This window comes from Cannabis sativa, chromosome X (genome assembly GCF_029168945.1).
Source record: "Cannabis sativa cultivar Pink pepper isolate KNU-18-1 chromosome X, ASM2916894v1, whole genome shotgun sequence".
In the NCBI taxonomy this organism is placed as follows: Eukaryota; Viridiplantae; Streptophyta; class Magnoliopsida; order Rosales; family Cannabaceae; genus Cannabis; species Cannabis sativa.
In genome coordinates this window covers 46,087,892-46,159,980 of record NC_083610.1, presented here as the reverse complement: position 1 = coordinate 46,159,980, position 72,089 = coordinate 46,087,892, and the positions used below count along the sequence as shown (strand labels likewise).

General features: G+C 35.9%; 4 protein-coding genes across 4 annotated transcripts; 3 read left to right on the top strand and 1 right to left on the bottom strand.

The window, feature by feature from the left end:
• Positions 1–35,136: 35,136 nt before the first annotated feature.
• On the top strand, positions 35,137–40,015 carry LOC115719349 (tryptophan aminotransferase-related protein 3-like). The gene is made up of 5 exons (XM_030648347.2): positions 35,137–35,470; positions 36,110–36,404; positions 37,373–37,674; positions 38,300–38,586; positions 39,669–40,015. Exons 1-5 carry the CDS (start codon positions 35,190–35,192, stop codon positions 39,896–39,898), a joined length of 1,395 nt encoding a protein of 464 aa, XP_030504207.2. The 5' UTR covers positions 35,137–35,189; the 3' UTR covers positions 39,899–40,015.
• A 6,863-nt stretch (positions 40,016–46,878) lies between these two features.
• On the top strand, positions 46,879–56,045 carry LOC115708781 (tryptophan aminotransferase-related protein 3). The gene is made up of 5 exons (XM_030636792.2): positions 46,879–47,272; positions 48,692–48,992; positions 50,473–50,774; positions 54,279–54,577; positions 55,287–56,045. Exons 1-5 carry the CDS (start codon positions 46,917–46,919, stop codon positions 55,508–55,510), a joined length of 1,482 nt encoding a protein of 493 aa, XP_030492652.2. The 5' UTR covers positions 46,879–46,916; the 3' UTR covers positions 55,511–56,045.
• Positions 56,046–58,777: 2,732 nt separating this feature from the next.
• Positions 58,778–63,293, top strand: LOC115708763 (tryptophan aminotransferase-related protein 3). The gene is made up of 5 exons (XM_030636779.2): positions 58,778–59,290; positions 59,443–59,737; positions 61,130–61,440; positions 61,521–61,804; positions 62,710–63,293. The coding sequence occupies exons 1-5, from the start codon at positions 58,935–58,937 to the stop codon at positions 62,919–62,921; spliced, it is 1,458 nt and encodes a 485-aa protein (XP_030492639.2). The 5' UTR covers positions 58,778–58,934; the 3' UTR covers positions 62,922–63,293.
• A 188-nt stretch (positions 63,294–63,481) lies between these two features.
• Positions 63,482–69,676, bottom strand: LOC115708757 (carboxypeptidase SOL1). Its single transcript, XM_030636766.2, has 15 exons — positions 69,403–69,676; positions 69,127–69,196; positions 68,938–69,033; positions 68,731–68,761; positions 68,533–68,589; positions 68,097–68,192; positions 67,442–67,564; positions 67,091–67,192; positions 66,480–66,526; positions 66,019–66,144; positions 65,791–65,893; positions 65,493–65,555; positions 65,218–65,301; positions 64,765–64,828; positions 63,482–63,932 (listed from the first exon to the last, which is right to left on the bottom strand). The coding sequence occupies exons 1-15, from the start codon at positions 69,515–69,517 to the stop codon at positions 63,622–63,624; spliced, it is 1,488 nt and encodes a 495-aa protein (XP_030492626.2). The 5' UTR covers positions 69,518–69,676; the 3' UTR covers positions 63,482–63,621.
• Positions 69,677–72,089: the final 2,413 nt, after the last annotated feature.

Below are 72,089 nucleotides of genomic sequence, written 5' to 3'. Positions count from 1 at the left end.
AGAATGTCCGAGGGATAAAGAGTTCCTAGAAACATATAACAATTCAAAGATTTATGTTCGATAAATGAAATTAGGAATTTTTTCTCTTAGAGACTAGGGTTAAAGCTCATAACTTGGGAGCTTTATACCTTAGTTTATTTGGGGGTGGGTGCTTTACCTCTAATTCAACTTATCACCCGAATAGAAGAATCATCCTTGTTTGGAATCCTATCTCTTTTGATTTAGATATCCTTGATTGTTCTAGTTAACATATGCATACTGTAGTGAAGCCAAAGCATGCCCAAATGTTTGAAGCTACTTTCATTTATGCTCATAATGAGGTTAATGAAAGAGATGTTCTTTTTGCTAATATGAAGAATCGAGCTGCTATGCAAAAGAAGCCTTAAGTCTTGATGGGGGATTTTAATTGTGTTAAGAATGTTGAATAGAGTTAGAGTTGGGAAAGAAACTAATTAAAGATTTCAAGCAGTTTAAGAGCTTTATTAATGATATCTGCATTATGTACTACTAACTATTCAAACAATAAAAATCCACGATTCATTTATTTTCAAGTTAAGTTTATTCTAGGAGTGTTCATAAAACACCCAATCCAATCCAATCTCCACGATCCAATCTAATCCAATCTGCAAAGTGCGGATATCCTTACTTGTGCGGATTGAAAAATCTAAAATTTACACTTGTGTAGATTTATGTTGATTGACATATAAAAATAAATGATCTAATCCAATCCACATATATATATATATTTTTAAAAATTATGTATACAATTAATATTTTAATGTAAAAAATATTGTAATTTAATATATATGATACAATTATATTTCAAAACTCAATAAATCAAATGTATATTTTATTGTTATAGGTAAGGAGAATATAATTTAAAACAAAATTAAACATATCTTTTTACATACAATTTTTTTTCATCTTTGAAATTGTTATTTGTTATTTTATTTATTTGATTTTATTATTAGAGACATAAAATAATAACTTTATTTTATTTTATTGTTAGTTATGTAAAAAAAATATTTTTTTTTGATAAATATTAAAAAGTAATCAATCCAATCCGTACTTTTGCGGATTGGATTGGATTTGAGCTATTGTGCGGATTGTATTGGATCCAAAATATAAAATCCGCACTTAGTGTGGATCGGATGCATTATGAGCAAAATAGTGCAGATCAAATTGGATGAACATGCACTCCTAATTTATTCTTGCCCAATTCAATTAAATTCCAATTTTGATTTTGTGATTGTATCTAGTTTGAATTGTATTTCTTAGACATTATTACTGCTGTAACAATCAATTTTGTGGATAATCATTCACCACAATATATTTAGAAGATAGTCATTTATTTTGTACCCAAATATTTGAAATCCATCTTAGGCTCAAATTGATCGGTATGATCAAATAAAATTTTAATAATCTATATATAATATAAAGGAAAGCATAAAATTTTTCTATTTTGTTTGGAAAATAACTACAAAAATACATGGAACTAAATGTCCCACATTGTTTATAAATGATGTAAGCATCATCTATGTAGCTTATAAATATTATTCTTTTTATGTCATATTAATTCATTCAAAAGTGTTTTTATTTATGAGTGGTTGATTAATTTCTTACCCTATGAATTTTTATTATTTTATTTTTAATGTCTTATAATTTTTTATCTTTCATCTTGTTGCTCCAAAATTCGCCCAAAATACGTGGACCAGTCAAGAGGGGACGCGTGGATCAGATAACTTGGAAAGATTTGCTAAGTCTTTTTATGCCACCAGGAAGCGCTATTAGCACGGGCCCCGGAGGAGACACCCGGAGTACAAGTTACTCCTGGAAGCTAGTATAGCGTGAAGGCCCTCCGGGATGTGTCAGGTCTCTCCCGAAAAATCAAGTCGCATTTAATGCTGCATGGGAGGAAGCGTGTTGGGACTGTAACACGCAATAAAGTCTGACGGCACAACCCCCGAACAGCAGCGCTACAGTAATGATCATTTAAGTCTAGCGACGGCTACTCTGCGAAGAGTCACATCAATCATAAGACAAAAAGGACATTCTCCATAAAAATCCTACAGTACCTAGGGATTTGACCATGCATCACCCATGGTATATTCATCGGAAATGCCCAACTTTATGGATACTTACAGATACATGTGTAAGAACAATTCTAGGGATTACCCCACCAAAGCACTATAAATACCCCCTCAAAGCTCATTTAATGGGGTCGGAGAATCTTGGTTTGCAAAAGAGCAAGAAGAGAAAATACTCACCAAGAACATTCTCTGTATTTAAGAGAAAAACATTCTCTCAAGTGTAGAATCTGTATTAAATACATCCATTAATAGCAGTGGCTCGTGGACTAAGGCTCATTAACGCCCCAACCACGTAAAAAGTCTTCATCTCGCTTTCTTACAGCTCATTATTATAATTATATTTTAATAGTTGCCGAAAACCTCGGTCAACATTTTGGTGCTTTCATTGAGAGCTGAGGAAAGCTGCTTCACAACAAGCATTTAACTTCACGATAATGGTGGAGACAAGAGCTACACGTCATCCTCGCCCTCTAGAAGACGCTCAAGATCCCAATGAGGAAGATGTAGCCTCAAGGGCAGCAGAGGAGTCCGAGGAAGAAGAAGAAGGAATAGTTCCCGATGAAAACCACGAGGAACACCTCGACGAGTACGCTTACGATGATGGGAGCTACCAAGAGCTGGTGCTCCTCAGACAAAAAGCTATCGATCATGAAGCTGAGATCGAAGCTCAGAAAGTGCAAAATCAAAAAATGCATGAAGTGATGCTAGCCATGCAGAAAGCCATGGAGGCAGCTGGTATTCACGTGCATCCCAAGGCGATGGCCGCTGGACTCGACGGGGAGCCAGCGACGTCTTCGCCTAACTCCCAACAGCAAAGGCCTAGGGAACCTAGCCCTATAAGGCACCCTGCTGAGGAAAACCAAGCAAAAAACCCTACTTCTGCCCCTGGTCGAAAGAAAAAGGCGCAGGATCCGCGAAAGGTCCGCTCGGATTTCCCTAAAGGGAAAGGTCCGCAGAGGGGCAAGCCCCAAAGAGGGAGTCTTGGCCCTCAGGATCGAGGGGACCGGAAAAGCGTTTCCGTGCACCAGGAACCAGGGGGTAGAGGAAGAGGAGGACAAAGATGTCCACCCATTGATCTGAGAAATCAAATCAATGGGAATCAAGGTGACCTCCGGGATCACCTTGACCAAAAAAGATACAGACCCGTAGTCTCCTCGGGTACTGTAAACGAAGGGAATATGGCAGAGCTCGCCATACTTCGAAAAGATATTGCCCGAGTCTCCCGGAGGCAGAAGGGAGATGACTCCGACTCGGACAGTGAGGATCGGGAGCCTTGTGCCAAACATATCCTGGAGGCGGAGCTCCCTAAAAACTTCAAGATGCCCGAGATGGCGGCATATGCGGGAACTCCGACCCCGGTGATCACTTGTCACGATTCAACCGAGTCATGACAGTCATGCGGGTCAGCAATGACGCCAAATGCTTATGCTTCCCCCTCACTCTGAGCGGATCGGCAGAGGAATGGTTCAAGAAATTGGAACCAGGATCGGTGGGGTGTTGGAACAAACTCCAAACCAACTTCCGGAGACAATTTGTCGCCGTCAGGAAGGTCAACTTGGAGGTTAGTGCCTTGACCAACATCAAGCAACTGCCCACCAAGACCTTGAAGAATTACATCAAGAGGTTCCGAGAGGAAGCCTCGAAGACCAAGAAGGTCGACGACGGACAACAGCTTGCGCTTCTCCAAGCAGGAATCCGCGGGACTCCCTTCGGAACGAATTACGGCAAGAAGGCGCCGCTAGCCTTCGGGACTTCCGAAGCGAGTCCAAAAATATATTAACCTCGAAGAAGCCCGAGATCGTGGCTTACGGAGGCTATTACCCCACGGGATAGCAGGATACATGTCGGGAGTATCGCCCTCGGGTGCGTCCGACCGCGACCCCTCCGATAAGTGGCATACGGTTCTGCTACTCCGGATACGACGGGGCCAAGCTTTGCCCCCGGCATCTTCCCATTACGGCAACCCGTCCGGGGTGAATGGACGGACTCCTTCACAGGCTGCCCAGACCACTAGCTTAACAGGCCCTACCCAGGGGTCGAGAAGCAAAAGGTCTTCCAAGGGCAGCACCCGAACGGGAGAGAAGCGCCAAAAGAAGGGGTACACACCCCAATACACCCAGTACACAGAGCTCACGGACTCTCAGGAACGTGTATATTTTGCCACAAGGCGAATACGCACTACGGAGACCCCGGCCATTGTACGAGAGACGACTCCGGAGAGATCCAAGTAAAAGGTGCGAGTACCACAACGACATTGGCCACGGCACCAATGAGTGTAAAAATCTCAAAGATGAGATTGAGAATGCGATCCGTTTGGGCCACCTCTATGAGTGGATCAAAAATAGGTTGCCCCACCTTAACCGGGGCGGGTGGCGGGGGTATGCCTTCGGGAACACCGGGGGTACGGCGGAGTATTGCCTCCGAGTGCTCCGCGAGGTGACACCCAGCATATACCCGGACTACCGCCCCGGCCTAATGGACGGGTAGCCATGATCTCCGGAGGTCCCCATATCGGAGGAAACACTCGAAAGGAGCGAAAGAGATATGCCGAGGCCGCAAGACACAGTGAGGTGTGGGAGGTCACTCAACTCCCAGCTCAAAGGCCTCGGCTAATGGACCAACCCATAACGTTCACGGAAGAAGACGCCAAGACGGTACGTTTTCCTCATCACGACCCGCTGGTCATAGAGACCCCCATCGCAAATAAAGTGGTGGCTAGGGTCCTGATTGACAACGGAAGTTCCGTGAACTTGCTCTTCAAAGAAGCCTTCACTGCGATAGGGTTGACCGACCGGGACCTCTCTCCTAGTGGATCGCAGCTCACAGGGTTTAACGGGACAACGCTAATCCCGATGGGAAAAGTCAGGCTCCCAGTTACCCTGTGCCCGGATACCCCCCAAAGCACATTCAAGTATTGCACCTTCGTGGTGGTAGACTGTCCAACAGCCTACAACGCAATCTTAGGCCGACCGGCCCTCGTCGACTTTGGTGCAATAACTTCAATCCGACACCTATGCCTAAAATTCCCTACCCAGGAAGCCGGAGTCGGAACGGTGAGGGGAAATCAAGGAGAGGCCAGGCAATGTTACAATGTTGCCACCCACTTGCCAGTACTCATGGTCCGGGGGCCCCCTGAGATAGAGAAGGCTGAAGAAGACGAGCTGGATCCTCGCATAGGATCCGAAAGGGTCGTAGAACCAATGGAGGACGTCGAAGAAATACCAGTGTGCGACGACGACTCCACCAAAGTACTCCGGATAGGGAGAAGCCTAGATCCGGAGGAAAAAAATAAAATAATAAAAACACTGAAGGGCGCCATCGACATTTTTGCATGGCGCCAAGAAGACATGACCGACATCAGCCCTCATGTCATCACCCATATACTCAATGTCAACCCGGACATGCCCCCTGTACAGCAAAAGAGACGCCCGCTCGACTCGGTGAAAGCCGAGGCCTTAGAGAAAGAGGTGGATAAACTTTTGTCCAATAGCATGATCCGCGACGTATACTATCCGGAATGGCTGGCCAATCCGGTCCTGGTGCCCAAGCCAAACGGGACTTGGCGGGTTTGTATAGATTTCACAGATCTAAACAAAGCCTGCCCAAAGGACTGCTTTCCGCTGCCCAGGATCGACCAGATGGTGGACGCCACGTCCGGATTTAAGCTGTTGTCTTTCATGGATGCCTATGCTGGGTACAACCAAATAAAAATGCATACGGCAGACCAGGAGTGCACTAGCTTCAGGACCGATAAGGGGGTATACTGTTACCTAGTCATGCCTTTCGGACTGAAAAACGCCGGAGCAACCTATCAAAGAATGGTTAACCGGATGTTTAAAAGCCTCCTGGGACGAAACATGGAAGTATATGTAGACGACATGCTCGTCAAATCCAAAGCATGCAACAGCCATGCAAGCGACTTAGAGGAATGTTTCGAAGTCGTCCGGAGATACGGCATGAAACTCAATCCGAAAAAATGCACATTCGGGGTCAAGTCGGGAAAATTCCTGGGTTTCATAGTCAGCCAAAGGGGGATCGAGGCGAACCCGGAGAAAATCCAAGCTCTCCTGGACATGCCATCCCCCAAGAAACATAAGGACATGCAAAGTTTGACCGGAAAGGTAGCCGCACTGAGCCGTTTTATCTCACGGTCCACGGACAAGTGCATACCCTTCTTCAACATACTGAAGAAATGCCAAAAGTTCGAATGGACAGATGAATGCGAGGAGGCATTCAAAAGGTTAAAAGACCACATGGCCAAACCTCCTATCCTATCAAAACCCGTCCTTGGAGAAGACTTGTTCCTTTACTTGGCCGTCTCCGAGCATGCGGTCGATCTTGCACCGGTCGGGAGGAAGAAAAAATTCAGCACCCCGTGTACTATGTTAGTAAACGCATGGTAGGGGCCGAGACAAGGTACCCGGTTATTGAAAAGTTAGTATTCTGCCTCCTGATGGCATCACGGAAGTTGAGACCATACTTCCAAGCCCATCCGATCAGAATTTTGACCAATCATCCACTCCGGCAAGTTCTCCAGAAGCCTGAAGCATCCGGAAGACTCCTCAAGTGGGCAATGGAGCTGAGTCAGTTCGACTTACATTACGTGCCCCGGATTTCCATAAAAGGCCAAGCCTTGGCGGACTTCATCACCGAATGTAATGAAGCCGAGGCAACAGCCAATACACCGGAGCCACCCATCCCCACTTGGAGAGTATTTGTGGATGGAGCCTCTAATGAAAACGGTTCAGGAGCCGGAGTGGCTATGATATCACCTACCGGGTTGCGGCTCCAGGCAGCACTCCGATTCAACTTCACAGCTTCGAATAATGAAGCCGAATATGAGGCCCTGATAGCAGGGCTAAAATTGGCTAAAGCTGTAGGAGCCAAGAGGGTGGAAGTCTACAGCGATTCTCAGCTGGTCGTAAACCAAGTTTCCGGAGAATACCAAACTCGCGGCGAAAGGATGGCCGCGTACGTAACAATAGTCCGAGAACTGCTCCACGAGTTCACGGACTATAAAATAGAAAGAATCCCCCGAGAAAAGAACGCTCACGCGGACTGTCTGGCTAAGTTAGCCTCGGACAGCGAAATCAAAGAGCTGGGGGTAGTACCAGTGGAACGCTTGGCAGAGCCAAGCATCAAAATAAAAGAGACCACACAAACGGTTGGGCAAGAACCCAGCTGGATGGTCCCCATCATAAAATACATAACCACAGGTGAGTTGCCCCAAGAGAGGGCACTGTCTCGAAAGATTCAGTATCAGGCTCATCGTTATGTAATGATGGATCAAATTCTCTACCGGAGAGGACTCAGCATGCCTTATTTAAGGTGTGTATCGGACCTTGAAGCTAGACAAATCATGCTGGAGGTCCATGAAGGGTTCTGTGGAGATCATACAGGAGGGCCCAGCCTCTCAAAGAAAATATTGAGGCAGGGATACTTCTGGCCAACAATGAAAAAGATTGTATAGACTATGTCCAAAAGTGTGACTCGTGCCAAAGGTACGCGAACATACCGAGAGCTCCTCCAAATGAGATCACTTTGATGACCAGCCCCTGGCCCTTCGCGGTCTGGGGCATAGATCTCATCGGGTCTCTACCTACGGGAAAAGGAGGGGTAAAGTATGCAATAGTAGCAGTGGACTACTTCACCAAGTGGACAGAGGCTGAGCCTATGAAGACAATAACTGCTAAGAAGGCGTTGGACTTTGTTATCAAAAACATAGTGTGTCGATACGGCTTGCCTCACAAGATAGTCTCAGACAATGGAAAGCAATTTGATTGCGAGGAATTTACTGACTTTTGCAACCAACACAGAGTAGTAAAAAGCTTCTCCGCGGTAGCCCGGCCTCAGACAAACGGCCAGGCGGAAGCAGTCAATAAAATCCTAAAGGTCACCTTGAAAAAGAAGCTGCTGGCCTGTAAAAATAACTGGCCTGAAGAATTGCCAAGGGTATTGTGGGCCTACCGGACGACCCCCAGAATCACAACCGGTCACTCGCCGTTCTCAATGGCGTACGGTTGTGAAGCAATGGTCCCGGTGGAAACATTATTCCCATCCCACAGGAGGACGACTTACGATCCGGCCACCAATCAGGCCCTGCTCCAAGAAGTTCTGGATCAAGTCGAAGAACTCCGGGATGAGTCCCAAATACGGATGGCCGCTTATCAAAAGAAGGTGACCAAGTATTTTAACTCCAAGGTTAAAAACAGAAAATTCGCTATTGGGGATATGGTCCTAAGAAGGGTTTTCCCAGCCACCCAAGAACCCAGAGTGGGGGTACTTGGACCAAATTGGGAAGGACCATATGAAATCGAGGACGAAATCGGTTCTGGCACTTACAAACTGAAAAGAATGGACGGAACTACTGTCCCAAGAGCCTGGAACGCCGATCACCTTAGAAAATATTACTAGTAGCGAATTAAACTTAGATTTTGTTCAAAGGGTTTGTACCGTCCAAATGTATGCCTCCCCTATGTTAAATAAAACCGAGTGCCTTAAAAACAAAGTTTCTATGCCACTCAGGGGGGTACTAGGGTATACCGCACGGACAAGCAAAAACAATCTAAGTAAAATATCCTGACCCAAAGGGCAGGTCAATCTAAGTAAAATATCCTGACCCAAAGGGCAGGTCAATCTAAGTAAAATATCCTGACCCAAAGGGCAGGTCAAAAAATATGCGCAAAAATAAAGAGCGTAAGTATAAAAACCCTGAGCCAAAGGACAGGTTGAAATATATAAGTGTGAAAAAAAAAAAGATCGCATATATATATAAATAAAAAAAAAAAATCCTAGCCTGAAGGGTAGGTCATACACACGTAAATGGCCCGGGGACAGGCCTTAAGATATAATTGTCTCCCCTTCAAATAAAAGCTGCCGCCTATATGTAAATTGTTCTAAGGCAGCAGCAAATATGTACAAACAAAAAAAAAGTTATAAGAAGAACGGGTAGAATCTGGGTCAATAATACGGTAGCTCAGTCAGCCCGCGGTGGAAGACGAGGTCCAATCCGTGCCTCAAGCTCAGCATCAAGCCTCTTCTTCTTTTCCCGAAATTTGGCAATCATGTCCTCGGGTTTGGGATAAAAAGTAAGCTTGATACTCTGATCATTGGTGGCCCAAGCCATGTAGACACCATCATCAAAGCGCTTCGAGCACCGGGCGCAGGAGACAGGAGAAAGGAGCTCGGCCCTCTTGGCCTTCCTGGTAGACTGATCTTTGTAGTCCCGAAGCTCCTTCAACTCCGCAGCTAGAGCGGCCTTGGATTCGATATCCGACTGGTGAGTCTCCTCTAGAGACCTCACCTTGGCGGCCATTTCATCCAAAGCCTCCCTGGCCTCTCGAAGATCTCGACTGGCCTTCTCGGCAGCCTCGGTTTGAGCCCTTAGTTCCTCCTGATGATGGGCCTCCATCCTGCCTCTCCGCTGGGCCTCGGCCTGGATCATGGCCTCCACCTGAGCCTCCCTCCGGGTGGCCTCCTCTTCCTTGGCCTTGGCTTTCTCTTCCTTGGCCTTGGCCGCTGCTTCCTGGCGCTCGGCAGCCTCACAGTAGATCCGCCTCTCCGCCGTGAGGTCTTGGAGGACCTTCCTGACGTCGTTCATGTCCCCAAAGTCGGACAGAGCGAAGCCATGGTTTATGATGTTCCTGGAGAGGCGACCAGCCTCAGCAGCAAGCTGAACCATAACGGGGTATAAGAAAAAATTTCTCAAAGGAAGAAAACAAAATACAAACAACAAAAAGGAAACGCAAAAAATTGCAAAGTACTTACCACTGTGAGGGAATGGCTGAGGTCCTGGACCTGGAAGATGGAGTTCAGGGAAGCGCAAGTGGCAAACCGCTTGGGCGCACAGCGTGTAAGCTGAGAAGCGAACTCACCGGTCATTTCCGCGGCAAAGGGAGCCAAAGTGGGCCCTAGGAGGGGACGGAACAGTCCCGTTAAAGGGTCAGGTTGAGGTTCCATGGATCATGATAGTCGGATGGTTGATGCTCGCCTCGGCCTCGGCTCGCGAGAATCCTCCTAAGGGCCTCCACCTCGGCATACCGGGAGTACTCGTCCATAGCGTAGTTGTGTTTGGCTATGCGAAGCTCCTGCCTCACCTCATCCCCCGGAATCGGGGTAAGATCAATGTGAGGAGGAGCAGGATTTTCCTCCATCGGGGAAACCCCGCCGTCTAGGCCATGAGCAGGAGTGTCGGCCCTCCGAGGCCTCTTCGGCTCGTCCTGGGCAATCATCTTGCCCTTACGCTTGCGAATCAGAGCCACTTCAGGCTCCTCCTCGTCCTCCTCTGCTACCACTGGAAGGGCTTGAGGCTCTCCAGTACCCTCGGCGGCTTCCTCCGAGAAGTCCCACCCTTTCCCTTGGCCTTCTCCCGGAAGCACCTCCTCGTCATCCACTAAGTCAATGGTTTCGGGAGGAGCGCCGGAAGGAACCTTCAAGGAAGGAGCCGGGGGAGAGGGGGTGAAAGCCGGAGGAGCCACGGGAGTATGAACCCCGACAAGCTGTTCCAGGATGGCATCCATGGAGGTACCTGTTCCAATAAAATAAGCAAGTGTTAGAAGTTCGTGAGAAACTGCTTATAAAAGGTGCAGCAAATAAACTACTCCTACCCGAACTTCCTAGTTCGGCCCTAGCAAAGTCCCGAACTTTAATGCTGGCAGCATCATCTCCAAGATAACTGTCCGAGGGCCGAAACCAGCTGGACGCTATGTAAGCCGACGGACCTAAGGGAATAGGTTCCGGAGGGCCGGAGCCCATCCGGGACCGACCTAGGTAATCTCCTAAGTTCGTAAAATAAAATTCCTTCAAATGATCCCCCCACCGGGTCGACGGCATCTTAAACCTACGGAGACGCTCGTCGAACCCTATGGGCCTATGACTGGTATATTCATCAACGGAAGGGACATAGCGAATTATCAAGGGAGACTTACCACCGGCACCGGAAGTGCTAGCACCGGGAGCACCCGAGTTTGGTTCGGGGGCTGAAGGCTGAGGCCGGGAAGTCTGGTTCTCAGAAGAACCTTCAAGACGAAGGGGCCCCCCGGCGGAAGGACCCCCAATCTCTTCTTGAAGAATCTTGTCAAAAAATTTTGCCTCGGACTTCCCGCCAATGGCTTGGCTCCTTCGCACCACCGGACTCCCCACGCGAAGCCCTCTCCCAGAGGCAGCCTGGGCCTTAGAATACGCCTTCTCCTGGGCCTTCCGGTAGAGATAATCTTGGTACTTCTTCTCTGCCGTAGCAATGAGTTCATCCCGGAAGGCCTTCTCCGCAACCGGCGCCCTCACATTAGGGCAGATGACCTTGGAGAGGTTGGAGTCATCCACGGATTGATGAGAAAGGATAAGTTTAGCCGTTCTACAATTCTCCGTGGTGACCAGGCCCCCGACATCGAGATCGGCATGGTCGTAGGAGGCGAAGGCTTGGGCCCTTCGAAGGAAAGCCTGAGTGGGGAGCGTCCGCTGGTAAGGTGGGATCCGCACCCACTCCGTAAGAAGCTCCGGGTGGTCCACGACCCTGAACCCGGACGAGAAGAAAAATCGGTGGCGGTACTCCTTAACATGAGTCTGCCTATTATAGGGAACCATCCCCTCATTAGCAGGGTGGATCCGGAACCCATAAAAACCATCCTTAAGTTTGTCCCCTTTCTTGGGGACGGATACAAGTTCATAAAAATATAAAATTTCCGCCGGGCTGGGAGACCCCCAGCCGCGGGCGGTGTAAAAAATAAATAAGCCTGAGAGCAGGCGGTAAGCTTGAGGAATAAGTTGGTATGGCGCAAGGCCGACAAGTACAAGAAAATTCACAAAGTAATCTTGGAGCGGGAGCATGGCACCGACCATCAAATGGGTCTGACTCCAAGCCCCGAAGCCGTCATAATTGTGATTAGGCGTCTCCGAGTCACGAGGAGGCCGGTGGAAGGCCCCTGAGGTAGAGGGTTTGATCCCAGCCACATTAATGATGTTCTCTAGCTGGTGAGGGCAAGTCAGGGTCGATCGAAGCTCGGCCGCTTCCCAACCAGTGGCGCGGGACTTGTACCCTTCCTGGGCAACAGGTCCCAGGGAAACCTCCTCCAGGGTGGCTATGTTTTTCCCTTTCTTCTTCGAAGATTTCGAGCCAGAAGCAGACATTTTATGTTCTGAGAAAAACAAAAAGAAAAAACCCACCAGTTAGGCCCCATACCAAACCCTAAATCAGGAAAAAGGGAGTGGGGGTCCCCTAACCGCTGGAAAGAGGCCCCCTCCGGACACGTGTCACCTGGGAAACTCAGGAGAGAATCCCTGAACAAGTGTCGGGTGCAGTAAAATCGCAGAAAAGTGGTTTTGCAAAAAGGAAAAGAAAAGAGAAAAACCTTCCTATGCCCTAAGCAATTGCTAAACGAAGAACACATGGCCTTCTTCAAACAAAGCTGTATGCCTACAACAGAGACATGACAATGGCGACTCTACAACTAACACAGTAAACATAAAGCAGAACTCGAAGAACTTAAACACTCACACACCCAGAAGCCTCTAAGTGCGAACCCAGAAAAAAAACGAAGTAAATGTAAGCATGTTATTATCTAAAGATACAAGAAACTTACAGTTGATTGTTGAACTGGGGGTATTGAGCGTGGTTGAGTGAGAGTTGAGAAGCACTGGCAAAATCGAACACTGGAAAATTAAAAGAAGTGTTTAAGTGTTAAAGCAGTTTGTGCTACTTTGAGGAATTTTCTCTCTGAGAAATTCGAGCAGAAATGGCAAGGAATGGAAAGTAACCGAAATCAAGGAAAGGTGGTGGCTTTTATAGGCAAAAGTGCGTGAGGAACAGGCGTCTTCACCTACCAATTGTACGGTGGGGGAAACGCACGATTCGAATTCCCAAAGGGTCAACGGACCAGATCAATCTACCATTAAGGCGGTGGAAACGTTTGAGTATCCGTCTGACACCATCAATGCGCCGCATCAACCATGGGGCGTGAAACGAATAGACCTCTGCAAAAGTGAATCGCCGCATTTAATGCCATTATTAGACACACCTCCACGCGCCCCCAAGTCGTATCAGAAGACCGAGGAGGCGGCTGGAAACATTCCTGCAAACAAGCATATTGCTGCATTAAATGACATCATTTAATGTGCCCCCACGCGCTCGAGGCTCGAGCTAGAGAAACGAGGGGTCAACCGGAGACACTTGAACAAGCCTTGGTTTATTTTTACTAAGTAAACAAGGCTTGGGGGGTAAATGTTGCTCCAAAATTCGCCCAAAATACGTGGACCAGTCAAGAGGGGACGCGTGGATCAGATAACTTGGAAAGATTTGCTAAGTCTTTTTATGCCACCAGGAAGCGCTATTAGCACGGGCCCCGGAGGAGACACCCGGAGTACAAGTTACTCCTGGAAGCTAGTATAGCGTGAAGGCCCTCCGGGATGTGTCAGGTCTCTCCCGAGAAATCAAGTCGCATTTAATGCTGCATGGGAGGAAGCGTGTTGGGACTGTAACACGCAATAAAGTCTGACGGCACAACCCCCGAACAGCAGGCGCTACAAGAATGATCATTTAAGTCTAGCGACGGCTACTCTGCGAAGAGTCACGTCAATCATAAGACAAAAAGGACATTCTCCATAAAAACCCTACAGCACCTAGGGATTTGACCATGCATCACCCATGGTATATTCATCGGAAATGCCCAACTTTATGGATACTTACAGATACATGTGTAAGAACAATTCTAGGGATTACCCCACCAAAGCACTATAAATACCCCCTCAAAGCTCATTTAATGGGGTCGGAGAATCTTGGTTTGCAAAAGAGCAAGAAGAGAAAATACTCACCAAGAACATTCTCTGTATTTAAGAGAAAAACATTCTCTCAAGTGTAGAATCTGTATTAAATACATCCATTAATAGCAGTGGCTCGTGGACTAAGGTTCATTAACGCCCCAACCACGTAAAAAGTCTTCATCTCGCTTTCTTACAGCTCATTATTATAATTATATTTTAATAGTTGCCGAAAACCTCGGTCAACACATCTAATATACATTTCATTATTTATATTTTTAAAAGTAACTATTTAATAAATATTGTTTTATACTTTTTTTTTTATATTTTATGTAATATATAATAATAATTACAATTTATTATAAGTTAATTTTATTTTAAGATTTTATATATAATTTTATATTTTTATTAGCCCAAAAAAATTCGAACTAAATTATTTTAAATGAAATTAAACATTATTTTTTTCTCAATATATAAAGAAAAATATAAATTAAATGAGATGTCATGAACATTTTTTTACTATTTATCTATTAATATTCAATCTATTTTATAATATTTCTTCTAAGTAATATATATATTTTATAATAGTCTCACATTGTTTACAAACTATGTGAGTATTATACTTATTAACTACAAGTAAACACAATATATATTATATTTCATAAAAAAATACTACAAGTAAAATATTTCTTCATTCACACCGATTTGTCCAAAAAATTAACATTGTTTCACTTTGTAGAGGCAATTGAATACCTTACGCAATTAATTTTATATATTTATATATAAATATATATTCAATTGATCAACTTTATATAAATTTCCAAAAATTAATTTTTTTTCTATAGATTTGATTATTTATTTTTTTTTTTCATAATTACTTTGAATATGCATTTTAATTAGTTTATGTATATATACATATTAATTGAGTTTAAAAAATGTGGCACTAAAAAAGAGAAGAGACAAAAATATTCATCAATTAAAATAATAATATTAGTCTAACTTAAAAAATTGATACAAACAATTAATATTATAAATAATAATAGTAATAAAAAAGATAACAAATCATGATTCATTAATTTAATGAATTGTTGCAACAAAAAATTAATAAACAATATTTTAAAATATCTACCTCTCATTCAATAAAAACGTTAAAAATTTACAATGTTTAAATTTTTAATACTTAAATTAATATTATTATATAAATAATAAAACTATAATAATATTATTAATTTAAATATATATGAACAAAAAATTAAGTTTTGCTATAAATGAATGAATAAAAAATTGATAATTTTTTTAATTGCAGAATAATTTATACCATTATAACATTTGATTCATGTAAAAGAATTATATTTTTAATAGCTTTTAATTATTATAAATAACTTTATTCGAAATGTGCTTTTATTTTTATTGTATTATGATTAATATTTGGCTAATCACAAATAAAAGAAATTTTACATAAATATATTATATAATTTTATATTATTCATAAAAAATATAAATTAGTATTAGACTGAATTGAGATTTTATTCGTAACTAAAAATTAATTTCTTTAATGTAAAATTTTAGAAAAAAAATTATAAAACTGCGCGAAGCGCGAATCTATTCCCTAGTTGTATAATATATTTGAGTTTAGATTTAGAAAACCAATCATGTACCATGTCAAATTAATTAGGGTGTACCAATCTGTAATTTTGATAAAATATTGAGTACCAAATAATTATTTACTAACCTAAATTAAGGGTCAAACAAAATTTTCTTGTCAAAAAAAAAATTGAGGGTCGAACAAAACAATCTATATTATATAGCACACTTAATTAAATGAACAAAACTCTAATCACATAAAAAAAATTGGAGGCTTTTACAAAAAAAATATTAGATTTTAGATAAAAATTTACAATTTTACTATCACACGAACTTTCTTATAAAAATTCTGTCTTTTTATAAAACAACCGTAAAACAACAAAACAGAACAATTAAAACAACAACGGAACAACTAACAAACAACCGTGGAACAACCATGAAAACTTAACACAGTGTAAAACTTACACAATATTTTTGAAAAAAATTTCGCCTCACAGTTAAAAAATAAAAAAGTTAAAAATTTCAGTATGTGGTATAAAAACTCCTAAGACATATACAAATTTGCAATTAACAAATCAAGAAAAAGCGTACCTTGTAATCATTACTCAATTTTAATTTTGATTCATCTACTAACAAGTGAGTTTAGATTCAGTTAGTTTTTATCTTTTCAAACTCTACTAATAATTTGGTTTATCTTTACTTTTCAAAAAAGTGATACAGAAAAATCTGGATCGTGTCGTGTCATGCTAACATTTTTAAAGGGTAGGCCTGCCATGGCTCGTAAACCCGATATTTTCGTGTTGTGATCGGATTCGTGTCGTGCTTTGCTCGTGCTAGCCCGTATTTCTTAAACTGGCCAACCTATTTTCATACTCGGGCTTAAATTTATTTTTTACTTTTTTTTTTATTTTTTTTACAATTACTAAATTGAATGTATAGTTCAAAGTCTTAGTTATATTTATATAATTTTTGAACAATATTTTACAAATAATCATATAAATTATTAACATCATTAGAATTTAAATATTTACTTATAAATACTCAATTTTTTATATCACACCTTATAAATGAATTAATATAATCTTAATTTTTCACGTTTTAATAATTTTAATTATATAATTATAATATTCAGTATTATATTTAAATTTTATTATTATTTTAATTTATTTATAATTGATAAATTAATATTTTATTATTATTATTATTATTATTACTATTGTTGACCGAGATTTTCGGCAACTATTAAAATATAATTATAATAAGGAGCTGTAAGAAAGTGAGATGAAGACTTTTTACGTGGTTGGGGCGTTAATGAGCCTTAGTCCACGAGCCACTGCTATTAATGGATGTATTTAATACAAATTCTACACTTGAGAGAATGTTTTTCTCTTAAATACAGAGAATGTTCTTGGTGAGTTTTTTCTCTTCTTGCTCTTTTGCAACCAAGATTCTCGACCCCCATTAAATGAGCTTTGAGGGGGTATTTATAGTGTTTTGGTGGGGTAATCCCTAGAATTGTTCTTACACACGTGTCTGTAAGTATCCATAAAGTTGGGCATTTCCGATGAATATACCATGGGTGATGCATGGTCAAATCCCTAGGTGCTGTAGGGTTTTTATGGAGAATGTCCTTTTTGTCTTGTGATTGACGTGACTCTTCGCAGAGTAGCCGTCGCTAGACTTAAATGATCATTCTTGTAGCGCCGCTTGTTCGGGGGTTGTCTTTGTCGGACTTTATTGCGTGTTACAGTCCCAACACGCTTCCTCCCATGCAGCATTAAATGCGACTTGATTTCTCGGGAGAGACCTGACACATCCCGGAGAGCCTTCATGCTATACTAGCTTCCTGGAGTACCTTGTACTCCGGGTGTCTCCTCCGGGACCCATGCTAATAGCGCTTCCTGGTGGCATAAAAAGACTTAGCAAATCTTTCCAAGTTATCTGATCCACGTGTCCCCTCTCGACTGGTCCACGTATTTTGGGCGAATTTTGGAGCAACATTTACCCCCCAAGCCTTGTTTACTTAGTAGAAATAAACCAAGGGTTGTTCAAGTGTCTCCGGTTGACCCCTCGTTTCCCTAGCTCGAGCCTCGAGCGCGTGGAGGCAAATTAAATGATGTCATTTAATGCAGCGATATGCTTTTTGCAGGAATGTTTCCAGCCGCCTCCTCGGTCTTCTGATACGACTTGGGGGCGCGTGGAGGTGTGTCTGATAATGGCATTAAATGTAGCGATTCGCTTTTGCAGAGGTCGATTCGTTTCACGCCCCATGATTGATGCGGCGCATTGATGGTGTCAGACGGATACTCAAACGTTTCCACCGCCTTAATGGTAGATTGATCTGGTCCGTTGATCTTTGGAAATTCGAATCGTGCGTTTCCCCCACCGTGAGATTGGTAGGTGAGGACGCCTGTTCCTCATGCACTTTTGCCTATAAAAGCCACCACCTTTCCTTCATTTCGGTTACTTTCCATTCCTTGCCATTTCTGCTCGAATTTCCTAGAGAGAAAATTTCTCGAAGTAGCACGAACTATCTTAATACTCAGACACTTCATTCAATTTTCCAGTGTTTGATTTTGCCAGTTCTTCTCAACTCTCACTCGACCACCTTTCAGTTCCTCCAGTTCAACGATCGACTGTAAGTTTCTTGCATCCTTAGATAATAACATGCTTATCTTTACTTCGTTCGTTTTCTGGGTTCGCACTTAGAGGCTTCTGGGTGTGTGAGTGTTTAAGTCCTTCGAGTTCTTTTTTTTTTTTATGTTTACTGCATTAGTTGTAGAATCGCCATTTATCATGCCCCTGTTGTAGTTATACATTTCTGTTTGAAGAGGGCCATGTGTTCTTCGTTTAACAGTTGCTTAGGGCATAGGATGGCTTTTCTCTCCTTTTTTTTTCTTTTTGCGAAACCACTTTCTGCGATTTCACTGCACCCGACACTTGTTGAGGGATTCTCTCTAGAGTTTCCCAGGTGACACGTGTCCGGAGGGGGCCTCTTTCCAGCGGTTAGGGGACCCCCACTCCCTTTTTTCTTGATTTAGGGTTTGGTATGGGACCTAACTGCTGGGTTTTTTCTTTTTCCCTTTTGTTTTTCTCAGAACATAAAATGTCTGCTTCTGGCTCGAAATCTTCGAAGAAGAAAGGGAAAAGCATGGCCACCCCGGAGGAGGTTTCTCTGGGACCCGTTGCCCAGGAGGGGTACAAGTCCCGTGCAACTGGTTGGGAAGCGGCTGAGCTTCGATCGACCCTGACTTGTCCTCACCAGCTGGAGAACATTATTAATGTGGCTGGGATCAAACCCTCCACCTCGAGGACCTTCCACCGGCCTCCTCGTGACTCGGAGACGCCTAACCACGACTATGAGGGCTTCGGGGCTTGGAGTCAGACCCATTTGATGACCGGTGCCATGCTCCCGCTCCAAGATTACTTTGTGAATTTTCTTGTATTTGTCGGCCTTGCGCCATACCAACTTATTCCTTAAGCTTACTGCCTGCTCTCAGGCTTATTCATTTTTTACACCGCCCGTGGCTGGGGGTCTCCCAGCCCGGCGGAAATTTTATATTTTTATGAACTTGTATCCGTCCCCAAGAAAGGGGACAAACTTAAGGATGGTTTTTATGGGTTCCGGATCCACCCTGCTAACGAGGGGGTGGTTCCATATAATAGGCAGACTCATGTTAAGGAGTACCGCCACCGCTTTTTCTTCTCGTCCGGGTTCAGGGCCGTGGACCATCCGGAGCTTCTCACGGAGTGGGTGCGGATCCCACCTTAGCAGCGGACGCTTCCCACTCAGGCTTTCCTTCGAAGGGCCCAAGCCTTCGCCTCCTACGACCAAGCCGATCTTGATGTCGGGGGCCTGGTCACCACAGAGAATTGTAGGAAAGCCAAACTTATCCTTTCTCATCAATCCGTGGATGACTCCAACCTCTCACGGGTCATCTGCCCCAATGTGAGGGCGCCAGTTGTGGAGAAGGCCTTCCGCGATGAGCTCATTGCTACGGCAGAGAAGAAGTACCAAGATTATCTCTACCGGAAGGCCCAGGAGAAGGCGTATTCTAAGGCCCAGGCTGCCTCTGGGAGAGGGCTTCGCGTGGGGAGTCCGGTGGTGCGAAGGAGCCAAGCCATTGGCGGGAAGTCCGAAGCTAAATTTTCTGACAAGATACTTCAAGAAGAGATTGGGGGTCCTTTCGTCGGGAGGCCCTTTCGTCTTGAAGGTTCTTCTGAGAATCAGACTTCCCGGCCTCAGCCTTCAGCCCCCGAACCAAACTCGGGTGCTCCCGGTGCTAGCACTTCCGGTGCCGGTGGTAAGTCTCCCTTGATAATTCGCTATGTTCCTTCCGTTGATGAATATACCAGTCATAGGCCCATAGGGTTCGATGAGCGTCTCCGTAGGTTTAAGATGCCGTCGACCCGGTGGGGGGATCATTTGAAGGAATTTTATTTTACGAACTTAGGAGATTACCTAGGTCGGTCCCGGATGGGCTCCGGACCTCCGGAACCTATTCCCTTAGGTCCGTCGGCTTACATAGCGTCCAGCTGGTTTCGGCCCTCAGACAGTTATCTTGGAGATGATGCTGCCAGCATTAAAGTTCGGGACTTTGCTAGGGCCGAATTAGGAAGTTCGGGTAGGAGTAGCTTATTTGCTGCATCTTTTATAAGCGGTTCCTCACGAACTTCTAACACTTGCTTATTTTATTGGAACAGGTACCTCCATGGATGCCATCCTGGAACAGCTTGCCGGGGTTCATACTCCCGTGGCTCCTCCGGCTTTCACCCCCTCTCCCCCGGCTCCTTCCTTGAAGGTTCCTTCCGGCGCTCCCCCCGAAACCATTGACTTAGTGGATGACGAGGAGGTGCTTCCGGGAGAAGGCCAAGGGAAAGGGTGGGACTTCTCGGAGGAAGCCGTTGAGGGTACTGGAGAGCCTCAAGCCCCTCCAGTGGTAGCAGAGGAGGACGAGGAGGAGCCTGAAGTGGCTCTGGTTCGCAAGCGTAAGGGCAAGATGATTGCCCAGGACGAGCCGAAGAGGCCTCGGAGGGCCGACACTCCTGCTCATGGCCTAGACGGCAGGGTTTCCCCGATGGAGGAAAATCCTGCTCCTCCCCATATTGATCTTACCCCGATTCCGGGGGATGAGGTGAGGCAGGAGCTTCGCATAGCCAAACACAACTATGCTATGGACGAGTACTCCCGGGGGTATGCCGAAGTGGAGGCCCTTAGGAGGATTCTGCGAGCTGAGGTTGAGGCGAGCATCAACCACCCGGACTATCATGATCCGTGGAACCTCAATCTGGACCCCTTAACGGACTGGTTCCGTCCCCTCCTAGGGCCCACTCTGGCTCCCTTTGCCGCAGAAATGACCGGTGAGTTCGCTTCTCAGCTTACACGTTGTGCGCCCAAGCGGTTTGCCACTTGCGCTTCCCTGAACTCTATCTTCCAGGTCCAGGACCTCAGCCATTCCCTCACAGTGGTAAGTACTTTGCAATTTTTTGCGTTTCCTTTTTGTTGTTTGTATTTTGTTTTCTTCCTTTGAGAAATTTTTCCTTATACCTCGTTATGGTTCAGCTTGCTGCTGAGGCTGGTCGCCTCTCCAGGAACATCATAAACCATGGCTTCGCTCTGTCCGACTTTGGGGACATGAACGACGTCAGGAAGGTCCTCCAAGACCTCACAGCGCAGAGGCAGATCTACCAGGAGGCTGCCGAGCGCCAGGAGGCAGCGGCCAAGGCCAAGGAAGAGGAGGCCACCCGGAGGGAGGCTCAGGCGGAGGCCATGATCCGGGCCGAGGCCCAGCGGAGAGACAGGATGGAGGTCCATCATCAGGAGGAACTAAGGGCTCAAACCGAGGCTGTCGAGAAGGCCAGGCGAGATCTCCGGGAGGCCAGGGAGGCTTTGGATGAAATGGCCGCCAAGGTGAGGTCTCTAGAGGAGACTCACCAGTCGGATATCGAATCCAAGGCCGCTCTAGCTGCGGAGTTGAAGGAGCTTAGGGATTACAAAGATCAGTCTACCAGGAAGGCCAAGAGGGCCGAGCTCCTTTCTCCTGTTTCCTGCGCCCGGTGCCCGAAGCGCTTTGATGATGGTGTCTACATGGCTTGGGCCACCAATGATCAGAGTATCAAGCTTACTTTTTATCCCAAACCCGAGGAAATGATTGCCAGATTTCGGGAAAAGAAGAAGAAGCTTGATGCTGCGCTTGAGGCACGGATTGGACCTCGTCTTCCTCCGCGGGCTGACTGAGCTGCCGTATTATTGACCCAGATTCTACCCGTTCTTCTTATAACTCTTTTTTTTTGTTTGTACATATTTGCTGCTGCCTTAGAACAATTTACATATAGGCGGCAGCTTTTATTTGAAGGGGAGACAATTATATCTTAAGGCCTGTCCCCGGGCCATTTACATGTGTATGACCTACCCTTCGGGCTAGGATATTTTTTTTTCTTATATATATGCGATCTTTATTTGTCACACTTAGGTATTTTAACCTGTCCTTTGGCTCAGGGTTTTTTACTTAGATTGACCTGCCCTTTGGGTCAGGATATTTTACTTAGATTGACCTGCCCTTTGGGTCAGGATATTTTACTTAGTTTGTTTTTTGTTTGTCCGTGCGGTATACCCTAGTACCCCCCTGAGTGGCATAGAAACTTTTTTTTTAAGGCACTCAGTTTTATTTAATCTAGAGGAGGCATACATTTGGACGGTACAAACCCTTTGAACAAAATCTAAGTTTAATTCGCTACTGGTAATATTTTCTGAGGTGATCGGCATTCCAGGCTCTTGGGACAGTAGTTCCGTCCATTCTTTTCAGTTTGTAAGTGCCAGAACCGATTTCGTCCTCGATTTCATATGGTCCTTCCCAATTTGGTCCAAGTACCCCCACTCCGGGTTCTTGGGTGGCTGGGAAAACCCTTCTTAGGACCATATCCCCAATAGCGAATTTTCTATTTTTAACCTTGGAGTTAAAATACTTGGTCACCTTCTTTTGATAAGCAGCCATCCGTATTTGGGACTCATCCCGGAGTTCTTCGACTTGATCCAGAGCCTCTTGGAGCAGGGCCTGATTGGTGGCCGGATCATAAGTCGTCCTCCTGTGGGATGGGAATAATGTTTCCACCGGGACCATTGCTTCACAACCGTACGCCATTGAGAACGGCGAGTGACCGGTTGTGGTTACGGGGTCGTCCGGTAGGCCCACAATACCCTTGGCAATTCTTCAGGCCAGTTATTTTTACAGGCCAGCAGCTTCTTTTTCAAGGTGACCTTTAGGATTTTATTGACTGCTTCCGCCTGGCCGTTTGTTTGAGGCCGGGCTACCGCGGAGAAGCTTTTTACCACTCCGTGTTGGTTGCAAAAGTCAGTAAATTCCTCGCAATCAAATTGCTTTCCATTGTCTGAGACTATCTTGTGAGGCAAGCCGTATCGACACACTATGTTTTTGATAACAAAGTCCAACGCCTTCTTAGAAGTTATTGTCTTCATAGGCTCAGCCTCTGTCCACTTTGTGAAGTAGTCCACTGCTACTATTGCATACTTTACCCCTCCTTTTCCCGTAGGTAGAGACCCAATGAGATCTATTCCCCAGACCGCGAAGGGCCAGGGGCTGGTCATCAAAGTGATCTCATTTGGAGGAGCCCTCGGTATGTTCGCGTACCTTTGCACGAGTCACACTTTTGGACATAGTCTATACAATCTTTTTTCATTGTTGGCCAGAAGTACCCCTGCCTCAATATTTTTTCTTTGAGAGGCTGGGTCCTCCCGTATGATCTCCACAGAACCCTTCATGGACCTCCAGCATGATTTGTCTAGCTTCAGGGTCCGAAACACACCTTAAATAAGGCATGCTGAGTCCTCTCCGGTAGAGAATTTGATCCATCATTACATAACGATGAGCACGATGCGAATCTTTCGAGACAGTGCCCTCTCTTGGGGCAACTCACCTGTGGTTATGTACTTTATGATGGGGACCATCCAGCTGGGTTCTTGCCCAACCGTTTGTGTGGTCTCTTTTATTTTGATGCTTGGCTCTGCCAAGCGTTCCACTGGTACTACCCCCAGCTCTTCGATTTCGCTGTCCGAGGCTAACTTAGCCAGACAGTCCGCGTGAGCGTTCTTTTCTCAGGGGATTCTTTCTATTTTATAGTTCGTGAATTCGTGGAGTAGTTCTCGGACTATTGTTACGTACGCGGCCATCCTTTCGCCGCGAGTTTGGTATTCTCCGGAAACTTGGTTTACGACCAGCTGAGAATCGCTGTAGACTTCCACCCTCTTGGCTCCTACAGCTTTTGCCAATTTTAGCCCTGCTATCAGGGCCTCATATTCGGCTTCATTATTCGAAGCTGTGAAGTTGAATCGGAGTGCTGCCTGGAGCCGCAATCCAGTGGGTGATATCATAGCCACTCCGGCTCCTGAACCGTTCTCATTAGAAGCTCCATCCACAAATACTCTCCAAGTGGGGATGGGTGGCTCCGGTGTATTGGCTGTTGCCTCGGCTTCATTACATTCGGTGATGAAGTCCGCCAAGGCTTGGCCCTTTATGGAAATCCGGGGCACGTAATGTAAGTCGAACTGACTCAGCTCCATCGCCCACTTTAGGAGCCTTCCGGATGCTTCAGGCTTCTGGAGAACTTGCCGGAGTGGATGATTGGTCAAGATTCTGATCGGATGGGCTTGGAAGTATGGTCTCAACTTCCTTGATGCCATCAGGAGGCAGAATACTAATTTTTCAATAACCGGGTACCTTGTCTCGGCCCCTGCCATGCGCTTACTAACATAGTACACGGGGTGCTGAATTTTTTCTTCCTCCCGGACCAGTGCAGCGCTGACCGCATGCTCGGAGACGGCCAAGTAAAGGAACAAGTCTTCTCCAAGGACGGGTTTTGATAGGATAGGAGGTTTGGCCATGTGGTCTTTTAACCCTTTGAATGCCTCCTCGCATTCATCTGTCCATTCGAACTTTTGGCATTTCTTCAGTATGTTAAAGAAGGGTATGCACTTGTCCGTGGACCGTGAGATAAAGCGGCTCAGTGCGGCTACCTTTCCGGTCAAACTCTGCACGTCCTTATGTTTCTTGGGGGATGGCATGTCCAGGAGGGCTTGGATTTTCTCCGGGTTCGCCTCGATCCCACTTTGGCTGACTATGAAGCCCAGGAATTTTCCCGACTTGACCCCGAAGGTGCATTTTTTCGGATTGAGCTTCATGCCGTATCTCCGGACGACTTCGAAACATTCCTCTAAGTCGTTTGCATGGCTGTTGCATGCTTTGGATTTGACGAGCATGTCGTCTACTTATACCTCCATGTTTCGTCCCAGGAGGCTTTTAAACATCCGGTTAACCATTCTTTGATAGGTTGCTCCGGCGTTTTTCAGTCCGAAAGGCATGACTAGGTAACAGTATACGATAATCGGTCCTGAAGCTAGTGCACTCCTGGTCTGTCGTATGCATTTTTATTTGATTGTACCCAGCATAGGCATCCATGAAAGACAGCAGCTTAAATCCGGACGTGGCGTCTACCATCTGGTCGATCCTGGGCAGCGGAAAGCAGTCCTTTGGGCAGGCTTTGTTTAGATCTGTGAAATCTATACAAACCCGCCAGGTCCCGTTCGGCTTGGGCACCAGGACCGGATTGGCCAGCCATTCCGGATAGTATACATCGCGGATCATGCCATTAGACAAAAGTTTATCCACCTCTTTCTCTAAGGCCTCGGCTTTCACCGAGTCGAGCGGGCGTCTCTTTTGCTGTACAGGGGGCATGTCCGGATTGACATTGAGTACATGGGTGATGACATGAGGGCTGATGCCGGTCATGTCTTCTTGGCGCCATGCGAAAATGTCGATGGCGCCCTTCAGTGTTTTTATTATTTTATCTTTTTCCTCCGGATCCAGGCTTCTCCCTATCCGGAGTACTTTGGTGGAGTCGTCGTCGCACACTGGTATTTCTTCGACGTCCTCTATTGGTTCTACGACCCTTTCGGACCCTATGCGAGGATCCAATTCGTCCTCTTCAGCCTTCTCTATCTCAGGGGGCCCCCGGACCATGAGTATTGGCAAGTGGGTGGCAACATTGTAACATTGCCTGGCCTCTCCTTGATTTCCCCTCACCGTTCCGACTCCGGCTTCCTGGGTAGGGAATTTTAGGCATAGATGTCGAATTGAGGTTATTGCACCAAAGTCGACGAGGGCCGGTCGGCCTAAGATTGCGTTGTAGGCTGTTGGACAGTCTACCACCACGAAGGTGCAATACTTGAATGTGCTTTGGGGGGTATCGGGGCACAGGGTAACCGGGAGCCTGACTTTTCCCATCGGGATTAGCGTCGTCCCGTTAAACCCTGTGAGCTGCGATCCACTAGGCGAGAGGTCCCGGTCGGTCAACCCTATCCCAGTGAAGGCTTCTTTGAAGAGCAAGTTCACGGAACTCCCGTTGTCAATCAGGACCCTAGCCACCACCTTATTTGCGATGGGGGTCTCTATGACCAGCGGGTCGTGATGAGGAAAACGCACCGCCTTGGCGTCTTCTTCCGTGAACGTTATGGGTTGGTCCATTAGCCGAGGCCTTTGAGCCGGGAGTTGAGTGACCTCCCACACCTCACTGTGTCTTGCGGCCTCGGCATATCTCTTTCGCTCCTTGCGAGTGTTTCCTCCGATATGGGGACCTCCAGAGATCATGGCTACCCGTCCATTAGGCCGGGGCGGTAGTCCGGGTATATGCTGGGTGTCACCTGCGGGAGCAGCTGGAGGCAATACTCCTGCTGTACCCCCTGGTGTTCCCGGAGGCATACCCCCTGCCACCTGCCCTGGATTAAGGTGGGGCAACCTATTTTTGATCCACTCAAAGAGGTGGCCCAAACGGATCAAATTCTCAATCTCGTCTTTGAGATTTTTACACTCATTGGTGCTGTGACCAATGTCGTTGTGGTACTCGCACCTTTTACTCGGATCTCTCCGGGAGCTGTCTTTGTACAATGGCTGTGGTCTCCGGTAGTGCGTATTCTGCCTTGTGGCAAAATATACACGTTCCTGAGAGTCCGTGAGCTCTGTGTACTGGGTGTATTGGGGTGTGTACCCCTTCTTTTGGCGCTTCTCTCCCGTTCGGGTGCTGCCCTTGGAGGACCTTTTGCTCCTCGACCTTTGGGTAGGGCCTGTTAAGCTAGCAGTCGGGGCAGCCTGCGAAGGGGTCCGTCCATTCACCCCGGACGGGTTGCCGTAATGGGAAGATGCCGGGGCCAAAGCTTGGCCCTGGCTGTATCCGGGAGTAGCAGAGAACTGTATGCCACTTACCGGAGGGGTCGCGGTTGGGACAGTACCCGAGGGCGATACTCCTGGCATGCATCCCGCTATCCCGGTGGGATAATAGCCTCCGTAAGCCACGATCTGGGCTTCTTCGAGGTTAATATATTATTGGACTCGCTTCTGGAAGTCCTGAAGGCTAGCAGCGCCTTCTTGCTGTAATTCGTTCCAGAAGGGAGTCTCAGTGCGGATTCCTGCTTGGAGAAGCGCAAGCTGTTGTCCGTCGTCGACCTTCTTGGTCTTCGAGGCTTCCTCTCGGAACCTCTTGATGTAATTCTTCAAGGTCTCGGTGGGCAGTTGCTTGATGTTGGTCAAGGCACTAACCTCCAAGTTGACCTTCCTGGCAGCGACAAACTGTCTCCGGAAGTTGGTTTGGAGTTTGTTCCAGCAACCCACCGATCCTGGTTCCAATTTCTTGAACCATTCCTCTGCCGATCCGCTCAGAGTGAGGGGGAAGCATAAGCATTTGGCGTCATTGCTGACCCGCATGACTGTCATGACCCGGTTGAACCGTGACAAGTGATCACTGGGGTCGGAGTTCCCAGTATATGCTGCCATTTCGGGCATTTTGAAGTTTTTAGGGAGCTCCGCCTCCAGGATATGTTTGGCACAAGGCTCCCGATCCTCACTGTCCGAGTCGGAGTCGTCTCCCTTCTGCCTCCGGGAGACTCGAGCAATATCTTTTCGAAGTATGGCAAGTTCTGCCATAATCCCTTCGTTTACAGTACCCGGGGAGACTACGGGCCTGTATCTTTTTTGGTCAAGGTGATCCCGGAGGTCACCTTGATTCCCATTGATTTGATTTCTCAGATCAATGGGTGGACATCTCTGTCCTCTTCTTCCTCTACCCCCTGGTTCCTGGTGCACGGAAACGCTTTTCCGGTCCCCTCGATCCTGAGGGCCAAGACTCCCTCTTTGGGGCTTGCCCCTCTGCGGACCTTTCCCTTTAGGGAAATCCGAGCGGACCTTTCGCGGATCCTGCGCCTTTTTCTTTCGACCAGGGGCAGAAGTAGGGTTTTTTGTTTGGTTTTCCTCAGCAGGGTGCCTTATAGGGCTAGGTTCCCTAGGCCTTTGCTGCTGGGAATTAGGCGAAGACGTTGCTGGCTCCCCGTCGAGTCCAGCGGCCATCGCCTTGGGATGCACGTGAATACCAGCTGCCTCCATGGCTTTCTGCATGGCTAGCATCACTTCCTGCATTTTTTGATTTTGCGCTTTCTGAGCTTCGATCTCAGCTTCATGATCGATAGCTTTTTGTCTAAGGAGCACCAGCTCCGAGTAGCTTCCTCCGTCATAGGCATACTCGTCGAGGTGTTCCTCGTAGTTTTCATCGGGAACTATTTCTTCTTCTTCTTCCTCGGACTCCTCTGCTGCCCTTGAGGCTACATCTTCCTCATTGGGATCTTGAGCGTCTTCTAGGGGGCGAGGATGACGTGTAGCTCTCGTCTCTACCATTGTCGTGAAGTTAAATGCTTGTTGTGAAGCAGCTTTCCTCAGCTCTCAATGAAAGCACCAAAATGTTGACCGAGGTTTTCGGCAACTATTAAAATATAATTATAATAAGGAGCTGTAAGAAAGTGAGATGAAGACTTTTTACGTGGTTGGGGCGTTAATGAGCCTTAGTCCACGAGCCACTGCTATTAATGGATGTATTTAATACAGATTCTACACTTGAGAGAATGTTTTTCTCTTAAATACAGAGAATGTTCTTGGTGAGTTTTTTCTCTTCTTGCTCTTTTGCAACCAAGATTCTCGACCCCCATTAAATGAGCTTTGAGGGGGTATTTATAGTGTTTTGGTGGGGTAATCCCTAGAATTGTTCTTACACACGTGTCTGTAAGTATCCATAAAGTTGGGCATTTCCGATGAATATACCATGGGTGATGCATGGTCAAATCCCTAGGTGCTGTAGGGTTTTTATGGAGAATGTCCTTTTTGTCTTGTGATTGACGTGACTCTTCGCAGAGTAGCCGTCGCTAGACTTAAATGATCATTACTGTAGCGCTGCTGTTCGGGGGTTGTGCCGTCAGACTTTATTGCGTGTTACAGTCCCAACACGCTTCCTCCCATGCAGCATTAAATGCGACTTGATTTCTCGGGAGAGACCTGACACATCCCGGAGAGCCTTCATGCTATACTAGCTTCCTGGAGTACCTTGTACTCCGGGTGTCTCCTCCGGGACCCATGCTAATAGCGCTTCCTGGTGGCATAAAAAGACTTAGCAAATCTTTCCAAGTTATCTGATCCACGTGTCCCCTCTCGACTGGTCCACGTATTTTGGGCGAATTTTGGAGCAACAACTATATTATAAGGTTTTTTAATATGTCGTGTTGTGCTTTTCAGACTTGTCATGTTTTGTACTTTTTGAACTAGTCTATTCGTGCTTACATATCGTGCTTTTCGTGCCGTGTCGTGCCAATTTGTAGCATTGTGCTAAGCCCGTATTTTTTTGTGCCTAGTTATACTTGTGCCGGTTTCATATTATCAAAAAATCCGACTCGTATTTACAATACAAATATTTAGTATTAACTTTTTTTTATGGCACTACAACATTTCACATCATTAGCGGCGGACCACTCTGCCGCTAACACCCACTAATTCGGCCGCTAGAGGGTATTAGAGGCGGATTTCAGCCGCTATTGGTTCGCGGCTAATGCGTGGCTGCTACTAACAGTATTAGCGGCCAAAATGGAGTCCGTCGCTATTAATATCATTAGCGGTGGAACAATTGCGGCGGGCATTAGCGGCGGATTGCTCGCCGCTAATAATATATTTTTTTTAAAAAAAGGAAACGACCACCATTAGCAGCAGACATTGGGGTCCGCCGCTAATAATACCACTGTTATTAGCGGCGGATAGGGTCCGCCGCTAATGACCAAAAATGTTGTAGTGTGGTTAATTAGGATTTTTAACCCCCAAACTTTAATATGTACCAAATCATGCCCCTAAACTTTTTTGGCCATTAAAAAATTCCCCCTGAACTATTGTGATTGTTAGATTTAAGGATTTTTGTTTAATTTCATTCCATTATACTGTTTCAGTAATTGTTTATGTACTAAATCATGCTCCCCAGACTTTGATATCTACCAAATTATGCCCCTTGAACTTTAACATAAACTAAATCATGCCCCCTGAATTTTTATCCATGTTAGACTTTTTTTTACTAAAATTAGACAAAAATCCTTAAATTCAACAATCTCAATAGTTCAGGGGGTATTTTTAACGACCTTAAAAGTTCAAGGAGCATGATTTGGTACATGTCAAAATTCGGAAGTAAAAATCCTAATTAATCATTTTTAATGTTATTTGTTTTTACTTTATATTATATTTACTATTATAAAATACTAAGTATTAATTTTTAACATATCCTCAACTTAAATCGTGGCTTTACCGTTCATTTTCTAACCGATTTGAAATACGACGTGAAATGTTGGATGAAAAGAAAGAAACTTGTAAGATGTGGGTGTTGGGCTATTGTTGAAGATGTGATACACCTTGGCTTATTATTTCTTGAAATTTCTCTTCTCCATGGTTGTAATCACAATTTGATCTTAATTAATTTTTTTTTTGTTGTTATTTTGTGTATTGATATTTGATAATTAGGTCCACTTATGGAGTAGTGTGGAATTAGACCAACTCTAATGGGTATTCTCCATATAGTTGTCCAAAAAATAATGAGTCATATTGTATTATTATTAATATTTAGGCTAATTAGTAATTTTTCCTCCCGAACTTTGACATGTACTAAATCGTGTCCCCTGAACTTTTTTGGCCGTTAGAAATTCCCCCCGAACTATTAAAATTGTTAAATTTAAGGACTTTTGTCTAATTTCATTCAATTTTACTGTTTCAGTGATTGTTTATGTACTAAACCATGCTCCCCAGACTTTGATATCTACCAAAGCATGCCCCTCAAACTTTGTTATGTACTAAATCATGCTCCTTGAATTTTCATCCATGTTAGAATTTTTTTACTAAAATCAAACAAAAGTCCTTAAATTTAACAATCTCAATAGTTCGGGAGGAATTTTTAATGACCAAAAAAGTTTAAGGGGCACGATTTAGTACATGTAAAAGTTCGGGGAAAAAAATTACTAATTAGCCTAATATTGATGTACATATTAAAAAATAAAAAAAAAATGAGTGAATTATTGAGAATTTTAAATTAATAAAATGAGAGAATTAAAAAAAAATAAAAATAATTTATAACTAGAATATTATTTCATCACTTTATATATGTAGAGAGATATATAGATCATTCCTTCATAATCAAAACAATTCAATATATTTTTAATTGATTAGATGATTAGGGACGAATGCAGCTCCATCAATTAGGGGCCTAAATGCTAAAAAAGAATTAAGGGGGACCAAAATATAATTTTTTTCAAAGTAATTTTATTAAAAATTAAGAAAAAAATTGGGAGGGGTCCATCCCTGCAGATAATAATTCATATATAAACTAGTCTTCCTATTAAAATTATGGGCTCCGCGGGGATCGCTCTTAAAGGGACGGGATTTCTCCGTCTAAATGGAGAACGGGAAGAGGACGTGAATTACTTTTTATCCCTGAATATTAAACGGAGTGAGTACAGGGATCACACTCCTTGCCCCGACGGAGACTCATTTAGTATTTTATTTTATATTTTTAGCTAATAATAATTTATAATTTATAATTTATGATTGTGCCTATTTTTTTTAGTATATTAGTATCCTAATTAAGAATTTTTAAGTTGTGTTTTGGAGTGGTCATAGGCATAGTGATTTCACACTTCTCTCACAAAGAGGAGATCTCAAGATCAAATTCCCCCTCCCCAATGTCAAAAAAAAAGTTGTATTTTGGATAATTATTGAAGTATTTATTTATTTTGAAAATGTGTTTTGGATAATTATTAGTTTATTGAATAATAATTAATATGTAATATTTTAATTTTTATGTAGTATAATATTTTTATATATTTAAATATTATAAACTTTAATTTTTTATAGGGGATTTTCCGTCCCATTCTCGATAGTGAATAAGCAGGTGTTGCCCCTGATTTTGCCCTATATACGTGGACCAACCGGATAGGGACACGTGGACCGAAAGATCTTAACATTTAAATTAATTGCTAAGTCTTGATGAAGAAAGGCGTCTTCCGGGACCTGCCTCCCGGAGAAGGCATCCGGAGTCCTCTATGCTCCCGGAGGCCTAAGTAACATCAAAACATCTCCACGAGGTGCCAGGCTTCCCCTGAGCAGTCATCTCGCATTTAATGCCGCATGTGAGGAAACGTGTTGGGACTGCCACACGCAATAAAGTCTGACGACACAACTCCCAATCTGCACCTACGAAGCTATGATCACTTAAGTCTATTGACGGCTACACTGCGAAGAGTCACGTCAGTCAAAAGGCAATAAGGACATTCCACATAAAAGCCCTAAAGCACCTAGGGATTTGACCATGCATTACTCATGGTATATTCATTGGGAGTACCCAACTTTATGGATATTTACAGAAATACATGTACTATAATCCTGGGAATCACCACACCAAAAACACTATAAATACCCCCTCAAAGCTCATTAAAGGGGGTCGAGAATTTTGGGTTGCATAAGTGCAAGAAGAGTAAATACTCACCAAGAACATTCTCTGTATTTAACACACTCATAAATACACAGACTCGTGGACTAAGGCTCATTAACGCCCCAACCACGTAAAAATCCTTCTCTTAATTTCTTACAGCTCTTTAATCTTCTATGATTTCATTGGTTGCCGAAAACCTCGGTCAACAGCAGGGATGTAGATTAAAATCCTTAAAATGAATGAGGACAGCAGGAGCACTCCCCGTTAATTTTTCGCCCCGTGTACATTCCTAATTTGTAATATTTTAATATATTATGTAGTTTAATATTTTTATATATTTAAACTTTTATTACAAAATTTACTTTTTTATAGGGGATTCTCCGCCTCATTTCCAATGGTGAATAAGCAAGGTAGTGATTAAAATCCTTAAAAAGAATGAGGACCGCGGGAGCACTCTCCGCTAATTCTCCGTCCTGTGTACATTCTTAAGAGGGATTTTTTCTATAATAAACTAAAAATGGAACAAATTTACATTTATGACCCAAAAAAGGGAAAAAAATAAAAATAGAAACTAAAAGTTGTTAATTACAAAAATACTGGCCAAGGAAAACGGAAGCCTCCATCTTCTTCGTGACCCAGCCGACGAACCCCAACAACCCATTCTCAAACCAATTTCCTTCCAAAACTAGGAAAATCAAATCTAAAAAAATGTAGATCTCAAGGGAAAACAACTTAAATTTCGAAAATCCAAATACAAAAACGGAAAGAAAAAAAATCATCCAACCTCCATTGCTGTGCAAAAAAAACTCAAAAATAACATTCAGTCAAAAAAGCAAATCGCGTTCAGAGGTGAAGAATTGAATAGAAGGAGATCTGGAAATCATTGAAACTCACCCATGATTGAATCAGAGAAAGAATTGAAGGTAATAAAATATGGAAAAACAAACATCATCTAAGCTTCCAGAAAAAAACCAGAAAGCAACCACAAAACAATATTTTAAAAACACCCAGACATAAACAGCCTAAAAGATGAACAACCGGGAAAAAACATATTAACAACATTTTGCAAAACATGAAATTACTAAAAAAATTGTTCACTGTGAAATAAAATTAAACAACACTACAACTACTAAAAATAAACATTAAAACAACTGTTTAGAAAAGGCCAATAGAACACTAAAAGAACAATCAAACAACGAATTAAAAATAAGGAAAAAATGTTATGAAAACACAAAACCTTCGTACAAAAAATGAGAACAAAAACAACAATAAACCCTAAAAAAACACATTTAAAACTTAAAAATAACTAATAAGAAAACCCAAACTGACAAAAAGAAAAATAGTGTAGTTTGGTTAAATGATGCTAAAAAACTATTTAATTGCAGTAACAAAACCAAAAACAAAAATGAGAACAAAAACAAAATGAAAAATAACGGTTGATTAAAAATTTCAACTTAAAAAAATGAAAAAAAAATTCAAGGTAAACAACTCTTGGGTTTAACTTTAGGCTTCACTTCCAAATCAAGAACTTCATCCTCGAAGTCAAAATCGGAGAGAACCTAAAACATTATGGAGAAAAATATTGAAACACAAAACAGCAAACGAAAAACAAAACAATAAGAAAAAAACTAAAAAAAAAAATCAAAAAACAACCCAACTTACATCCTTGACAAATCTCGAAGATTTGGTTCTCTTTGCCTTACGAGATTCAATCTTAGCTGGAAAAATCTTTTTTTAGAACCAAATGGCTCTGCAGCATCACCCATTCCCTTCTTCGCAATGTCTTTCAAACCCATTTTAGGATCGTAGCATAGATGGGAGGTTGAAATTCGTGGGTTAGGACTTCACAGGAGATGATAGTAGGTTATGGAAAAAGAAAACTAACAGAAAATAAAAGAAAAATTAAAAAAAAATGAATGAAAGAGAAGAAGGTGGAAGAGATGGAGTGTAATATTGGAGATGAAAGAGAAGAAGATGGAAGAGATGGAGTGTAATATTGGAGAAAACCTGTGACATAAACATGCATACGTATTTGTGTAATTATCAAACTTTTTAAAATATAATATTGAAAAATAATTTTTTTAAAAAAAGTATAAATAACTGAATAAAGATAAAAATGTAAAAAAATATAGCAAGAAAAAGATACCAAGTGTAAAAATCCCTTCTTAATAGTGTGTGAAAATTACTAATTAACAATTAAATAATATATATACAGTAGAACCTCTATTCAAGAATAACCTCTATATAAGAATAACCTCTATATTGTAATTAAAAAAATGAAGTCCCAATTTGGGCTAGTTATAAATAAGAATAACCTCTATATTGTAATTAGTTATACATTTTTTAAGTCCCGTATTAATAAAATATACCTCTATATAGGAATAATTATATCTTAAAAAAATATATACATATATTTTATAAATTTACTTATGTAGAATTAATAATTTTATTTCAAATTATAGTACATGTATAAATATTATATGTACTCGAAAATAATTTTAATATAATATAGTATTAAGAATTGTTTATTGGTATTTTTGTTACATTGATATTTTGATTTTTCTTTTCAAGTGTAACTCTATTTAGTTATAACCTCTCAATTAGAATATTATTTTCTTGGTCCCAAGTGTATTCTTGAATAGAGGTTATACTGTATTTATATATAATAATTTAGGCGTATGCTTCCATAAATGAATAGTTGACCTATATAATATCGTTGGACAAAGTCATCATCTTTAATTACAATATAATATATATTATTTTGTATACTTTAGGATTCCTTAATTAATACTTTAGCAAAAATAGATTCCTTTCTCTTCATTTATATATACATGTTCTTCAACAATAACAATAATCATTAACGATGAAGATGGGAAATATTAAAGCGCTACAAAAAGCTTAATAATAACATTAGTGTTGTTAATGATATTGGTATGTTCTTTAACTCTAAACATTTTCTTTATAATATTTAAGAGATCAAATTTTGATGAGGATGAAAGAAGTGAGTTGAGTTGGAGTAAAAGGGCAGCAAAGGAAGCTGAGGCTGTGGCAGCAATCTCATGTTCTGGTCATGGAAGAGCCTATTTGGATAGTTTTATTATTGGTTTTGATCAACAAAAAATACCAATTTGTGAGTGTAATTCTTGCTATGTTGGATCTCATTGTCAGAACTTTCTTCCTTCTTGTCCTGCAAATGCTGATGGGTCTCTCTCTCTATACTATTTAGTTTTTTTGGTTTTTTTCTTTTTTTTTTTCAATAGCATAATTAGTGTATAATATTCTAGGGTATGTGTAGAAGTTGGATTTTGATTAGAAAATTAAAAAATATAAGGAAATTATAGGAGAGAAATCCGTGTTTCATATAATTTTGCCTCCTATGCCAAACATGAGAATTATTTATTTTACTTTTTTTTTCTTACTAAAATTCAATTTGCAAACATATAGTACACATATGGTTAGTGATTTTTTTTATCTACAATAAATTAAAATTCTTTAAGTTTGACTTTCATATGCTTTACACTTTCATAATTTTTTTTTTAATTTTTAAAAAATATTTATTAAAGATACATAAAAAGTTACTATAGATAGAAAATCAACCTTGATTTTAAATTTTTTGTTAATTGGAAAAAAAATAATTTTCATATTTGAGTTTAAATTCTCCCTTTCACAATGTAAAATCTAAAATTTTCAACACAGTTAAAAATTAAAATTGCATAAAATACATAAATCAAATAAAAGTCAAATTGGTAGGTTAAGTAGTTATTTTGTTATTTTATAGGAGAGTTAAAATGTCATAATAATAATCATATAATATATAATATATATGAATATAATTAATGCAGTGGAGATCCACTTTTCTTGGAGCCATTTTGGATGAAAAATGCAGATAGGAGTGCAATCATGGTGGCTGGTTGGCACAGAATGAGTTATATCTTTAACCATTCAGGCTCCATGTCTAAACAACTTGAAGCTCAAATTCACCATATCCATGACATTGTTGGAAATGCATTAACTCAAGGAAAATACATTATTTTTGGAACTGGCTCAACACAACTTATTAATGCTGCTATTCATGCCCTTTCACCTCATAATTCCTCTTCTCCTTCTATAGTTGTGCCTTTAATCCCTTATTACCCGGTTAGTATCTCTTTCCATCAAATCTACTTAATTATACAGTGTAGTAATTCTATTAAAATGTTGATTGGGTTTGTAATTTTGCCGCTTTAAGCCTTTATTAAGTATCCATTTTTGATAGGAGTGTTCGCAGTGCGGGTAATACGGTTTTTTGATCATTTTTCAAACTAACTTGCACATGCGGTTTTTCTAATTATTTGGACTATCACCAAATAATTAAACTATCACAAATATAATAAAGCTTGAGCAACAATTGTCACAAATATAAGGCTTGAAAATAAATATATAAAAAAAAAAATTAAGTTTTAACAATACAATAATTAGTGGGTTTTGAGTGGAACATTCACATATTGGACCTAAATAAATATAAAAATTAGTCTTTATATAATGTGCGGTGCGGTTTGAATAGCATATTAACAATTCAAAACCGCAAACCGCACCGCATGGTTTAGGAAAAATTCAAATCGCGACCGCATCGCAGCAAAGAATTTCAAACCACATTTTTTTTTTGCGGTGCGAGCGTTTGAGCAGTTTGATGAACTCTCCTAACTCCTAGACTTATGGCTGTTATATATACATGGGTACATTACTTTAGTTGTTTTATGGAATCATGACGACTTGCCCTGCAAACTAATATTTGTCTTCACTCACACATTTCTTGAGAAAACTTCTCAGGAAATCATCCACCCTAATATTATACCCACCACTCTATTTAATCATTCTTCAACTGACAGTCTTAATTAAAATCATCTTACTTAGATGTTCCAGATGCCATGTTAGATTAAGATTATTTACCAAGAAGTACATTAATTAATTAACTACACATGCAATATGTTTTTTCTTGTATATATTTATATACATTTAGACAAGTTAATTACCATAATATTGTCCCTTAATTTTTTTGGAAAATGTCATATATATATATATATATATATGATTATAAATGTGAATTGGTTTGAAAATTTTTGCAGCTTTACAAGCAACAAACTGAGTTTTTTCAAGAGGTTGAATACAAGTTTGAAGAGGATGCATCTTTGTGGATGAAGAAGATGAACAACTGCTCTAATGATGATAATATAATTGAAATTGTGACCTCACCAAACAATCCTGATGGGAAGCTCAATCGTGCTCGTTTTCAACACCCAAATGCCAAAGCCATATATGATAGAGTCTATTATTGGCCACATTTTACTGCAATTTCAGCTCCAGCTGATGATGATATTATGTTCTTTTCACTTTCCAAGCTCACCGGTCATGCAGGCACTAGATTTGGGTATCTACTAAATCAACCCTTTTCATTATTTTTTGTCATGTTATATTTATATAAAAATGCATTTACATTTAGGGTTTGTCACAATTTTATATTTGATGCATTCATATTCTTATAATAGTACTCTAATTTGTTTCTGAAACAAGCTACTAGAACAAAAATTTCTGGGTAGTATAATGGTGGTATTGCTTGTTCCACATCATTTATTTCTTATGACTAATATCAATTTTTTCTCTTTTGCAAATTATAATTATTATGTATATATACATGTAGTTTTTTTTTTGTTTCTGCAAACTAAGCATTTATTGATTCAACGAAAAGTTAGACTTCACAATCATTACTGAATGTATATACAGATACTAGTTCTTTTATATATTTTGATAATTAGTATAGTATAAATATTCTATATATAAGGTGGGGATATATAATAAGATGCTAACTATTTATAAAGAACTACCTTATAGTAGTGCTGGATACCATGATACTTAATATTAATGCTCTAAAATTTAATTTATAGTGTGAGGGAAAGGAGAACAATATAAATGAGAACACTTTTGCCTTTTTGTTAAGAGTTTTGTATGAGTTTAGTGTTATTATAATGAGGTTGTTATTGTTGTGCATTGTGTAGATGGGCAGTGGTGAAGGATGAAATTGTGTTCACAAGAATGAATAAATACTTGTCTGTGAACACAATGGGAGTTTCACACGAATCTCAACTAAGAGCTTTACATCTTATGAAAGTAATTATTGATCAAGCAAAAGAAGGAGAGACAATATTTGATTTTGGGTATAAAACGATGAGAAATCGTTGGGAAAAATTGAATGAAATCGTGTCGGTTTCGAAACGCTTTTCTCTTCAAAAATTAGAATCTCAGTACTGTAATTTCTTCCACAAAATTAGGGGACCTTCACCAGGTAAGATATATGAGACACTTTCTCTTCTATGATCATAAGCATTAATAATATTCATCATGCATCAAAATGTAAAAGTATAGTGCATGGTTAGTAGGGCTGATCTTGAGTTGTATTAGGTCTTAAGAAAAGTAAAATGTTTTGATCCTTATTATAAAAATAGATGGTATTTTTAAAAAATATTAAAATAAATATATATTTTTAAAAAGAACTTTTTATTCATTTGAGTCTCTGAGTTGGGTGAGTTCTAAGCATGGACCTAGTCTGTCTTAGCATAGGGCTGACCCTAATGGTTAGTACTAGTATAGCATTTATTCATACATTTTTTTCTAGGTGAAAATTAGTTGAGGAAATTACATTGTATACCTACTTTACTTTTCTTGTGATCTTTACCTCTATTTTATTTTCTTTAAGATATATTCACTATTATAGATGATGTCCCTATTATACCCCTTAAGTTATTGTAAAATATATGCTAAACTTAAGTGGAAGATGGGGTATATTTGGCAACTCACTCACAAAAGTAAGTATATTTCAATAAAATATAATATAAAAGTATTTTTGATTAATGGACACAAAAATAAAGTATTTTTCAACTTATCCCAAATTAGTTTATATATATAAGCATAGATTAATTAAGAGCATTTTTACATGGTTTTTGAGTTCTAGTACTCTAGCAAATGCCCTTTATAGTTAAGAAAAAAAATGCTCTTTATATATTACTTTTACTCTAGTTTTAAGGCATGAGTCATAATAAATCTATAGATTTCAATTGAACCTACTAAATTGAGCCACGTGGTTGTACGAGTGGTTGGTCAGGCACCTACAAAAATTGATATAAGCAGTAGGGGTTTGACTAATCTCCATCCTATACAACCACGTGATATAAGCTGGTGGGTTCAGTTGACAAAATTTAAGTTCGAGATTTTCTTAACATTACCGTCTCAACTAAAACTCACCGAGTAAAACCCTCAAAATAATTTTACGAACAAACAAAAAAAAAACATTATCTGTAGTTTTTATGCTTAAATTATATAATTACTAAGTACTGAGTACTAATTAATAATGTCCAATATTTATGGCAGCTTATGCATGGTTGAAGTGCCTAAGAAAAGAAGGAGAAGGAGAAGGAGAAGAAGAAGATTGCTATGAAATTATGAGAGCAGCAAATATAGTTGGGCGTAGAGGAAGCATTTATGGTGATGAAGACAAGTATGTAAGACTTAGCCTTGTAAGGACCCAAGATGAGTTTGATCATCTACTTAACCAACTCAACATCTTCATCTCACAAGAATCCACTTCCAAATCTATTTAACTATTCTTAAAATAATAACAATATTGTTATTAGACATCAATAGTGAGTGCGAACATTAATTTTCCACATAATAATTATTAAATAAAATATGCGGCCCTCAATGTTTAATTACACTAATTTCATTTATTTTCATTAATATTTTGGAAAATTCAGCATCAACTAACCATGCAAAAATGAACCTAAAATGTATTAATCAAACCAAAAGACTTAACACACACAGTAGAGAAAAGAGCATGTTCTGTTATTTTATTATGTACAAAATGGTGTCGACAACTGTCTATAGTTGAATTACATACCCTTATATAGAACAAGAGAGATACAAAGACAAGAGTATTAACTAACTATAATTGAAGAACTGGCCATGACTAACTTATTAGAACATGACATCTAGGCTAACTAACTACCTATATTAACTGTCAAGACATTAGATAGAGATCCCAAAAAATAATATAAAGCAACACTTGATTTGGTGCTTAATTAAGGTGAAAAGCATCATCTATATGTATAGAGAGCAAATTATGTGTCGTTTAGGTATGAATATCCATTTTTTTTTAATTAGAGTAATAGTTGAGTTGATCGAACGATTCTTTATAATTATTGGAAGTGAAAATATATCGAACCGTAAAGTACATTTAAATTTTGATCAAAACTATGTATTTTATTGGATTTTATACAATTTGTGTAAAAATATAATTTTTTTTTCAAAAAAAATTATTTTGTGAGAAAAAGTAAAAATTTATATATTTATATATATGGAAAAAAATTGTAAGGTAACTAATTAATTTAACTATTTTTCCCTTCTTTTTTTATTTTAATTTTTTTTTGAAAAAAATCCCATATTATGGTAAACTTTTTTTTTAAAAAAAACCTATAGAAAAAAATTCTCAAATATCTAGTTGGACTATTTTTCTGACACAGTGATTAAAATTAGGAGAATCATTCCATTTTTTAACTTTTTTTTTTTTCATTTTTACGGTTTAGGTTATTTTGGTGATTTTTATGTAGGCATGTTATGTGATTTAAGTTGCTCCATTGGTTGCTATATGAATTTTTGTAAAAATATAAAATAAAAAAAACTACTTTGAAATATAAAAATAAAAAAATCCCTTAAAATTATCAATGAATTTATAAGATTAGACCTCCTCACCCCCAAAATTACTGGACTATTTGTATACTTTGAGTGTATTTGGTAATATTTTTTTAATCAATTTTTTATTTTTAAAATTAAAATATTTTTCAAAATCATGTTATATAAAATTCTTTTCACTTTTCAATTTTTTAATTGAGAATCAAAATTTTAAAAAATTTGAAAAAAAAAATCACTTTCAAACTTTTCTTAAACAATTTGTTTTCTTAATCTATATTTTGGACTCCGACTCCTACCTAGACCTTGGAACCCAGACCCGCACCCAAACCTAGACCCAAGACCCAAACCCCGACTCGAACCCAGATCTCGGACCCCGACCCCAGCCTCAGACCCAGACCTTGACCTCGAACCTGCACCCCAGACCCGAACCCAAACCATGACCCCAACCCTGGACCAAAACCTTGACCCAGGACCCGAACCTCGGATCCAACCCTAGCCTTGACCCCTGACCCAGCCCTAGACCTAGACTCTGGACCTCGACGCTGACCCTGACACCGATGCCGACCCCGACTCTGACTCCGGACTCAAACCCCGACCCCGAACTCGAACCCAGTCTCGGCCCTGTAACCCGACCGCCAGACCTAATCCCCAACATGGACCTGGACCCCAACCTCATCCTCGACCCTGGCCCCGAATTCGCACCTAGCCCCAGATTTTAGATCCAGACCCGAACCCAACACTGCCCCGAGCCCCAGACCCAGTCCCGGACCCGATCCCAGACACAGCCCCAAACTAAGCCCCGATCCCGACTTAAATAAAATCAACAAATGAAAATAAAAATAAAATTTACAGAACATACTTTTACCTTTTATTTTTAAAATTAAAAAATAAAAGTGGTTATAGAATGCATTTTTGTTTTTGAAAAACAAAAATTCTAAAAACAAAATTTTTACTTTTATTTTTGTATTTAAAAAATTTAAAAATAAAAGTGTTACTAAACGTGATTTTTTTTTTATTATTTCGATAGAGACTATTAATTAATAGGGAAAAAATACAAAAATACAAAAAAGAAAAAAAAATTACAAAAATACTAAGGGCCAGCCCATTAAATATTTATACAGTCCACATACAAATATTTACAAAAATACCACATGCACTAAGCCTTCAGCTGTACAAAGCGAACGATGAAGATGAACATACCTCGATCATTTCAAAACCGCAAAACAATCAAAATGAAACCAAAACGAGGAAAATACAACCATTAATTCTGGCGAAATCAACTAGAAAAGAAGACCTGCAATGATCTAAACAGAAAATGACGAAAAAAAATCTAGAAAAACTGTGAAGAAACTGAAATTACACATTTGTTTTCTGTTTTATTCGATCAAAACAACTCCTCCTAATATCGAAATCTAGATTCATGAAATGTAGATCTGTAACAAACAGATCTGGAGCTCCCACCAAATCCAAAACAATGTATGATGTGAAAATTTTTTAAAAAAAAACCTCATGAATAATACATCTACATTATATACAGTTACATTTTGATTGATTACTGGTTTCCAATATAAATATATTTTTTTAAAAACACAATAAGAAGAGCAAATTCGAATTAAGGTACAATCAGTTACGTATAATTCTGTTTATTTTTTGTTTTGGTTGCCTTATAGTTGCGTTATCGTTTTATTATAGTTTATATATTATGCAAAAATTTAATTTGACGGGGAACAAGAAATAGCAGTTATACATGGTAAGTTTTGTGCAAATAGTTGCATATTAGTTTTATAGTGAAATAACATATGCAAGTAGCAAAATTATAATAAAACTACAAAACAACTGTATACAAACTAAAATACAGGAAAAACTCTTTGAACATCAACATTCTTGATAAATCTCATTGTTACCCATTGATGATATAAAAATAGACAGGAAACAACTAGACAAAAAACATATTAAAAAAAAAATACATACAGAAGGTGTTTACACTATTAAAAAACTATGAAAAAACTATTACAAAATGAGAAATAATCAAATGAAGAAACTGAAATGAAAAACCAATAAAACATCTCGAAAAACAAAAACAGAAAAAAAAAAAACAGAAAAAAAAACAACAAAATAAAACAGAAATTAAGACTAAACAAACGAAAATGAAAAACTCATAAAAAGAACAAATAAATTAAACAAAAAAAATAGAAGCCCTAAAAAACTAAACAAAACTAAAAGAAATGTTAAAATGAAAAACCTAAAATAGTAAAATCGATAAACACAAAACACACTAATGTCAAATACGAAAAAAATTTCAAAAAGGGGGGAAACGAAAAAGAAATCGAAAACAAACCTGAGATCGAAGACCAGCTCCATCTTAATCATTTTTTGAGCATCATCTTGATGAATTTTTTCCTGGGCAGCAACCTTTGATTTTTTTTAGGAGGAGCTCGCTCACGTTTCGACAATTGAGGAGCAAAATCGGAGTCATCGTCTTATTCCTATTAGCTACAGATTTCAACCCCATTTTAGAACTTTTCTTTGGCACAGGGAAAGGAGAAGAGTTCATCTATGGAGGTTTTATTTTTTAAAAAAAAAAACTGAAAGAAATTAAAAATAATAAAAAAAAAAAAAAAAAAAAAAAAAAAAAAAAGAAGAAGAGAAAAAGAGATAAGGGAATGATGTAAGGTGTGATTGATATAAGTCATCAATCAATGACGTGTGTGGCTGTATGGATTGTGTGTGCAAGTGGTAAAAGTGTAATAAAATAAATTTAATGAGTATAAATGTTAGTTTAACCGTGTGAAGATATATATATAATAAAGTGTGTATTTTGTATTTTTGGTGTAAAAATTTTTAATTAATATACTTAGGAAATGTTCCTTTCATTTAAAAATAATAATAGTAAAACGGTATACTTTTTCATCATCTCTAAAAGGCAAATGTGATTGTTTTTTATATATAGCTACCAATTCTTCACAAAATACAAATGAATAATTTTATCATAAAAGGCAAATTACCATATATACAATTATTTTTTCACTTGTATTAGTGAGTAAGTTAATATACAATGATGAATTTAGATTGTTACAACTACCAAACTTCCATACTTTTTCGGTAAAGACATATGTTGGATCTATTGAAGTTATTATTATTTTTATCATTGGAGAGTGGAGAGACTTCTTCAGTACTTATATTCATTTTCAAAGACTAGCTAATGAAAATAATTATTAATTTGATAGTCTTCCCAAAAAAATAATTTTGAAAGACCAATAAGAAATTAATTTTAAAAGACTAATAAAAACCTTAATTTTAAAAGACTATGGTAAAAACAAAATTAATTTTAAAAGACTTATTATTATTATTATTATTTGATACTTTACGCAAATATTTGAATGTTAGATTATTTTTAATGGGAAATGTAAAAATTGAGCTATATTTGATACAAAAAGTAGCTTTGTGATATTTTTATATCAATTTTTACTATTGTAGCTCTAATGCATAATTATAAGGGATTATTTCACAAATACATAAAAACAACAAAAAAATTACAAAAATACGATTTCACAGAATTTTAAATATTTTTACGATTTTTTTTATTTTATTTACAGAAAATACGGTCTTTTTATATTGTACTCTTATTATTTTGTTGTTGATTTTTTGTTATATGTATGTTATTTTTTGTTGTTGTTTTGATGTTATTTTATTATTACTTTTATGTTGTTTTCTTGTTGTTTTCGTGTTGTTTCTGTGGAAAACCGTAAAAATATAAAAAAAAAATTCTGTAAACGTAAAAATGTAATTTTTTTACAAAAAATTGTGACTTATGTAATGATTCCTAATTATAAATCTTGATGTAAAATTTAATATGTCATTTAATGTCCATTTAATAATTTATTTAAAAAAATATATAAAATAATATTAATAATACAAAGATAAATAATAAATTTAATAATAATATTGCAAGTCATTTAATGTAAAGAAGGTTGTTAACTAAAATTAATAATAAAATGTTAAAAATGACATAATAGTATATATAAAAGCATAACATTTATTGTGATGTAAATTTTATATCATGCTATGTTGTGATTTAAATTTAAATCACTTTTTGTTGTGTGACATGTTTGCATCACAATTTAGCACACCATTAAAGTAGAATTTTAACAAAATGAGCTATATTTTGCATTTGCATCACTCATTTGCATCTCCACTACAAATTATATTTGTTTATTAATTTCATGATTACTCCACTAAAAATATGGAATTAAACTCGTAATTATAGAATTATATTTACTTAGTTTTACTGCAGTGTCCATTGATATAATCAATTCCAGTGTTAGCCCTCCATATGTTGGTTCTTAATTAATATTAGTCAAATTACTATTTTACCCTTATAAATCGCTCGGCTCTTTCAATGCAAGGAGACAATGCTCAAAATCCCAAGGGCCACCTTCAAGCACACGTTTTCTATCAGTAACCTTATCGAAGCAAAAAACAAACGTATTCTTGCCTCTCGATTCCACTGTAAATGATCCCTAGATTTTCCAAAAATTATTTATGGCATAATTCAAATCATCTCAATCCATGGAACATGTTGAGATAACACGTCCCACATTAATCGTCTTAGCCACAACTATCGCCCCTTCATCAAGAAGCGCCTATCTAGTCGATCACATCATAGAATTCATTCAACTCATCAAGCTGAGCCATCGAGTAATAAAATGTCTCAAGGACATTATTCTTCATTGTACCCATTGTATACCATCCCACCAAAAAAGAATGTCAAAAAAAGAACAAAATTGACACCGGAATAGAAAGGAGACTCTACCATGTAAACCCTATATATAGAACACTAGAAAGAAAAATGTAGGGTCAGTTTTTTACTAAAATTATCGAAATAAAATTTTTGTTTTGTTTTGATATTTAGAAAAGAAACAAGTAGCTTGGAATAGTTACTATTGAAAATCAAACTTAATATAGTGAAGTCTTTATAATCAATTAAAGCCTAACCAAAAATATCTACAAAAAATTATAATAGCTAAAAGTATTAAACCATATATAAGAACATGAGTTTCCATCTCAAAACCAATGGGTGATGAGTGGAGTAGCCCATGTTTTTATATATGGCCTAATATTTTTATATTTAATTCATGTGAGACAATGTTCTCCAATAATATCGAAAAATTAATTAAAAAAACACCAAATTAATGATGCAACCCATGGTCTTTAATTTTATTTTTAATATTATAAAGAATGACAAAAAAAAAAAAAACAAGATAGTTATGTTAGTTATGGCAAATAGCCTTCCTTGGATTCTAAAATCATTACCTATGTACATAACTTATTTAATTGATATTAAACTTACATAATTCAAAAATAAAACAAATAAGACAATTATTAATTATTACATTGTGTAATATTTATCCTTTGACCAGAGCTAATAATATATTAATAAAGTTACTTCAATACTAAATTAATAATCTATTTGAAATTAAATATGTTACAGTCTTTATTCTTACACACACATATATATATTTACATGCACTTGCATGTGTTTTTGCCACTAGTTTTATTATATTTGTGGGATAAATTAGCCGGCTTAAGGCGTGTCACACTACACAAATTATTTATTTATTTACAATTTTCATCCATTTACATGTTCTTGTTATATATTATATGTAACATCATCACAAGAGAATTAATATGGCGTTTGTGGGTGGAGGTAATGAAATAAAATAGAATTAAAAAAAAAATCATTCTATTTTTTTGTTTGGTTGTATATTAATACTTTTTATGCACTTTAAATTTTATTCCTTTCTATTACTATTTTTATTCTTATATTTTTATTCCTTCCAATCAAATGCTACCTAAAATCATTTTTTTATATATATATAGAGAGATATTAGCTAGAGAAGAGAGAAAGAGAGTAATTTTGAATATTAAGATATGGAAAACAATAGTAGTATTATTAAGGTTACAAAAAAGTTAGTACCAACAATATTATTGATATGTTCTTTAAGTGTAAATGTTATTGTTTTTTTAAAGAGTGGAAGAATTAATTTTGATGAAGAAAAAGAGGTAGTGAGTTGGAGTAAAAGGGCAGCAATAGAAGGTGAGAGAGTGGCAGCAATGTCATGCTCTGGCCATGGAAGAGCCTATTTGGATAGTTACAGCTTATTATCACTTGATGAAGAAGATGATGATGATAATGAAGAAATGAGTGTTGTTTGTGAGTGTAATACTTGCTATACTGGCTCACAATGTCACACCTTTATTCCCTCTTGTCCTGCAAATGCCCAAAGGTACACAAAAATTACTCTCTCTCTCTCTATATATATATATTAGACTAAGGATATGGTGTAAATAACTATATATTGGTCTCTTTTCTTAATGGATTTTTTTTTTCGAAATTTTTCCATAATAAATTAAAACTATTTTTATTCTTAAAATAAGAATAAAGATTTTAAAATTTTAAAAATAAAATAATTTACACTTTCAAATTTTATTCAAACAATTTGTTTCACCATATATAATCTATTTTATACTTTCTTTTCTCAATATTAATTCACTCTATTTTTTTTCTTCATAATATACTTTCTTTCTCATCACTTAAAAATTAGAGCAATTTGCGGCGAAATCCCCTTATGTTTTGATTTTTATACACTTAACCCCCTTATCTTTATTTTTGGTGGCAAAACCCCCTTATGTTTTAATTTTTATACACTTAACCCCCTTATCTTTTTTTTTTGGTGGCGAAACCCCCTTATGTTTTAATTTTTATACACTTAACCCCTCTATCTTTTGTTTTGGTGGCAAAACCCTTCAGTTTACTTTTCTTTGCAAATTTAAAGTTTTAGTTAAATATTACCGTTAAAAACTAACCGGATTACTACTGTATCGACTTCGAGGTTTTACCGTCACATATACAAAGGTGTATACAGTGGTCATCCAGTTGATATTTAACGGTAATATTTAACTGGCGTGTCAAATTTGCAAAGAAAAATAAACATAAGGGGGTTTTGCCACCAAAAAAAAGATAAAGGGGTTAAGTGTATAAAAATTAAAACATAAGGGGGTTTTGCCACAAAAAAAAAGATAAGGGGGTTAAGTGTATAAAAATTAAAACATAAGGGGGTTTTGCCACCAAAAATAAAGATAAGGGGGTTAAGTGTATAAAAATCAAAACATAAGGGGGTTTCGCCGCAAATTGCTCTAAAAATTAACATAAAAACAAAAGCAAACGAAAAATAATTATAATTAAGAATTTTTCTTTTTAAAAAATGTATTTCCATTTTTATAGTTCAAAAAAATAAAAAAATTTACAACACACTTCATATTATACTTCTGTAGTTATAGTATATGTGTATTATCACTATAAAAATTTTTACTTTTAGTCACAACGAAATTTGTGACTAAAAGTAAAAAAAATTGTGACTAGTTATAAATTATCATTCCTACGTTATGGTTAGTTCGTGTCTAAAAGTATTAGTCACAAAAATCACAATTTGCTGTAACTAAATGTGTTTTTAATTAGTTATAATACTTGTTGTGACTACAGCTAAATTAGTGACAACTTGTATCTAAATACCATGTTTAGTCACAAGAAACTTTTTAATTTTGTTGTGACTAAAAATTACATTTAATCACAAATTTTTTTTGTTGTGACTAAGTCACTAAAGGTGGTCATTTTTTGTATATATTTATTATGTATATGAATGCAGTGGAGATCCATTATTCTTGGAGCCATTCTGGATAAAAAATGCAGCTAGAAGTGCAATATTGGTATCTGGTTGGCATAGAATGAGTTATTACTTCAACCAAACAGGTTACATGTCTAAACAACTCGAAAATCGAATTCGAAATTTGCATGACATTGTTGGAAATGCAGTCACTAAGGAAAAATACATCATTTTTGGAACTGGCTCAACACAACTCATCAATGCTGCTATTCATGCCCTTTCACCATCTCCTAATAATTCCTCTTCTCCTTCTCTAGTTGTACCTATAATCCCTTATTACTTGGTTAGTGTCTCTTTCTCTTACCTTTCAATATATTTAGTGTTAACATTTACTATAAAAATTGGCCTAAATTTTTCTTCTTAGCATTTGGGGATTTGAATTGGAACATATGGCACTACAAAATTTAATTTTTTTTACTTTTATTGTGACTAAAAGTAATAAAATTATAATTAATTATAAATCAGTATTCTTTTACTGTGACTACAAGTATTAGTCACAAAAATAACAATTTGTTGTGACTAAATGTGTTTTTAGTCACAATATTTATTATGACTAAAATTAAATTAGTGACAAATTATATCTAAATACTATGTTTTTATCACAACTAATTTTTTTGTTGTGACTAACAAGTTATCATTAAAGGTAGTTTATTTTTGTAGTCTATACTTGAACTTTTCAAGGCCCTTACTTAATACATATTAGAGTCTTGCAGTGGTTGAAAATATATACTCGACTAGGCCCGACCTTAGGTTAAAGGATCTAGGCCCGGCCTTAGGGCCCACTCAAACTTAGGACCCAAAATTTTCATATAAAATATTTTTTTCATTGAAAAAAATGATTTTATTATAAAATTTTATAAAAAGAAGATCAATAATACTCACACTTTACTTTAGATATAACATAAAAAAAAAAAAATTGAAGCCATTATTACTCAGGGTCGGCCCTGTACTCGGTCATTAAGAGGGAAATTCTCCCTAATAAGTCGGGCTTTTTAGGTTGAACTAGGCCCAATAACATTCCTAATATGGTATTAGAGTTGGCCTAGTTTTACAATGTTGGGTGCCCCCAATATCAATTTGTTCAATGTTGTTTGGCATAGTCCATGTTGTATGTGAGGGGGCCAATTAGAATCTCACATTGGCTGGAGATATATGTTTGAGAGGAAATTACACTCTATACCCTTTTTATATTATCTTCTTTTATTTTTACCTTCTTTTTTAAAGTCTATCATTTTTACCTTTTTTTTTAAACATTGTACCAATTTTACCCCTATCACTTCAAGATACTCTTCATGTGACTCTCTCATGTCAGGGTATTTTGGGTACAATACATATAAAAAGAGGTATGTTTCAAATAAATATAAAATTAGAGGCAAATTTGGTTAATTGATTAATAAAAGAGGCATTTTTCAACTTACCCCTATGTTTGATCCACTTAATTATGTGAGGATAATCCTCTTTTAATAAGTTGAGTTAGGCCCAATATCTTTCTTAATACTACCTGACCAACTCCTACTCCTAGGGTTAATTTTTGTGAGAGTCTCACATTGATGAGTGGAAACTTAATACCATAATTAAGTTGCATGAACCTATTCCATTTATTGACAATTAATATTAAAAGGAAACCATGTACATCTTATTATACACCTCACCCTATTCTATTTTCTCCACAACACTTCCAAATTCTCAACAATTCTTGCACACAGACACTTATTATGAATGAAAAGCTAATTAATTTAGTTTTTGGTTCAAAAATTTGGCAGCTTTACAAGCAACAAACAGAGTTTTTTCAAGAGGTAGAATACAAGTTTGAAGAGGATGCATCTTTGTGGATGAAGAAGATGAACAACTGCTCTAATGATGATAATATAATTGAAATAGTGACTTCACCAAACAATCCTGATGGGAAACTCAATCGAGCTCGTCTTCAACACCCAAATGCCAAAGCCATATATGACAGAGTCTATTATTGGCCACAATTTACACCCATTTCAGCTCCAGCTGATGATGATATTATGCTCTTTTCACTTTCCAAGCTCACCGGTCATGCAGGCACTAGATTTGGGTAAACTAATACAACCCTTCTTTTATTTATGAATAAACAACATATAATTAACAACATTGTTATTAGGCACTTTAGAGTGTCCAATATCATACCCATATAACACATTGTGAGTAGATATAGCCTCTTATATTATTTATTATTAAATCAAACTGTGTAACCCCATATATATATAAATATATATATATATATATTAAATTGCATAACTAATATCTATATGGCCACATTTTTGATATTCTTCTTTGCATTTCTTTATTTATATTCATATGAATAAATAGAATTTTTTATAAAATAGACCAAAAAATTAAAAAAACAATTATAAAAATATGCCAACATTGAAATTTTTTTAATTTTGCCTTTTGAATTTTTTTTATTTACAAAAATACATCTTCAGAAAAAATAATAAATCGTTTTTTTTTTTGTTATTTTATAGTTTATTTATAATTATCATTAAGATGATTTCTCGTTGATATTTAATTGTTTTCTTACTTTTGGTTGAAAAAAAATATACTTTTATAATTTTAAAATTTTAAAATATATTTTTTGTAAATAAAAATAAGTTAATTAGGTCGTAAAATTATAAATAAAACATAAAAAAAGAGATTTTTTATAATTTCCCAAATAAATATATATCTATTCTATATAAAGTGTGCCTATATAATAGAATTCTTGTTTATGAAAAATTCATAGGTGACTTTTTTATTTATATTAAAAATAAAATGGTTTATTATTAAAAATAAAATGGTTTATTATTTATGGGTCACATTTTATTTATATATAATAAAATAAATTCCATTAAATAAAAAAAATAAGTTTCTAGGAAAAATAAAATAGTTTATGAGAAATTCATGGGTCACTTTTTATTTATATATAATAAAATAAAAATAAAATAAATCCCATTAAATAAAAAAAATAAGGCTCTAGATTTTCTTTAATTACCGCATTTCTAACCCTATTTGATTATTATAAGATTAATTTAAATTATTGTTCATATATTAATTAATCCCATTAATCAAAAATAATTCAATGTGATTTAATCAAATAGAGTTCATATATTGAATTATTTTTTATTAATGGGATTAATCAATATATGAACAATAATTTGAATTAATCTTATAATCTTAACTTTTTAATTCAATTAATAATTATTTGTACGTAATTATTAAGTATTTTCCCTTTAATTTTCCTTTTGTTGATGATGCTAATTTATTCATATTTTGAGAAATTCATGGGTCACTTTTTATTTATATATAATAAAATAAATCCCATTAAATCAAAAAAAAAAAAATAAGGTTCTAGATTTTCTTTAATTACCGTATTTTTAACCCTATTTGATTATAAGATTAATTCAAATTATTGTTCATATATTAATTAATCCCATTAATCAAAAATAATTCAATGTGATTTAATCAAATAGAGTTCATATATTGAATTATTTTTGATTAATGGGATTAATCAATATATGAACAATAATTTGAATTAATCATATAATCTTAACTTTTTAATTCAATTAATAATTATTTCTCACGTAATTATTAAGTCTTTTCCCTTTAATTTTCCTTTTGTTGATGATGCTCATTTATTCATATTTTGATTTCTACAATTTTTGTGTTCAGACCATTAAGGTAGTGTTCTACTAGGGGATCTAACAAGTTTCGCCCCTTCGCTAATGGCCTCTAAGAGTTCAAATTCCAGTATTGTATAAATCTTTAATTTGTTCTATTTCTTATATTAACTGAAATTTTGCTACTTTTTTTTTTAATTTACAACTTTATTGTTTATATCTTATTAGGAACATTCATGGAAATTAGGGTTTCTTTGAAATATACAGTTAATGAGCATTACTTTTTGATCATAGTGTGTTTTCCATGGCTGAAAACCTCAATAATCTCTATCATTTGATATCAAATAAAATAAAATTATCATGATGTATACATTATGGTTATTTAATGAGTAATTAGTGTGTTGAAATTGTCAAGCGAATATTTAGAATTATTTATAATTGAATCATTTCTTTGTCAAAATTAATATTAAGTATATTTATATGTTTATAGGTTTATCTATTTTCTCTTAGATCAATCATGCTCATATAGCAAAAAAATCTTACTCATATAGACGTGTTATTTTCATTTTGTAATTTAGATCTTCTTAGTCATTATTTAGTTCACTTAAACCTTTTCCGATTATGCTAACTGAAGTTTTGTTTCTTTTAGATACTCCATTACAAAGATCTCTATTACATATATTATTTATTTTTGACTATGAGGAGGTGGATTTCTTTATTGGGAAACATATAGCGTGACAAATTATTGTTCATATATTGAATAATTATTTTTGATTAATGGAATTCATATATATATATATAACTATGTATATTGAATTCTTTATTCAAATAATTATTTTTTATTTTTACGTGATTATTTATTGTTCGTATATCTAGAACCATATTTGATTAAAGTTAAGATTATAAGATTATAATTAATTTGTGATTTCTTCCTATACACATAATAATAATCTCACCTAATAACTAATAATATTTTTTCTTTAATTTTTAATTGTATCACTTTCAAATAACATAGAAAAAAATTAGCATAAAATTTAGTATACGTGTCTCGCACGTAACTTTTTGCTAGTATATATATATATATATACTAGGTGATTGTTACGTGCCAAGCCACGTAGTGTTAGTTTTATTTAATATTTTAGTTTTTTATTTGAATTAATAATTAAAATAGTATAATTATTTGAACGATTTGTTTTATAAAAATAAAATATGTGTCAGTATATTTAGTAAGTAAAATATAGTTGTGTTATAATAATGTATGTTATTAATAGTAAAATGTACATTAATCTTCTAATTGAAAAAAGTTCTATTATCTCATTTCATATCTAATAATAGCTACACAACTATATATTTATAGACTTTCACATCCTTTGCAAATTACTAATAAGCACCAATAATATTTTCATATTCTAATATTTTTTAACCTTCTCCGCTTGGTGGTAAAATTAAAAATAAAACTAAAAATAAGCACAAACATATAAGGTAAATACTAATTACAACCCATTTTATCTTTTTTTTTTATTATTTTTTTAAGCCCAAGCCCAAAAATCTCTAAGCCAACACAATCAATCTTCTTTTATATTATCTTTTCTAAATATTTTATCTATATTTTTTTTTAAAAAAAAATAAAAAAATTATTAATATTCCCCCAAGATAGGTTTGTTAGAGAGATATGTGGCTAAGATAATTTTTTTAATTTAAAAAGAGATTATTAATATTTAAAAGATTGTTTAATTTTTTGGGTTTAATTATTGGGTTTATTTTTTAACGGGAGATCAAACCTAATCGTTAAATTTAACAGAATATTCTTTTATTTTTAAGTATATTTTGTTAAACCAAGAATGTTAAACCAAGAAATGCCGTTAGATAGGCACTTTTAATATATAAAGATATACATAAATACATAATTATATGACTAGATACTATTTTTGTGCAATGTGTAGATGGGCAGTGGTTAAGGATGAGACTGTGTTCACAAAAATGAATGAATACATGAATATGAACACTGTGGGAGTTTCACACGAATCTCAGCTAAGAACTCTACAACTTATGAAAGTAATTACTCAAGGGAAAAAAGAGGAAGATGAAGAAGAGACGATGTTTGATTTTGGATATAAAACCATGAAAAATCGTTGGGAAAAATTGAATGAGATTATATCAATCTCAAAACGCTTTTCTCTCCAAGAATTAGAATCTGATCAATACTGTAATTTCTTCCATAAAATTAGGGGGCCTTCACCAGGTAAGACTCGACACTTTGACTACATCATAAAATATCTTAATAGAGTAAATGATACTACGCAGGAAGGGTCAGCTTTAAGTTGAGGCGGGTTAGGCCCACACTTAGGGCTCATCCAACCCTAGAGCTTAAATAAAAAAAAAAGTTCTATTAAAAATATATACGTATATATATTTTAATAATTTTTAAAAATATCATTTATTTTTATATGAGGCCTAACAAATTTATTTTCCATGAGACCTAATATAATTTATGACTGGTATTACAACATTGACATGAATTATTTATGTGTATTTTTTTATACAATAATGATTTATGCACTGATAAATTATATATATATATATATATATTTATATAAATACATATTAAGGTGATATATGTATTTTAAAATAGTATTAGTTTAAATAAATGTAATTAGTTAAAAAAAAAAAAATAAGGTCACTATATTAATAGCATAAGCTTTGAAATTTACTAAATTCATTCATTCATAGTGGTTGCATAAGCCTAAATTAAAAACTATGTTATTTGATTTTTTAGATGAACTTGCTCTCGAATTATTTGATTTTATTGGGTGATTGTAATAATTGGAGAATAAGTTCATCTCGAAGTAGATTATTATTTTTATTTTTCTTTTATCTTAGTCTTATGCATATATATATATATATATATATATATATATATATACTAATTAAGAATGAACTCCATGACACAGCTTATGCATGGTTGAAGTGCCTAAGAAAAGAAGAAGAAAAAGATTGCTATGAAACTATGAGAGCAGCAAATATATTGGGTTGTAGAGGAAGCAATTATGGTGCACAAGAAAAGTATGTAAGACTTAGCCTTATTCGAAGCCAAGATGACTTTGATCATCTATTACACCAACTCAACATTTTGATCTCACAAGAACAAAATTACACTGCCAAATCTATATCATAATTAATCAAATTACTATTGCTATTACTAAGTGATTAGTAGTATTTGTAATTTTTCATATTCACTATTACAAATTAAAAGTTTTTACAGTGCTTTTATTTATCTCGGTTTGTAGAAACATGAAACATGATACTTATTCCTGTTAAACTTAGAGTCGGCTTTTAGATTGGATGTGTTTTAGAAAAATAAAATAAAATTATTGATCTCTTTCAGTATTTTTGAATACTGCTAAAAGTATGTATATTTTTAAAAGAATGATATTTTTTGGACTCCTAGACGCAGGTCTAGCCCATCTTAGTACAGATCTAACCTGCTTTAATTAGCGCAATGTCCGACCTCATGTTAGAACCAACATGTGAAAAATTATTATTTTTTTACTTCATATTTCTAATCTAGCAAATTCTTGCAATGTGATTGCAAACTACAATTTTACTACTCTGGTATCTCTGAGGGTAGCCTTTTATAACATACCACCCATAAATGAACTATCTTCTTATAAGATTAAATACAAATTAATATATGTTTTTACATTTTAGTCTATTTTATGTTTTTTTTTTTGTGTTTGCTTCCACTTATTGTATTTATTTATTTATTTATTCGTATGTATGTCCACTGTATATAAAAATTTATATTTAGGTATTTTTCTGATAGGTTTTAAGATTTATTAGGAATTTAAGTCTCTTAATTTTGTCACTGTTAAAAAAAATTTCTAAATTATTAAAATTGTTAAATTCAAAAAATTTTCTTTAATTTTATTAACGGATACTTGACGTAGATGAAAGTTAAGGGGGTAAATTTGGTATATGTTAAAGTCTAAGGGAATAAAATTTAATACTTATTAAAGTTTGAGAACTCGATTTTATACATTTACAATCACCACATTAGTAAAAGTGAACGAAATTAAATAGAAGTTCCTGAATCCAAAAATCTCAATTCAGAAAAAAAAATTTAACACTCAGTAAAATTTCAAAAATTACAATTTGATTCATGTCAAAGTTTAGTAAGCAAAAATTTAATTAATTTTTTTGTCTTTTTCTTTTTCAATTTCCACCTCGTCATTGACTGTATAAACACTTACTCCAAATCTATTTCAATAAACTAATGGTATTATATAATGAAGTAAGTAAGCTAACCTTTTGATGTTTTAATTATTATTAATTACAAAAAGGTTGTTAGTTGGTTAGCTTTTGATGTATAGTTGGTATTTCATTATTAATAAACATGAGTGATTAGACAGACCAATTGGGTTGTTTGTTTTGTACTTAGTTACATAGATTTCACAAATAAATTAGACCTTGGAGACCTTGATTGGATGATCACATGTTACATTACTCACTTTAACAAATTAATAATAACCTTTTTCTTAAAAAAGCAACACCACTAACTATCAATATGGTCTGTCGAAGCACTACTCTTCAATATTCTAACACACATTGATTCTCCATTATACAATCCATGTCCATCAACTTTAAAAAATATATATGAGAAATACTATTTTGAATTTTGTGTTTTATAAAAATTATTAATTGAATTCTTTGTTTTGTTAAATGATAAAATAAATCTTATATTTTCCAAAATAGTAAAAATAGAACCTTGAGCTCAATTTTCAACAATTTTATTTTTTTAATATAATTAATTTTAAAACAATTTCTAACATGAATAGATACAGAAAATGTAACTAATTTTGTCATAACATCTCTTGATCGGATTATATTAAATTTTATTTTGATAAAATTTTTGGAAAATACAGACTCTATTTTGTAATTTAACAAACAGAGAGTCCAATTAGTAACTTTTACAAAACACAAGATCTAAAATAGTATTTACCCAAATATATATATATCCTAGGTGAATGTACGTGCCGAGCCACGTATTGATAGTTTTATTTAAGATTTTAGTCTTTTTAAGATTTTGAATATATTTTATTTTTAAAGATTTCAAATTTTTTGTTTGAAAAAATTAAATATTTATATTTGAAATATTATTTAATAATGTATTAAAAATAATATTAGTGTAATTATAAAATTGTAAATAAATTTATTATTGGAGTAGTAGATTATTCTATTTAGTTCTTTTTTTAACATAGCATTGTAATGTAAGTTTATATCTATAAATATTCTGTAAAGTGTTAATATTATATGAACATCTGCATTTATAAAGCTAAAAAGTGGGTCAATGACAGAAGTGGTATATCTGCAATCACACAAAGATAGAAGTGGTATTTCTGCTAAACCATGACACTTGAATCATCGGGGCGAATTAACACCAACCAATAAGAAAGAAAAAAAAAACAGAGAACGGTTTCAAGGTGGAGTATTGTGTTTAATATATGAGTTTGCACGATCAGATTTAGAACAATTACAAATAATGAGAAAGTAGATACAGAATTAAATCTAATCAAATTTAAATTTAAATAGTATATGATTTAGATATTTTTAATTAATCTATTTAATATTTAATAATTATTTAGTCAAAAAAAATATCTACAAACCTCATAGTGAAAAAAATAATAACAATAAAAAAAATAGTTATCCTTATATAATAGAAAAATAGAAAAATTAAATTTTATCATCAATTAAAATTAATAATTATACGTGTATAATCAATAGGTTAAAAAAAAGAGTATTGACCTATATTATAGATAGATATATAGATTATGGAGTGCAAAGACTTGGACTACATTTGATGACTCTCTATTGCCAAAAATTTCTTCACATTAGAATAGAAAAGAAATTAATAAAGCAATTAAAAAGAATAACATCACATGCATAGGAATAAAAAAAAAATAAAGATTTTTTTAAAAAATAAATAAAAAAAATTATTAATATTCTCCCAAGATAGGTTTGTTAGAGAGATATATGGTTAAGATGATTTTTTTAATTTAAAAAGAGATTATTAATATTTAAAAGATTGTTTAATTTTTTGGTTTAATTATTGGGTTTATTTATTAACGAGAGATCAAATTAAATTTAACAGAATATTCTTTTTTATTTTTAAGTATATTCTGTTAAACCAAGAAATGTCGTTAGATATGCACTTTTAATATATAAAGATATATTCATAGTGATTATTTTAATACTAATATTTATAAGTATTTTAGTATTTTTGGTACATAAATAATTAAGGTGTATTTTTAAAAAAAAAAATTAAAGATTCAAACAATTTGTTATACTTAATGAATGTAATAGAGTGTTTGAATCTAATTTTTAATTTTCCAATTTCTTAAAAAAAATTGAAAATTTATAAGAAATTTCATGTAACTATATTTTAGTAGTTGGTAAGAATATTAACTATATATTTTTATTTTTGGAAGAGAGAGACTGTGTGTGTGTATTTAAAGGGATCTAGAGTGTGAGTAGTAGTAGTGAGCTTAGGTATAGCTTTGATAATTAAGAGAGAAAATTAAAAATAATTAACAGAATCAAAGATGGAAATTAACATTATTGCAAAAAAAAGGTTACTAATATTATTGTTGGTGTTGTTATTGGTATGTTCTCTAAGCGTTAATGTGTTATTTATTTTGAAGAGAGTTGAATTAAATGAGGTTAGTTGGAGTAGAAAAGCTGCAAAGGAAGCTGAAGTAGTGGCAAGCATATCTTGTTCTGGCCATGGAAGAGCCTACATTGATAGCACCATTGTTAATGTTAACCAACAACAACAACAACAACAACAACAACAACAACAACAACAACAATTAGGAGGACCTGTTTGTGAGTGCAATTCTTGCTACGGGGGCCCTTATTGTTCTCAACTTCTACCTTCTTGCCCTGCAGATGCCGATCGGTGACAATTTTCTCCTTTTCTCTATACATATTAAGAAAAATTATTTATCGCTTTTAGTTATGTTTCGAAGTTGGATTTTGGTGACTAATATATGTTTATGTATTGTTCATGTACATTGTAATTAATATAGTATATTGTTTATGTAATTGTAGTGGAGATCCATATTTCTTAGAGCCATTTTGGATGGAAAATGCAGCTATGAGTGCAATCTTGGTGTCTGGTTGGCATAGAATGAGCTATACCTTCAACCATTCAAGTTTCATGTCCATTCAACTCGAAAATCTAATTCGAAATTTGCATGACATTGTTGGAAATGCAATCACTAAGGAAAAATACATTATTTTTGGGTCAGGCACAACACAACTTATCAATGCTGCTATTCATGCTCTTTCAAATCATAATTCTTCCTCTCCTTCTAAGATTGTTGCTTCAATCCCTTTTTTCCCGGTTAGTATCCTCCATTTTTCTATAAATATATTTTTTTAATACATGGTAGTTAATAAAGGTATTTTGATACTTTCGATAAATAAATAAGTTGCAACTTTATTCAGATAATTACATAAAATATTATTTTTTGTTAAAATTTCATATTTTTACGTTTAAAGCTTTTTTTTTTTTTTTTCACTTTTTTACGGTATTTTATAAAAATAATATAAAAATAACAATAAAACTACGTAAAAGTAACACGAAAATAACATCAAAACAACAAAAAAAATATATATATACAGATAATAAAAAATTAATAACAAATTATCAAGAATACAACATAAAAATATATTAAAATATAATATTTTCTGTAAATAAAATCATAAAAAATTGTTAAAATATTTAAAATTTCGTACAATCGTATTTTTATAATTTTTTTTATTATTTTTATGTATTTGTGAAATAATTTTTTTTTTTTTTTGCATGATAATATATAATGTAGCTACACAGAATCTCCTACAAATTTTTAAGAAATTACAACTAATTTATTTAGGATGTTAAAATCATGGTTTACAATAAATATGTATTTAATTAGTTGTTTATTCGGCATCATAAATTATTTAGAACATTTTAAATTTTTTTGGAAAGATCTTTTGCATCTATGTAACAAAAATACTAAAAATACTCGTAGATGGTGATTAAAAATAATTACTACCCAATAATTCTTTGTTAATAAAATGTATCATTTAATATTTTATTTAATGGTTATGAATTATGCAAATTTAACTAGCATGTTATACCTTTTTTTTTAGAGAGAAAACTATCATGTAGTTTTTTTAAAAAGAAAAAAAAAAGTACTAAACTACTTTTCTTATGATTTTGAATACTAAAACTACATTGAAAAATTTTTGGTAAACTAATATTTTTGGTAAATTTTTTATATTTTTACGTTGTAAAGATTTTTTTTTTTTTTTACATTTTTACAGTGGTCATAAAAATAACACTAAAACAATAAAAAAAATTATATAAAAATAACAAGAAAATAACGTCCAAATAAAATTAAAACAACATAAGAAAACAATATACAAATAACAATATAACATAAAAGTACATCAAAAAACCGAATTTATATAAATAAAATCTTAAAAATTAAATAAATATTTAAAATTCCATACTACCGTATTTTTATAATATTTTTGTGTGTGTGTGTTTTTTTTTTTTTTGAAATAATTCCAATTATATACAATAGATTCTTGAACAAATAGTAAATGAGAGCATTTAGATATGTGACCTAAAATTGTCCAATAAAAAATTTTATTATTATCATTATTATTAGTAGTAGTAATAGTATCCTTTATCCTTAAGGATATTATAAATATGAAAAGCTTTAGTTTTGGTTTGGAATTTTGGCAGCTTTACAAGCAACAAACAGAGTTTTTTCAAGAGGTGGATTACACATTTGAAGGTGATGCATCATTGTGGATGAACAAGATGAACAACTACTCTAATAATAATATTACCAATCTAATTGAAATGGTAACCTCACCAAACAATCCTGATGGACAACTCAAATGTGCTCGTTTTCATCACCCAAATGCTAAAGCCATATATGATCGAGTCTATTATTGGCCACATTACACTACAATTTCAACTACTCCAGCTGATGATGATATCATGCTTTTTTCACTTTCGAAACTAACTGGCCATGGAGGCAGTAGATTTGGGTAAACCAATCTTCATTTAGCATTTGATGAGTTGTATTGTAGCATTTCATACTAATACAACATTCATGTGCATTGTGTAGATGGGCAGTGGTGAAGGACAAGACTGTGTTTGAAAAAATGGATAAATACTTATCTATAAACACCATGGGAGTTTCACATGAGTCTCAACTAAGAGCTTTGAAGCTTATGAAGGTAGTTATAGAAGGAAAAGAAGGGGAGACATTGTTTGATTTTGGATATAAAACGTTGAGCTATCGCTGGGAAAAGTTGAGTGAAGTCATATCAGTCTCGAAACGCTTTTCCTTGCAAGAAATTGAGCCAGAATACTGTAATTTCTTTCACAAAATTAGAGGACCTTCACCAGGTAAGATGCAACACTTTCACTATGCAATGAAATCTCTTTTGGTCATTTTAGGACTTTTATTTAAAATGGTTCAATCCTACACATCATATATAAATATGAGAAATCTTATTATGTGCGTTTTTTCATGTCAAAACTTTGAAAAGTTGCGAGGATGTTCCTCATCAAAATGTTATTAAAGTACTCTTTAAGATCAAAAAAATGTTATTCAAGTACTCATTTTCCATACCATTCTTTCTCGTACTTCTACATGTTATATAACCCAACCTAAGAACATTTTTATGTGAATTTGAATGCGCTCTACATGCTAATTAAAGTTATATTGTTCTATTTTTGACCTTTCATTCTGTCCTGTTCATTCTTCGAGGCGTCCATTTGGTAGAGCCCATGTGGCCATAGTCCCACTATACAACATAATTAATAATTAGTACAAAAAGAATCCATATCTCTTACTTTTGTAAGATCGTAATTAGTACGGAGTTTCCTTATAGTCATGATGTTTGTACGAAATTTTCTTAATCGTATATTTGTCAGTTTGTCGTATTCTTAGAACTTGCCTTTTTTTTGTCTGTTTTTAGGAAGTCTCTAGGCAGCTTCCTACTTTGTATCTAATCCCTTGTAAATGGCTATATATAGAGCCATCCATTTCATTGTCAAAATTAGTATTCTATAAATAAAATACTAGTGTTATTTTCTCTCAAAATGTTCTTCTAAATTTTCTTGAAGAGATTTTTGAAGTTAATATGAACGAATCACATCATAGCTCTAAACTAAATTTATGATGAAACATTCCTAATTTTCGACCTCATAAGAGTTCTTTTGCTTGTGTGGTGATTATAGACATCATGTGAATTGAGAGAGATGTTAAATTTCAGAGCATAAATACTAACAAGTGAACTCCATGGCAGCTTATGCATGGTTGAAGTGCCTGAGAGAAGAAGAAAAAGACTGCTATGCAGTTCTCACAGCAGCAAATATAATCGGTCGTAGAGGTAGCAATTACGGTGCTGAAGACCGGTACGTACGACTTAGCCTCATACGGACCCAAGATGATTTTGACCAATTACTCCACCGATTAAAGATTTTAAACTCAGAAGAAAACACTGCCAAATCTATTTGATTCTTCTCTTTATCTTAAAAGAAGACACTGTGGAATATCACAACACTACTAGTATAACAATCAGGAGAAGAAAACAAAGTCATGTACTTAATCAACCACTTTAGCATTTTCACATTCAAAATCTGTCATTGTTAGGTGGACCAAGAATCTTGGTCACAGTTGAACTTGTATTCATCATCCAAGTCTTTTAGAATATTGGAAAATAAATTGTTAATCATGTTTGCTGTTCATATTTGTCAAGATTTGAAAGCAAAATGCTAACCAGTAAATAGCCAATGTTAGATTGAAGAGTGCAAGGTCCTTATGGAACAAGTTAGACGAATTATGAAAATTACAGCAGTTTAATATCAAACAAGGCACTCTTGTATATTTCAATAATTTATCTCACATCATTTGCATTCATATGATCCTTGTGATTGAGTTAAGAGAAATGCTAAAGGGCAACTTAAGGTGCCAAGAACTACAAGAAACCGCTAACTACTCATAACGTACCACATCAGTTTAATGCTCTTGAGTTAAAGGTAATTAGGATCAATGACATTAACTATCAGACTAGAATCTATCTCAACTAGGTTGTGAATTGTAGCTACAATGGAGCCAAATATCTTTAGTCTTGAGACAATAGACAATTTTTTACAATAAATTATTCTCTTCAAATAAACATAAAATATACAATTAATGTTAGTATAAATTAGAACACTCAGAGTGCAACAGGCCTTTTTGGCCCTAAGTGTCTCTGTTTTGAAAGGTTGTATTTAATTCTCCTCTGAAACAACAAACAAAGGAATCCTAACACTAGAATCAAAATGGCGTACGCTTCAAAGTGGGCACCTCGAAATAAATTCTCAAACTCGTACCTGTTCAACCTACCACAGTTACATTCACATACACTACGAAGTAGATTCCTGTTCGGGGTAACTTCTGGATCCAGAACAAAATCAACTGTCATGGCAGCTTCTTCTAACCAAATATTTGTCGTCTTTGATTTGTACCCAGGCACGCTGGCCATAACTGCATCGTAATATAAAAGTAATTGTATTTTTTTCAGTTGTACCTAAAACAAACCGCACAAACCTTATTGGGTTTACTATTTAACTATAGCAGCATAAAGAAATATTAACAGCAGAATAATGTATGCAAAACAGTTTAGCAGTACTAGCTATGAACGCAAATCCCCTGTCCGAGTAATCTAGACTACAACAGACCACAAGGAAACCCCCTCACCCTGATTCACCTCCCCTGGAGGATCTTAAGGGGTTAAAATGGCTCTAAGGACTTGATATTCAATATATGGAGCCACCGTTCGTTCATGTATAGCTGTTGTGGGACGTAGTGTTAGCTACTAACTTGTATTACTCTAGATTATTCAGCCAGTTGATAATTTCTGTATATCTTCGAATGCTTCGAATTTTTAAGTATCAACATTATTCCTAACAAGCTCTCCATTGGAATTAAGAAAAATAAATAAAAGATCGTTTTTAAAAGAATCATTATAGATATTTTCAGAGGAAAGACAATGCCTTCTTTTCTTTTTCTTGTTTTGCTTCATCATAATCTTCTATATTGAGCACCATAAAATCACATTGATACATCAAATAGTAGAGCAGTGCTACGAGGGGTAGGTGGTCCTTAGCACCATACGCCAATACAAGGTAAGGTTCACAGAATGAGCTATCACATGTGACCATTTATTTTAGTGTCATGCTGAACCTGAACACTATTTGTGCCTCTTAGCATTATTACAAATCATATATAGACTTTCGCAATTCAAAGTCCTCTATAGGAATTTTATGCAGCTAAAGAATATTAATTCAATTAATATAGGTTTAATTAGTACAAGTACCTTTGTACTTCCCGCCAGGGGTAAGCAATCGATGGAAATCAGCAAATACTCTATTTGTTTTAACCTGCCAAACGTGACAAGTCAAGTACATGTCATGAAAAGAAGTAACAAATCAATTTCATCAGTCAAGTACATGTAGGAAGGTTTAATCAGATAAAAAAAGTCAAATGATATTGTAAGTTGTATAACAATTGATCCCTAGAATCAACTGTGACAGTCATTTAGAACATTGAACTAGGTCCTTAATGGGAAATTAAAACCCAATGTAAGCCAACACCAGAGAATGTGTTAAAACATAAAAATCAGAGTTGGATCAACTTTGTATAGTTTAAGCTTAAAAAAAGTTGGTAATAAAATGCATGCATAAATCAACATTTATCAGCAACACCACAAAAGCACGCTGAAAAAGGAAAACAATAGAGTAGCGGCAAAAGTAGATGATTTCAAATATACCGTGTGATTTACTCCCTCAATGGTAATAGAGCCAGGTAATGGCCTCCCACTATCTGATGAAACAATCCTTCCATGTACTCCTGACTAAAAGAATTTGAGACATGAAAACAACATTTCACACATTGATTTTACAAAGTAGAAGCATATAAAATACTATACCTAGTAACCTGAGAAAGAAAATCTTAAGACTAAATTGCTCAAATAATGTAAATTAACTTGGACTAGCTTGAGAAACAAAGAGTTCAATGAGACAAATTGATAGCCACCACTAATACCTGTACAAGGCTCAAAACAAGATTGAGCATACTCAGTTTGTTGTATTTCCAAAGGGTAGCAAGCTGCATAATGGCACACAATTAAGAAATAACAATGTTAAAGGTAACGATAAAAGTTAAAGAGCATAAAGCAGAAAGAGGAAGAGAGAAGCATACGTGCCATCAATATAATGATTACTCACTACCAAGGCCAATCTAAGTACTCACACAATATTGCAATTTTAGGACTCATAGTAATGAGGATAGAGGGAAAAAAGACATATCCATTACACAAAACATGATTTAAGAATATATTAACCTCATGAGCAGGAGGCCATTTGTTGTCACTAATCTCTAGAGTCAATTCAAAACAGTCCCCATGTATGTAGTTCCAGTCTTGCATACCTCCATAAATAGGGTACCTGTAGAAATGTTTACTGTCAAACAATTGCTGACAAGAAATTATACATAAAGAAAAAAAAAGTTAAAGAGGATATAGCCAGTAACTCTTTTCTTATCCAAAAGAAAAAAAAAAGGGCAACCCTACCAATATGCACCATTTGTGATTCCACCTGGAAATTCATTGCTCAAGGACATGTTATAGTGAGAGCGACTGTACACACTCGCCAAGAACCGAAATGTTTCATCATCAGGACAGGCATAATAAACTCGTCTGAAAGTAATTCACAGAAAGCCAAGCATAAGACAATATAGAGAAGTCATAAGGATACAAAATAGTACATTTTGAGAAGAGACCAAATTATACGTTTTTAAGAGAAGTCGAAACCCATGAACATTTTCTGGTATGAGAATCAGAAAGGCATTAAAAAGAAAATCCCTTATAAATGGTCATAAAAACATTAAACATAATAAGACCAGCAGGAGATAAACGGTGCAAGAAAATAAATTGCAATAATTAATTTGGTAAATCCTACCCAAAATAAGTATGGAGTACTCGTACATATAAGCAACGAAAAAAGAATGAAAAAGTCAACATGGTGTTCTTACCTTTTATCTTGACTTCCATCCCATGGATAATTTGCAACAAGTGCACCCTGTCAAAAAATAAAAATAAAATAGACATCATTCTTTTTCTATGCACTGTAATTTTAATCATAATTCATGTTAGAAAAGATAAATTCCAAAAAATGTGTCTCAACTTTGTATTTCTAATGTTGGACTGTTAAATTTGACTTGGAAGAATAACCATAGATGAAGGATAGACCAATAGAGAAAAACTATATTTGAATATTACACATGTTCGGTTTGGGGAATGAAATGGAAAGAATCAATTTCCATTTTAGTCCTTTATTTGGTCATAATTTAAGATCTTAAAATATCATTACAATGAAATGTTTTTTCCACCATTTTTGGTGGAATAGCTACTACTCCAAAAAATGAGAGGAACCATTTCAATGTACAATAACTTTTGTTATTAAATTTTATCTTTTTTTTTAACTCATGTTAAATTTTTATTGCGTTCTCATTCCTCTGGTCTCATTACTCTCAACGAAACAAAACCTAAGAGAAACTATTATTAAACTTTTTCATCTACTAACTGGTAATGAAAGAAAAAATTATTTCTTTTACAAAGATGACGAAATGAAATAACACACTACCCCATGCAAGCTGGCAGAAGCTGTAAAATGAATCTGATTTGACCACTCCATTATTGCTCTTGTTTCAGGTTCTCTTGCAAATGCATCATCATCGTTGAAAAACTGTCATTTCATGCCAACGCCTTTCATTAATAGAAATATATATATATATGTATTGGGATGATGGGTTGTAAATTTTAGACTCAATAACAAATCAATAGCCTAAAACAAAGTATTTAGGCATGTCTACTAATCCATAATGAAAAGGACTGTGAAGGTAAATAATTTGGAGAGCAATATTAACAATTGACTTAACCCTTTCCCAGTTGTTCCTTTTAGATTAAAAAAAAATACATACACTAAAACTAATACCTGGTCTGGAAAGTTTCGATTTAAATCAACATTATTCCCATTACCACGCCGGCGTAGGGAAAATCCATCGGGATTCATTGACGGAAGTATATGAAGATGAGTACGTTCAACAATCAAAGTAGCCTGTAGAAACAATGGACCAAGTAAGACTGTGATACTAAAGCTCATTCAAAAATAACTAGTGTCTATTAAAAATTAGAAAAATAACTATAAAACAAAGATCCACGTTGAGTAATTTCTATCAATATAATAATGAAAAAATATAGTTATTAGAGGAAGGTGAACCAAAATAGATCAATATTTAAAGCAATGAAAAACAAAAAATGTAGATCACAAGACAAAAAAAAAAAATAGTTCAAAATTATGTGACAAGTGAAAATATAAATTCTGGAACTTTTTCCCCCTCACTTTATCAGTAGACAAACTTTCGTGAAACGTCTAATCTGGTAACTGAGACTCAACTCAGGGAGTGATGCAAGAACAAAAAACTAAGACAAAAAATCTTCAATCAATTATAGTGCAAAAAAGGTTGTCTAATTTATGCTGAAGCCAATTTCCTGAATTAAAAAGAAAAAAGGAAAGATACTTGATATCTAAAGCATCATTTATTTACTAAAGAAGCAGTTAGACAACATAAAAAACTAAAGAAGAGTACCGATGGATCTTTCAAATAGTTATCACAAATCCAGTTGGCCAGTAACATTAGCAGCTCACGCCCTACGGGTTCATCTCCATGCACGTTTCCAATGTACTGCAACAGCAAAAAAAATCACTAACAAGTTGTTGGAAAAGAACTAAGAGTTTCTCCAACAAGAACTTCAAAATTCTTTCTCTTTTACTTTTCCTCTTCTAGTAAAAAGTAAAATTGAACAGAATTATCAAAATCCTATAGGCACATCCCAACTAACTAAATTATGTTGGCACCCATCTAAAACAAATATATTATAATCACAAATGAAGAAATAATTCATAGTTTGAAGAAGAAGAAAACAGCTAAGCGAAGACGACTCAGACTCAGATTCAGTTTCACCATCCAAATTTGGAACTTATAACATTTTAATCTTTGCTTGTTTAAATAGAATATCATTCACCTTAAATGCAGGTTCGGCCTCATCTTCTCCAGGCTTGTCAGAAATTTCTATGACCCACTACAGGAAATAACAAACAATACTCTCACTGTTTAAGATAATGCTAGCTTACATTCAAACAAACTAAGGCAATAAAATAATAGCAGTAATATCAAAAAAATAAATAAATAAAAAAGGAACTAACTTCAGTGAAACGATTACCAGTGGTACCCCATTCACACTCTTCCCAATACTGATAATCAGAGAAAAGGAAAAAAAAAAAAATATATTATCAGTACCATTGTCCTGAAAAGCCCCTATGTTAATATCAAACAACCACATTGCTTGTTTCTTCATACATACCATCAATATGCCATCTATAAAGAAAAAGAAAACATTAATCTAATACAAAATCAATTCATGGATTACCTGTAAATTCTAGATATGTTGCTACATCTTTTCCCAAACGCCTTAATTGCAGCCTCAAGCTCAGAATTAGTCATGTAGCCTTCAGCTACATCAACACTATCAAACCAATTTAAAGCAATAAATTCAATATAAGATAATTCACAATGAAGTTTTTGTTTGTTTGATTATTTATTTCTTTTCAATAAATACCTTTTATTAATCTGTTTTTTCTCAAACAAACGCCTTGCATGGCCATTATAAGTGGTATTTCCAAAAATTTCTGTAATCAAACAAAACATCAAAATTAATTGTAATCCGGCATAGAATTCTAAAACATATAAGTAATTCTTCGAATTTTTTGTATTATGATCAGGAGATGTAGAATAACAAGCTCTTCTGGATAAGTACGATAAAGAATATTCTCAGCTAAAAAGAATTTGAGTGATTATCAAATCAAGACAAGTGAATGAAGAAAGAGAAGCTTACCGGGAGGAGAAAATGAGTCGTAACTTTGAAGGCCGCCTCTGGCGAAAGCATAGTGAAGAAAAGAGCAGAAACTGAGAGAAAGAGATATTGATAATGTAGAGAGATGAAGCTCCATGGTATGGGATCATGGGAGGGAGCTTCAGGGATCAGATTGGAATTGATTAAAGAAGAAAAAGGAAGAAGAAGATGAAGATCACAGTTCAGATCTCATCTCTTGTGATTTCAAGCCCAACCCGAACTGACCACAATTGGGTTGGGCTGAACAACCAAGCCCTAAACACTATAAATACCCAAAAACAACATCGAATCAAAAAAGAAATGTAATAAGTTGAGAAATACCTCTTTTTCGTATTTATTATTAAAAATATTCTCATTTTATATTTTATTAAAATGTACTTATTATTTTTGTGAGTAGGTTATCCAATATACCTTTGCCCTCCACTTAAGTCTAACACATAATTTTTATTAACTTAAGGGGTATAATGAAGACATCATTTATAAAAGGGTATATCTTAAAAAATATGGAAATAAAGGTAAAATTTAAAATATGTAAAGTAAAGTAGGTAAACAATGTAATTTATCTTTTTATATAATTTTTCTTGTTGTTTATCGAGATTTTCGAAAATTAATAATAAAATAAATAAACTTTGTAAAGAAATAAATTAAAGACAATAAGACCAAGATTTTTGTATGGTTCGAATATTAATAAACACTAGTTCACGAGTCAATTGTATTGAGTTAAAAAAACTTTGAAGTATTTCGTAAAAGTATTTTTGCTCTAGAAGATGAACCCTAGAAAATCTCTCTAAACCCCTTTGCATGAAAGGGTAACATTCTATTTACAGGTGAGATTCGAGTATGGGCAAATTCGAACCTGGTAGGGTTTATATGTATCATCTAGGCCTACTAATGGGGCAATATAAAATATATGTTGACTTTGGGCCACTTGAGTGAGGTCGTATTCACGATGTGAAGATTGTTCGTACAAGTGTGGACCGTTTGAGGATGTCAGGTGTCGTGCGTAGCTGCGTTCGTAAGGAGAATGTCAAAGAATATGGTGTTGATCATAAAGGTGATCTTCTTTTAGTAGCGTGTGCACTTTACGAGTTTGATGTAGGGGAAAATCCCTGACACTGTGGGGCTCTGTGTTTGGAAGGTTCTGTTTTGGATGATGTTCGAAAGCTATCTAAGTGACCCTTCGATTACTTGCTTTCGGATTACCTCATGAAGGTATCTGGATTGGTCTTAGCAGACTCTTCATCTTCTGGTCTGAAAGGCCTTTCCTAGACTTGGGTGGTCCGACCTTGTTAGGTCAGTGAGCTGGGCTCGTATCTGGATCTGAATTGTAGCGTGACTTGGTCACTGGGCTAAATGATTAATTTGATTGGGCCTAGGTTTGGGCCTGCCTTAGCTGATATTGGGCTTTGAAATTATACACGCCACCATTCCAGAAACTCAGATAACATTTAGCCCCTAAACCTCCGGGGCTCAGGTGTCGCGGAGGCTTGCAGCCCTCCATCCACATTCATTTATGGATGCAGTCAAGAACAGATGCGACCTTTTGAAATTTCAAAGCAATGAGTGGCGAAAGCTTTTCAGTCTCTTCACTTTCCCCAGAGCAGAAGACATGTGTCAAGAATCTTTTGGTGTGTACATGTTACATGCCTTGAGAAGGTGTGTGACATCTGGGGACGCAGATTGATGAGTAGTTATTGTCTGTAAGTTTTTTGAGGCAAACGTCATCATTAATTGACCTTGATTATGAACAAGGCATTAAGGGCAACACTTTTGTATTCTTAGACCGTTAGATTTGCTTTGTGTTTTCTGAAGCTTAATCTGGATTGTTGGATTAAGAAGCACGCAAATCACCACTTTAGTATAAATGGGTTGAAAAATTGACTGTTTACCCATTTTACCAATTGCATTTTTGAATTCAAATTTTTTTGAGAGATAAAAAATATATGCGAGACAAAACTTCCAAGATTTCCTTATAAGGAATGTCCTGCATTGCAACTAAGATAATCAACCTTCTTCTTCAAGTTCGAGCACTATTGTATCTAGAAGCACCACCCCCGATTTCAACCATTGATTCCTCAAATCGACTAATTTCCAAAGGGAGGTCGACGAGCTTTTGCAATATACCCAAAAATTTCAGGCGAGACTCGAACATCTTCATCACGTTCCTCCAATCGACATTTATATAAGTAAGTGCTCTTGACTTCACCCCGATATTTTTAATTTCCATCTAAACTCTTAATTTCTTGTGAAGGAAATAAGAGATTGGTTGTGTAGTTTAGGATCTATGAATAACTTCTGTTGCATGCTCCATCGTGTAGAGCGGCCTTAGGACATTCGCGGGGCTAGTGAGGCTTGCAGGTCGATTAGGATGATTTAACTTAGTAATTTAAGACTGTATTGTTGATTTAGCGTCTTTGTGAAATCTAAGTTTTCTACCGTTTGGGTCTCTTTTGGTGTCAGTTGATTTTGCTGTAAGCTTTTATTCTTCCCTTTCATGTTCCCGATCTTGCCATCCAAGATGAAGTTCCCTGGAGAACTTGCTTCCAAATGTTGGGTCCGTCGGGGAACTCTCCCAATAGTTATCGGGGAGGATTCTTCCATACCCTTACTATGTTCATTAGTGTAGGGTGTTAAGTGCTTGATTTTTTCTTTCTTTCTTTCTATTACTT

What these genes read in the sequence shown, in the direction of transcription:
- LOC115719349 (XM_030648347.2), top strand. Translation starts at nt 35,190, where the DNA reads ATGATATTGGTATGTTCTTTAACTCTAAACATTTTCTTTATAATATTT. An exon ending in CTTTAATCCCTTATTACCCG is followed by an intron (nt 36,405 to 37,372) that starts GTTAGTATCTCT and finishes AAATTTTTGCAG; the next exon opens with CTTTACAAGCAACAAACTGA. An exon ending in AATTAGGGGACCTTCACCAG is followed by an intron (nt 38,587 to 39,668) that starts GTAAGATATATG and finishes TATTTATGGCAG; the next exon opens with CTTATGCATGGTTGAAGTGC.
- LOC115708781 (XM_030636792.2), top strand. Translation starts at nt 46,917, where the DNA reads ATGGAAAACAATAGTAGTATTATTAAGGTTACAAAAAAGTTAGTACCA. An exon ending in TGTCCTGCAAATGCCCAAAG is followed by an intron (nt 47,273 to 48,691) that starts GTACACAAAAAT and finishes ATATGAATGCAG; the next exon opens with TGGAGATCCATTATTCTTGG. An exon ending in CTATAATCCCTTATTACTTG is followed by an intron (nt 48,993 to 50,472) that starts GTTAGTGTCTCT and finishes AAAATTTGGCAG; the next exon opens with CTTTACAAGCAACAAACAGA.
- LOC115708763 (XM_030636779.2), top strand. Translation starts at nt 58,935, where the DNA reads ATGGAAATTAACATTATTGCAAAAAAAAGGTTACTAATATTATTGTTG. An exon ending in TGCCCTGCAGATGCCGATCG is followed by an intron (nt 59,291 to 59,442) that starts GTGACAATTTTC and finishes ATGTAATTGTAG; the next exon opens with TGGAGATCCATATTTCTTAG. An exon ending in CTTCAATCCCTTTTTTCCCG is followed by an intron (nt 59,738 to 61,129) that starts GTTAGTATCCTC and finishes GAATTTTGGCAG; the next exon opens with CTTTACAAGCAACAAACAGA.
- LOC115708757 (XM_030636766.2), bottom strand. Translation starts at nt 69,517, where the DNA reads ATGGAGCTTCATCTCTCTACATTATCAATATCTCTTTCTCTCAGTTTC. An exon ending in AACATATCTAGAATTTACAG is followed by an intron (nt 68,762 to 68,937) that starts GTAATCCATGAA and finishes TCTGATTATCAG; the next exon opens with TATTGGGAAGAGTGTGAATG. An exon ending in GTGTGAATGGGGTACCACTG is followed by an intron (nt 68,590 to 68,730) that starts GTAATCGTTTCA and finishes TATTTCCTGTAG; the next exon opens with TGGGTCATAGAAATTTCTGA.